Source organism: Coffea arabica, chromosome 9e (assembly GCF_036785885.1).
Source record: "Coffea arabica cultivar ET-39 chromosome 9e, Coffea Arabica ET-39 HiFi, whole genome shotgun sequence".
Classification (NCBI taxonomy): domain Eukaryota; kingdom Viridiplantae; phylum Streptophyta; class Magnoliopsida; order Gentianales; family Rubiaceae; genus Coffea; species Coffea arabica.
Window position 1 is genome coordinate 14,464,782 of NC_092327.1, and position 72,089 is coordinate 14,536,870.

The window sequence follows — 72,089 nt, forward strand, 5'->3', positions numbered from 1 at the left end:
TTGGAAAGAGAAAAGGAGTTTCTTCACTACTCACCTTGATACCCAAAGGAATGGAGCAACCTTGCACTTAAATCTTCCAAATTACTTCACAAAACAACTCACTATCACTCCCTTAAGGGTTTCTATGGAACAAAAACAAGATTAAACGGTTGATTGGTTGAATTTGAGCAAGATTGAAGCAAGAGTTTGGAGAGTTTTTCTTTCCCTTTTGTTGCTTGAAGAGAATCGGCCAAGGAGAGAAGAAAATAAGGAAATTTTTGGTCAATTTTAATATTAATTTGGTAAAGACATGAATAGTGGTCATACAAGTCAATCCAACCGAATGGTGACACTTGTCACCTAATTAATGAATCTCTATCTCTTTGTTCCCTCTCACACCAATCCAAATAACATCCTCTACTTATCCCTTAACACCTGGTAAATTTCACTCAGTATCCGAAACTTAACCTTATTGGCCGAATTTTTCCGAACTTTTCGCCCTAGTGGGTCCCACATCCGGTATACACTCTTAATTTCTCAAAACCTATTTGATACTAGAAAAATCATCCAAAAACTATATCTGCTCATTAAAAATATCCAGAAAATTTCCCTACTAAAGAAAACGCAGAAAACAAGCCATTAAATAAATAAAACCCTAGAAAATGGGAGAAGTATGGGTTCTTACACTCATTTTTTTTCGGAGTGTCACAATCTCCCCTCCTTAAAAGAATGTCGTCCTCGACATTCCATCTTGTACCAATCAATTCGAGATATCCCGCAAAAATCTCTCAAGAGTCAAATCAAACCCACAGTCCGGCATCCTAAACGTCAAGCCTAGAATACACTACAGAGATCTGAAGACTAAGCTCTGATACCAATTGTCACGGCCCCACCTCCCCCTAAGGCGAACCAGAGGTTTCGGTGGGCCGCCTGCCCGGCTCTCGCCGGGGCTCAGTCGTTCACTACAGTCCTCAATTAAATACAAGATATAATCTCAAAAATAAATCAAATATCCCAAAACTTTACATATCAAAAGCGAAGCGTCCACGCTTCCACTGCGCCACTCTGATCCTTGATACCAACTATTATACAGGAGGAAGTCCGAAACTAGACTATTACACAACCAATCAATTCTAAACGTTCAATACAATCCCAATATGAACCAGTACACAAAAGGAAATCCAAGTTCAATCCATACATGAGATAATCCACGAAAAAACACTACAAGCCCTTCCTTCGCCTTGAGCCCTGTGGAGGGGAATAAAACATTTTTGGGGTGAGCTAGAAGCTCAGCGAGTAACCAGTAAAATCAGTAATGAAATCTGTTTAACAATAGTTCATGTCAATGATGTCATTTCAATATGGAGTATCAATAATTCAAGAAACATTTACAATGGAAAGCGATAGTAACATTCATGAAAAGGATACGTTCGTTCTCCTGTCATTTCATTGCATTTTTGGTTTCATTCGTGCATTCATTCACCCCGTCCCTGGCTTTTGGCCAGGCTCCACCAACCTACAAGGTAATACTCGAGTATACCGAAACGTTCACCCAAGTTCTTAGTCGCCCGACCGAGTCCGCTTCTGGCTCGAGACGACGGGTAACAAGGGGCAATGGCCAGTTCAGCCCAAAAGGCTTACATTCATGCGCAAGTAGCATTTAATCATTAATCATTAAAATTTCACATTGATTTAGGTCGAGTGCGATAAAATACACACTCGCCTAGAAAGCTCGTTTTGGAAATCATTCAAAGCACGTAAATACAAGTCATGAAGTCAAGGAAATATATCAAACAAGGAACACTTTCATATAAGCACGCATGATATGCAAGAAAACAGTTCAAAAGTAGCTTTGGAAACAGTTCAAAAGTAAATAATGTAAGAAACATTTCACAAGTACTTTGGAAATAGTTTAGGGTCACTCACCTCCATGGCTCAGAAACCATCCATCATATATCATTGCCTTGCTCAAATCCGAGTCTTAGATCACAAACTCAATGCAAACAAATCCCTTCAAAGTTCGGACAGCACTTCCCCTAAATTTCTTTACTTTTCCGGCCATCAAGGCTTCATTATTTCCTCAGCCAGTCCCAAAGGTACACACACAACAACAAGTTCATCCAATAACCATTCAGCAAGCTCCAAGTAGTACTAGTACAAGTCAAGCTAGGGAAAAGTCCGGAAATGAAAGTTAAGCTCAAAACCAGAAAAAAACAGTTTTGACGTCATTTTGCGGTAATGGCACCAAAGGCACTACGATTGTCGGATGAAGGTGCAAGATACACCGTTTCGAATCTAAGAGACAGGGCTACAACAATGCAGAAGGCCACTCAGTCCAAATCCCAGCACAACTAAGTCAAATATGCAGAATACCAAACCAGAACCGTAATTGCAGGTTTACAAATCACACTATGCTGTAATTAGTCCAACTCAGTCTATACAGGTCCAAATGCATTGATTCCAAAGGCATGCGGTAGCTAAGACATCAATCTACATTTCATCAGAAGACACCAACATCCAAATCCAAAACAATTCCAGTCAAAAAAGACGATTACAAGCGCAGTTCGCACATTCTGATCAACCCAGAACAGCAACAGTAAAATCGACATATCTCATTCTACACTACTCCAATTGCCCTGAAATTTTACAGGCACCTCAAACACATCAATACCTACAACTTTCATGTTTTAAGAAAAGGCCAATTCGGCCTCTAACTAGGACCTAAAATTTCGGACAGAATGAAGAACAAGGAACCCTAGTTTTTTTCAATTTTCTTCCAAAACAGAAATTTCTTGCAATTAATCACTTTTTCCACCTCCTAGCTTCCTCAAATATCATTTCCAAACATCATACATAACCACATAATAATAATCATATGAAAACAGAAAAATCCTAATTAAATAGAAAGTGTCATCAATCTCAACCAAAATCATGAAATAACACCAAAGATCATCACTTTAACTCACTTAGGTTGCTCATTAAGCATTATTGGAAAGAGAAAAGGAGTTTCTTCACTACTCACCTTGATACCCAAAGGAATGGAGCAACCTTGCACTTAAATCTTCCAAATTACTTCACAAAACAACTCACTATCACTCCCTTAAGGGTTTCTATGGAACAAAAACAAGATTAAACGGTTGATTGGTTGAATTTGAGCAAGATTGAAGCAAGAGTTTGGAGAGTTTTTCTTTCCCTTTTGTTGCTTGAAGAGAATCGGCCAAGGAGAGAAGAAAATAAGGAAATTTTTGGTCAATTTTAATATTAATTTGGTAAAGACATGAATAGTGGTCATACAAGTCAATCCAACCGAATGGTGACACTTGTCACCTAATTAATGAATCTCTATCTCTTTGTTCCCTCTCACACCAATCCAAATAACATCCTCTACTTATCCCTTAACACCTGGTAAATTTCACTCAGTATCCGAAACTTAACCTTATTGGCCGAATTTTTCCGAACTTTTCGCCCTAGTGGGTCCCACATCCGGTATACACTCTTAATTTCTCAAAACCTATTTGATACTAGAAAAATCATCCAAAAACTATATCTGCTCATTAAAAATATCCAGAAAATTTCCCTACTAAAGAAAACGCAGAAAACAAGCCATTAAATAAATAAAACCCTAGAAAATGGGAGAAGTATGGGTTCTTACACTCATTTTTTTTCGGAGTGTCACAATCTCCCCTCCTTAAAAGAATGTCGTCCTCGACATTCCATCTTGTACCAATCAATTCGAGATATCCCGCAAAAATCTCTCAAGAGTCAAATCAAACCCACAGTCCGGCATCCTAAACGTCAAGCCTAGAATACACTACAGAGATCTGAAGACTAAGCTCTGATACCAATTGTCACGGCCCCACCTCCCCCTAAGGCGAACCAGAGGGTTCGGTGGGCCGCCTGCCCGGCTCTCGCCGGGGCTCAGTCGTTCACTACAGTCCTCAATTAAATACAAGATATAATCTCAAAAATAAATCAAATATCCCAAAACTTTACATATCAAAAGCGAAGCGTCCACGCTTCCACTGCGCCACTCTGATCCTTGATACCAACTATTATACAGGAGGAAGTCCGAAACTAGACTATTACACAACCAATCAATTCTAAACGTTCAATACAATCCCAATATGAACCAGTACACAAAAGGAAATCCAAGTTCAATCCATACATGAGATAATCCACGAAAAAACACTACAAGCCCTTCCTTCGCCTTGAGCCCTGTGGAGGGGAATAAAACATTTTTGGGGTGAGCTAGAAGCTCAGCGAGTAACCAGTAAAATCAGTAATGAAATCTGTTTAACAATAGTTCATGTCAATGATGTCATTTCAATATGGAGTATCAATAATTCAAGAAACATTTACAATGGAAAGCGATAGTAACATTCATGAAAAGGATACGTTCGTTCTCCTGTCATTTCATTGCATTTTTGGTTTCATTCGTGCATTCATTCACCCCGTCCCTGGCTTTTGGCCAGGCTCCACCAACCTACAAGGTAATACTCGAGTATACCGAAACGTTCACCCAAGTTCTTAGTCGCCCGACCGAGTCCGCTTCTGGCTCGAGACGACGGGTAACAAGGGGCAATGGCCAGTTCAGCCCAAAAGGCTTACATTCATGCGCAAGTAGCATTTAATCATTAATCATTAAAATTTCACATTGATTTAGGTCGAGTGCGATAAAATACACACTCGCCTAGAAAGCTCGTTTTGGAAATCATTCAAAGCACGTAAATACAAGTCATGAAGTCAAGGAAATATATCAAACAAGGAACACTTTCATATAAGCACGCATGATATGCAAGAAAACAGTTCAAAAGTAGCTTTGGAAACAGTTCAAAAGTAAATAATGTAAGAAACATTTCACAAGTACTTTGGAAATAGTTTAGGGTCACTCACCTCCATGGCTCAGAAACCATCCATCATATATCATTGCCTTGCTCAAATCCGAGTCTTAGATCACAAACTCAATGCAAACAAATCCCTTCAAAGTTCGGACAGCACTTCCCCTAAATTTCTTTACTTTTCCGGCCATCAAGGCTTCATTATTTCCTCAGCCAGTCCCAAAGGTACACACACAACAACAAGTTCATCCAATAACCATTCAGCAAGCTCCAAGTAGTACTAGTACAAGTCAAGCTAGGGAAAAGTCCGGAAATGAAAGTTAAGCTCAAAACCAGAAAAAAACAGTTTTGACGTCATTTTGCGGTAATGGCACCAAAGGCACTACGATTGTCGGATGAAGGTGCAAGATACACCGTTTCGAATCTAAGAGACAGGGCTACAACAATGCAGAAGGCCACTCAGTCCAAATCCCAGCACAACTAAGTCAAATATGCAGAATACCAAACCAGAACCGTAATTGCAGGTTTACAAATCACACTATGCTGTAATTAGTCCAACTCAGTCTATACAGGTCCAAATGCATTGATTCCAAAGGCATGCGGTAGCTAAGACATCAATCTACATTTCATCAGAAGACACCAACATCCAAATCCAAAACAATTCCAGTCAAAAAAGACGATTACAAGCGCAGTTCGCACATTCTGATCAACCCAGAACAGCAACAGTAAAATCGACATATCTCATTCTACACTACTCCAATTGCCCTGAAATTTTACAGGCACCTCAAACACATCAATACCTACAACTTTCATGTTTTAAGAAAAGGCCAATTCGGCCTCTAACTAGGACCTAAAATTTCGGACAGAATGAAGAACAAGGAACCCTAGTTTTTTTCAATTTTCTTCCAAAACAGAAATTTCTTGCAATTAATCACTTTTTCCACCTCCTAGCTTCCTCAAATATCATTTCCAAACATCATACATAACCACATAATAATAATCATATGAAAACAGAAAAATCCTAATTAAATAGAAAGTGTCATCAATCTCAACCAAAATCATGAAATAACACCAAAGATCATCACTTTAACTCACTTAGGTTGCTCATTAAGCATTATTGGAAAGAGAAAAGGAGTTTCTTCACTACTCACCTTGATACCCAAAGGAATGGAGCAACCTTGCACTTAAATCTTCCAAATTACTTCACAAAACAACTCACTATCACTCCCTTAAGGGTTTCTATGGAACAAAAACAAGATTAAACGGTTGATTGGTTGAATTTGAGCAAGATTGAAGCAAGAGTTTGGAGAGTTTTTCTTTCCCTTTTGTTGCTTGAAGAGAATCGGCCAAGGAGAGAAGAAAATAAGGAAATTTTTGGTCAATTTTAATATTAATTTGGTAAAGACATGAATAGTGGTCATACAAGTCAATCCAACCGAATGGTGACACTTGTCACCTAATTAATGAATCTCTATCTCTTTGTTCCCTCTCACACCAATCCAAATAACATCCTCTACTTATCCCTTAACACCTGGTAAATTTCACTCAGTATCCGAAACTTAACCTTATTGGCCGAATTTTTCCGAACTTTTCGCCCTAGTGGGTCCCACATCCGGTATACACTCTTAATTTCTCAAAACCTATTTGATACTAGAAAAATCATCCAAAAACTATATCTGCTCATTAAAAATATCCAGAAAATTTCCCTACTAAAGAAAACGCAGAAAACAAGCCATTAAATAAATAAAACCCTAGAAAATGGGAGAAGTATGGGTTCTTACACTCATTTTTTTTCGGAGTGTCACAATCTCCCCTCCTTAAAAGAATGTCGTCCTCGACATTCCATCTTGTACCAATCAATTCGAGATATCCCGCAAAAATCTCTCAAGAGTCAAATCAAACCCACAGTCCGGCATCCTAAACGTCAAGCCTAGAATACACTACAGAGATCTGAAGACTAAGCTCTGATACCAATTGTCACGGCCCCACCTCCCCCTAAGGCGAACCAGAGGGTTCGGTGGGCCGCCTGCCCGGCTCTCGCCGGGGCTCAGTCGTTCACTACAGTCCTCAATTAAATACAAGATATAATCTCAAAAATAAATCAAATATCCCAAAACTTTACATATCAAAAGCGAAGCGTCCACGCTTCCACTGCGCCACTCTGATCCTTGATACCAACTATTATACAGGAGGAAGTCCGAAACTAGACTATTACACAACCAATCAATTCTAAACGTTCAATACAATCCCAATATGAACCAGTACACAAAAGGAAATCCAAGTTCAATCCATACATGAGATAATCCACGAAAAAACACTACAAGCCCTTCCTTCGCCTTGAGCCCTGTGGAGGGGAATAAAACATTTTTGGGGTGAGCTAGAAGCTCAGCGAGTAACCAGTAAAATCAGTAATGAAATCTGTTTAACAATAGTTCATGTCAATGATGTCATTTCAATATGGAGTATCAATAATTCAAGAAACATTTACAATGGAAAGCGATAGTAACATTCATGAAAAGGATACGTTCGTTCTCCTGTCATTTCATTGCATTTTTGGTTTCATTCGTGCATTCATTCACCCCGTCCCTGGCTTTTGGCCAGGCTCCACCAACCTACAAGGTAATACTCGAGTATACCGAAACGTTCACCCAAGTTCTTAGTCGCCCGACCGAGTCCGCTTCTGGCTCGAGACGACGGGTAACAAGGGGCAATGGCCAGTTCAGCCCAAAAGGCTTACATTCATGCGCAAGTAGCATTTAATCATTAATCATTAAAATTTCACATTGATTTAGGTCGAGTGCGATAAAATACACACTCGCCTAGAAAGCTCGTTTTGGAAATCATTCAAAGCACGTAAATACAAGTCATGAAGTCAAGGAAATATATCAAACAAGGAACACTTTCATATAAGCACGCATGATATGCAAGAAAACAGTTCAAAAGTAGCTTTGGAAACAGTTCAAAAGTAAATAATGTAAGAAACATTTCACAAGTACTTTGGAAATAGTTTAGGGTCACTCACCTCCATGGCTCAGAAACCATCCATCATATATCATTGCCTTGCTCAAATCCGAGTCTTAGATCACAAACTCAATGCAAACAAATCCCTTCAAAGTTCGGACAGCACTTCCCCTAAATTTCTTTACTTTTCCGGCCATCAAGGCTTCATTATTTCCTCAGCCAGTCCCAAAGGTACACACACAACAACAAGTTCATCCAATAACCATTCAGCAAGCTCCAAGTAGTACTAGTACAAGTCAAGCTAGGGAAAAGTCCGGAAATGAAAGTTAAGCTCAAAACCAGAAAAAAACAGTTTTGACGTCATTTTGCGGTAATGGCACCAAAGGCACTACGATTGTCGGATGAAGGTGCAAGATACACCGTTTCGAATCTAAGAGACAGGGCTACAACAATGCAGAAGGCCACTCAGTCCAAATCCCAGCACAACTAAGTCAAATATGCAGAATACCAAACCAGAACCGTAATTGCAGGTTTACAAATCACACTATGCTGTAATTAGTCCAACTCAGTCTATACAGGTCCAAATGCATTGATTCCAAAGGCATGCGGTAGCTAAGACATCAATCTACATTTCATCAGAAGACACCAACATCCAAATCCAAAACAATTCCAGTCAAAAAAGACGATTACAAGCGCAGTTCGCACATTCTGATCAACCCAGAACAGCAACAGTAAAATCGACATATCTCATTCTACACTACTCCAATTGCCCTGAAATTTTACAGGCACCTCAAACACATCAATACCTACAACTTTCATGTTTTAAGAAAAGGCCAATTCGGCCTCTAACTAGGACCTAAAATTTCGGACAGAATGAAGAACAAGGAACCCTAGTTTTTTTCAATTTTCTTCCAAAACAGAAATTTCTTGCAATTAATCACTTTTTCCACCTCCTAGCTTCCTCAAATATCATTTCCAAACATCATACATAACCACATAATAATAATCATATGAAAACAGAAAAATCCTAATTAAATAGAAAGTGTCATCAATCTCAACCAAAATCATGAAATAACACCAAAGATCATCACTTTAACTCACTTAGGTTGCTCATTAAGCATTATTGGAAAGAGAAAAGGAGTTTCTTCACTACTCACCTTGATACCCAAAGGAATGGAGCAACCTTGCACTTAAATCTTCCAAATTACTTCACAAAACAACTCACTATCACTCCCTTAAGGGTTTCTATGGAACAAAAACAAGATTAAACGGTTGATTGGTTGAATTTGAGCAAGATTGAAGCAAGAGTTTGGAGAGTTTTTCTTTCCCTTTTGTTGCTTGAAGAGAATCGGCCAAGGAGAGAAGAAAATAAGGAAATTTTTGGTCAATTTTAATATTAATTTGGTAAAGACATGAATAGTGGTCATACAAGTCAATCCAACCGAATGGTGACACTTGTCACCTAATTAATGAATCTCTATCTCTTTGTTCCCTCTCACACCAATCCAAATAACATCCTCTACTTATCCCTTAACACCTGGTAAATTTCACTCAGTATCCGAAACTTAACCTTATTGGCCGAATTTTTCCGAACTTTTCGCCCTAGTGGGTCCCACATCCGGTATACACTCTTAATTTCTCAAAACCTATTTGATACTAGAAAAATCATCCAAAAACTATATCTGCTCATTAAAAATATCCAGAAAATTTCCCTACTAAAGAAAACGCAGAAAACAAGCCATTAAATAAATAAAACCCTAGAAAATGGGAGAAGTATGGGTTCTTACACTCATTTTTTTTCGGAGTGTCACAATCTCCCCTCCTTAAAAGAATGTCGTCCTCGACATTCCATCTTGTACCAATCAATTCGAGATATCCCGCAAAAATCTCTCAAGAGTCAAATCAAACCCACAGTCCGGCATCCTAAACGTCAAGCCTAGAATACACTACAGAGATCTGAAGACTAAGCTCTGATACCAATTGTCACGGCCCCACCTCCCCCTAAGGCGAACCAGAGGGTTCGGTGGGCCGCCTGCCCGGCTCTCGCCGGGGCTCAGTCGTTCACTACAGTCCTCAATTAAATACAAGATATAATCTCAAAAATAAATCAAATATCCCAAAACTTTACATATCAAAAGCGAAGCGTCCACGCTTCCACTGCGCCACTCTGATCCTTGATACCAACTATTATACAGGAGGAAGTCCGAAACTAGACTATTACACAACCAATCAATTCTAAACGTTCAATACAATCCCAATATGAACCAGTACACAAAAGGAAATCCAAGTTCAATCCATACATGAGATAATCCACGAAAAAACACTACAAGCCCTTCCTTCGCCTTGAGCCCTGTGGAGGGGAATAAAACATTTTTGGGGTGAGCTAGAAGCTCAGCGAGTAACCAGTAAAATCAGTAATGAAATCTGTTTAACAATAGTTCATGTCAATGATGTCATTTCAATATGGAGTATCAATAATTCAAGAAACATTTACAATGGAAAGCGATAGTAACATTCATGAAAAGGATACGTTCGTTCTCCTGTCATTTCATTGCATTTTTGGTTTCATTCGTGCATTCATTCACCCCGTCCCTGGCTTTTGGCCAGGCTCCACCAACCTACAAGGTAATACTCGAGTATACCGAAACGTTCACCCAAGTTCTTAGTCGCCCGACCGAGTCCGCTTCTGGCTCGAGACGACGGGTAACAAGGGGCAATGGCCAGTTCAGCCCAAAAGGCTTACATTCATGCGCAAGTAGCATTTAATCATTAATCATTAAAATTTCACATTGATTTAGGTCGAGTGCGATAAAATACACACTCGCCTAGAAAGCTCGTTTTGGAAATCATTCAAAGCACGTAAATACAAGTCATGAAGTCAAGGAAATATATCAAACAAGGAACACTTTCATATAAGCACGCATGATATGCAAGAAAACAGTTCAAAAGTAGCTTTGGAACCAGTTCAAAAGTAAATAATGTAAGAAACATTTCACAAGTACTTTGGAAATAGTTTAGGGTCACTCACCTCCATGGCTCAGAAACCATCCATCATATATCATTGCCTTGCTCAAATCCGAGTCTTAGATCACAAACTCAATGCAAACAAATCCCTTCAAAGTTCGGACAGCACTTCCCCTAAATTTCTTTACTTTTCCGGCCATCAAGGCTTCATTATTTCCTCAGCCAGTCCCAAAGGTACACACACAACAACAAGTTCATCCAATAACCATTCAGCAAGCTCCAAGTAGTACTAGTACAAGTCAAGCTAGGGAAAAGTCCGGAAATGAAAGTTAAGCTCAAAACCAGAAAAAAACAGTTTTGACGTCATTTTGCGGTAATGGCACCAAAGGCACTACGATTGTCGGATGAAGGTGCAAGATACACCGTTTCGAATCTAAGAGACAGGGCTACAACAATGCAGAAGGCCACTCAGTCCAAATCCCAGCACAACTAAGTCAAATATGCAGAATACCAAACCAGAACCGTAATTGCAGGTTTACAAATCACACTATGCTGTAATTAGTCCAACTCAGTCTATACAGGTCCAAATGCATTGATTCCAAAGGCATGCGGTAGCTAAGACATCAATCTACATTTCATCAGAAGACACCAACATCCAAATCCAAAACAATTCCAGTCAAAAAAGACGATTACAAGCGCAGTTCGCACATTCTGATCAACCCAGAACAGCAACAGTAAAATCGACATATCTCATTCTACACTACTCCAATTGCCCTGAAATTTTACAGGCACCTCAAACACATCAATACCTACAACTTTCATGTTTTAAGAAAAGGCCAATTCGGCCTCTAACTAGGACCTAAAATTTCGGACAGAATGAAGAACAAGGAACCCTAGTTTTTTTCAATTTTCTTCCAAAACAGAAATTTCTTGCAATTAATCACTTTTTCCACCTCCTAGCTTCCTCAAATATCATTTCCAAACATCATACATAACCACATAATAATAATCATATGAAAACAGAAAAATCCTAATTAAATAGAAAGTGTCATCAATCTCAACCAAAATCATGAAATAACACCAAAGATCATCACTTTAACTCACTTAGGTTGCTCATTAAGCATTATTGGAAAGAGAAAAGGAGTTTCTTCACTACTCACCTTGATACCCAAAGGAATGGAGCAACCTTGCACTTAAATCTTCCAAATTACTTCACAAAACAACTCACTATCACTCCCTTAAGGGTTTCTATGGAACAAAAACAAGATTAAACGGTTGATTGGTTGAATTTGAGCAAGATTGAAGCAAGAGTTTGGAGAGTTTTTCTTTCCCTTTTGTTGCTTGAAGAGAATCGGCCAAGGAGAGAAGAAAATAAGGAAATTTTTGGTCAATTTTAATATTAATTTGGTAAAGACATGAATAGTGGTCATACAAGTCAATCCAACCGAATGGTGACACTTGTCACCTAATTAATGAATCTCTATCTCTTTGTTCCCTCTCACACCAATCCAAATAACATCCTCTACTTATCCCTTAACACCTGGTAAATTTCACTCAGTATCCGAAACTTAACCTTATTGGCCGAATTTTTCCGAACTTTTCGCCCTAGTGGGTCCCACATCCGGTATACACTCTTAATTTCTCAAAACCTATTTGATACTAGAAAAATCATCCAAAAACTATATCTGCTCATTAAAAATATCCAGAAAATTTCCCTACTAAAGAAAACGCAGAAAACAAGCCATTAAATAAATAAAACCCTAGAAAATGGGAGAAGTATGGGTTCTTACACTCATTTTTTTTCGGAGTGTCACAATCTCCCCTCCTTAAAAGAATGTCGTCCTCGACATTCCATCTTGTACCAATCAATTCGAGATATCCCGCAAAAATCTCTCAAGAGTCAAATCAAACCCACAGTCCGGCATCCTAAACGTCAAGCCTAGAATACACTACAGAGATCTGAAGACTAAGCTCTGATACCAATTGTCACGGCCCCACCTCCCCCTAAGGCGAACCAGAGGGTTCGGTGGGCCGCCTGCCCGGCTCTCGCCGGGGCTCAGTCGTTCACTACAGTCCTCAATTAAATACAAGATATAATCTCAAAAATAAATCAAATATCCCAAAACTTTACATATCAAAAGCGAAGCGTCCACGCTTCCACTGCGCCACTCTGATCCTTGATACCAACTATTATACAGGAGGAAGTCCGAAACTAGACTATTACACAACCAATCAATTCTAAACGTTCAATACAATCCCAATATGAACCAGTACACAAAAGGAAATCCAAGTTCAATCCATACATGAGATAATCCACGAAAAAACACTACAAGCCCTTCCTTCGCCTTGAGCCCTGTGGAGGGGAATAAAACATTTTTGGGGTGAGCTAGAAGCTCAGCGAGTAACCAGTAAAATCAGTAATGAAATCTGTTTAACAATAGTTCATGTCAATGATGTCATTTCAATATGGAGTATCAATAATTCAAGAAACATTTACAATGGAAAGCGATAGTAACATTCATGAAAAGGATACGTTCGTTCTCCTGTCATTTCATTGCATTTTTGGTTTCATTCGTGCATTCATTCACCCCGTCCCTGGCTTTTGGCCAGGCTCCACCAACCTACAAGGTAATACTCGAGTATACCGAAACGTTCACCCAAGTTCTTAGTCGCCCGACCGAGTCCGCTTCTGGCTCGAGACGACGGGTAACAAGGGGCAATGGCCAGTTCAGCCCAAAAGGCTTACATTCATGCGCAAGTAGCATTTAATCATTAATCATTAAAATTTCACATTGATTTAGGTCGAGTGCGATAAAATACACACTCGCCTAGAAAGCTCGTTTTGGAAATCATTCAAAGCACGTAAATACAAGTCATGAAGTCAAGGAAATATATCAAACAAGGAACACTTTCATATAAGCACGCATGATATGCAAGAAAACAGTTCAAAAGTAGCTTTGGAACCAGTTCAAAAGTAAATAATGTAAGAAACATTTCACAAGTACTTTGGAAATAGTTTAGGGTCACTCACCTCCATGGCTCAGAAACCATCCATCATATATCATTGCCTTGCTCAAATCCGAGTCTTAGATCACAAACTCAATGCAAACAAATCCCTTCAAAGTTCGGACAGCACTTCCCCTAAATTTCTTTACTTTTCCGGCCATCAAGGCTTCATTATTTCCTCAGCCAGTCCCAAAGGTACACACACAACAACAAGTTCATCCAATAACCATTCAGCAAGCTCCAAGTAGTACTAGTACAAGTCAAGCTAGGGAAAAGTCCGGAAATGAAAGTTAAGCTCAAAACCAGAAAAAAACAGTTTTGACGTCATTTTGCGGTAATGGCACCAAAGGCACTACGATTGTCGGATGAAGGTGCAAGATACACCGTTTCGAATCTAAGAGACAGGGCTACAACAATGCAGAAGGCCACTCAGTCCAAATCCCAGCACAACTAAGTCAAATATGCAGAATACCAAACCAGAACCGTAATTGCAGGTTTACAAATCACACTATGCTGTAATTAGTCCAACTCAGTCTATACAGGTCCAAATGCATTGATTCCAAAGGCATGCGGTAGCTAAGACATCAATCTACATTTCATCAGAAGACACCAACATCCAAATCCAAAACAATTCCAGTCAAAAAAGACGATTACAAGCGCAGTTCGCACATTCTGATCAACCCAGAACAGCAACAGTAAAATCGACATATCTCATTCTACACTACTCCAATTGCCCTGAAATTTTACAGGCACCTCAAACACATCAATACCTACAACTTTCATGTTTTAAGAAAAGGCCAATTCGGCCTCTAACTAGGACCTAAAATTTCGGACAGAATGAAGAACAAGGAACCCTAGTTTTTTTCAATTTTCTTCCAAAACAGAAATTTCTTGCAATTAATCACTTTTTCCACCTCCTAGCTTCCTCAAATATCATTTCCAAACATCATACATAACCACATAATAATAATCATATGAAAACAGAAAAATCCTAATTAAATAGAAAGTGTCATCAATCTCAACCAAAATCATGAAATAACACCAAAGATCATCACTTTAACTCACTTAGGTTGCTCATTAAGCATTATTGGAAAGAGAAAAGGAGTTTCTTCACTACTCACCTTGATACCCAAAGGAATGGAGCAACCTTGCACTTAAATCTTCCAAATTACTTCACAAAACAACTCACTATCACTCCCTTAAGGGTTTCTATGGAACAAAAACAAGATTAAACGGTTGATTGGTTGAATTTGAGCAAGATTGAAGCAAGAGTTTGGAGAGTTTTTCTTTCCCTTTTGTTGCTTGAAGAGAATCGGCCAAGGAGAGAAGAAAATAAGGAAATTTTTGGTCAATTTTAATATTAATTTGGTAAAGACATGAATAGTGGTCATACAAGTCAATCCAACCGAATGGTGACACTTGTCACCTAATTAATGAATCTCTATCTCTTTGTTCCCTCTCACACCAATCCAAATAACATCCTCTACTTATCCCTTAACACCTGGTAAATTTCACTCAGTATCCGAAACTTAACCTTATTGGCCGAATTTTTCCGAACTTTTCGCCCTAGTGGGTCCCACATCCGGTATACACTCTTAATTTCTCAAAACCTATTTGATACTAGAAAAATCATCCAAAAACTATATCTGCTCATTAAAAATATCCAGAAAATTTCCCTACTAAAGAAAACGCAGAAAACAAGCCATTAAATAAATAAAACCCTAGAAAATGGGAGAAGTATGGGTTCTTACACTCATTTTTTTTCGGAGTGTCACAATCTCCCCTCCTTAAAAGAATGTCGTCCTCGACATTCCATCTTGTACCAATCAATTCGAGATATCCCGCAAAAATCTCTCAAGAGTCAAATCAAACCCACAGTCCGGCATCCTAAACGTCAAGCCTAGAATACACTACAGAGATCTGAAGACTAAGCTCTGATACCAATTGTCACGGCCCCACCTCCCCCTAAGGCGAACCAGAGGGTTCGGTGGGCCGCCTGCCCGGCTCTCGCCGGGGCTCAGTCGTTCACTACAGTCCTCAATTAAATACAAGATATAATCTCAAAAATAAATCAAATATCCCAAAACTTTACATATCAAAAGCGAAGCGTCCACGCTTCCACTGCGCCACTCTGATCCTTGATACCAACTATTATACAGGAGGAAGTCCGAAACTAGACTATTACACAACCAATCAATTCTAAACGTTCAATACAATCCCAATATGAACCAGTACACAAAAGGAAATCCAAGTTCAATCCATACATGAGATAATCCACGAAAAAACACTACAAGCCCTTCCTTCGCCTTGAGCCCTGTGGAGGGGAATAAAACATTTTTGGGGTGAGCTAGAAGCTCAGCGAGTAACCAGTAAAATCAGTAATGAAATCTGTTTAACAATAGTTCATGTCAATGATGTCATTTCAATATGGAGTATCAATAATTCAAGAAACATTTACAATGGAAAGCGATAGTAACATTCATGAAAAGGATACGTTCGTTCTCCTGTCATTTCATTGCATTTTTGGTTTCATTCGTGCATTCATTCACCCCGTCCCTGGCTTTTGGCCAGGCTCCACCAACCTACAAGGTAATACTCGAGTATACCGAAACGTTCACCCAAGTTCTTAGTCGCCCGACCGAGTCCGCTTCTGGCTCGAGACGACGGGTAACAAGGGGCAATGGCCAGTTCAGCCCAAAAGGCTTACATTCATGCGCAAGTAGCATTTAATCATTAATCATTAAAATTTCACATTGATTTAGGTCGAGTGCGATAAAATACACACTCGCCTAGAAAGCTCGTTTTGGAAATCATTCAAAGCACGTAAATACAAGTCATGAAGTCAAGGAAATATATCAAACAAGGAACACTTTCATATAAGCACGCATGATATGCAAGAAAACAGTTCAAAAGTAGCTTTGGAAACAGTTCAAAAGTAAATAATGTAAGAAACATTTCACAAGTACTTTGGAAATAGTTTAGGGTCACTCACCTCCATGGCTCAGAAACCATCCATCATATATCATTGCCTTGCTCAAATCCGAGTCTTAGATCACAAACTCAATGCAAACAAATCCCTTCAAAGTTCGGACAGCACTTCCCCTAAATTTCTTTACTTTTCCGGCCATCAAGGCTTCATTATTTCCTCAGCCAGTCCCAAAGGTACACACACAACAACAAGTTCATCCAATAACCATTCAGCAAGCTCCAAGTAGTACTAGTACAAGTCAAGCTAGGGAAAAGTCCGGAAATGAAAGTTAAGCTCAAAACCAGAAAAAAACAGTTTTGACGTCATTTTGCGGTAATGGCACCAAAGGCACTACGATTGTCGGATGAAGGTGCAAGATACACCGTTTCGAATCTAAGAGACAGGGCTACAACAATGCAGAAGGCCACTCAGTCCAAATCCCAGCACAACTAAGTCAAATATGCAGAATACCAAACCAGAACCGTAATTGCAGGTTTACAAATCACACTATGCTGTAATTAGTCCAACTCAGTCTATACAGGTCCAAATGCATTGATTCCAAAGGCATGCGGTAGCTAAGACATCAATCTACATTTCATCAGAAGACACCAACATCCAAATCCAAAACAATTCCAGTCAAAAAAGACGATTACAAGCGCAGTTCGCACATTCTGATCAACCCAGAACAGCAACAGTAAAATCGACATATCTCATTCTACACTACTCCAATTGCCCTGAAATTTTACAGGCACCTCAAACACATCAATACCTACAACTTTCATGTTTTAAGAAAAGGCCAATTCGGCCTCTAACTAGGACCTAAAATTTCGGACAGAATGAAGAACAAGGAACCCTAGTTTTTTTCAATTTTCTTCCAAAACAGAAATTTCTTGCAATTAATCACTTTTTCCACCTCCTAGCTTCCTCAAATATCATTTCCAAACATCATACATAACCACATAATAATAATCATATGAAAACAGAAAAATCCTAATTAAATAGAAAGTGTCATCAATCTCAACCAAAATCATGAAATAACACCAAAGATCATCACTTTAACTCACTTAGGTTGCTCATTAAGCATTATTGGAAAGAGAAAAGGAGTTTCTTCACTACTCACCTTGATACCCAAAGGAATGGAGCAACCTTGCACTTAAATCTTCCAAATTACTTCACAAAACAACTCACTATCACTCCCTTAAGGGTTTCTATGGAACAAAAACAAGATTAAACGGTTGATTGGTTGAATTTGAGCAAGATTGAAGCAAGAGTTTGGAGAGTTTTTCTTTCCCTTTTGTTGCTTGAAGAGAATCGGCCAAGGAGAGAAGAAAATAAGGAAATTTTTGGTCAATTTTAATATTAATTTGGTAAAGACATGAATAGTGGTCATACAAGTCAATCCAACCGAATGGTGACACTTGTCACCTAATTAATGAATCTCTATCTCTTTGTTCCCTCTCACACCAATCCAAATAACATCCTCTACTTATCCCTTAACACCTGGTAAATTTCACTCAGTATCCGAAACTTAACCTTATTGGCCGAATTTTTCCGAACTTTTCGCCCTAGTGGGTCCCACATCCGGTATACACTCTTAATTTCTCAAAACCTATTTGATACTAGAAAAATCATCCAAAAACTATATCTGCTCATTAAAAATATCCAGAAAATTTCCCTACTAAAGAAAACGCAGAAAACAAGCCATTAAATAAATAAAACCCTAGAAAATGGGAGAAGTATGGGTTCTTACACTCATTTTTTTTCGGAGTGTCACAATCTCCCCTCCTTAAAAGAATGTCGTCCTCGACATTCCATCTTGTACCAATCAATTCGAGATATCCCGCAAAAATCTCTCAAGAGTCAAATCAAACCCACAGTCCGGCATCCTAAACGTCAAGCCTAGAATACACTACAGAGATCTGAAGACTAAGCTCTGATACCAATTGTCACGGCCCCACCTCCCCCTAAGGCGAACCAGAGGGTTCGGTGGGCCGCCTGCCCGGCTCTCGCCGGGGCTCAGTCGTTCACTACAGTCCTCAATTAAATACAAGATATAATCTCAAAAATAAATCAAATATCCCAAAACTTTACATATCAAAAGCGAAGCGTCCACGCTTCCACTGCGCCACTCTGATCCTTGATACCAACTATTATACAGGAGGAAGTCCGAAACTAGACTATTACACAACCAATCAATTCTAAACGTTCAATACAATCCCAATATGAACCAGTACACAAAAGGAAATCCAAGTTCAATCCATACATGAGATAATCCACGAAAAAACACTACAAGCCCTTCCTTCGCCTTGAGCCCTGTGGAGGGGAATAAAACATTTTTGGGGTGAGCTAGAAGCTCAGCGAGTAACCAGTAAAATCAGTAATGAAATCTGTTTAACAATAGTTCATGTCAATGATGTCATTTCAATATGGAGTATCAATAATTCAAGAAACATTTACAATGGAAAGCGATAGTAACATTCATGAAAAGGATACGTTCGTTCTCCTGTCATTTCATTGCATTTTTGGTTTCATTCGTGCATTCATTCACCCCGTCCCTGGCTTTTGGCCAGGCTCCACCAACCTACAAGGTAATACTCGAGTATACCGAAACGTTCACCCAAGTTCTTAGTCGCCCGACCGAGTCCGCTTCTGGCTCGAGACGACGGGTAACAAGGGGCAATGGCCAGTTCAGCCCAAAAGGCTTACATTCATGCGCAAGTAGCATTTAATCATTAATCATTAAAATTTCACATTGATTTAGGTCGAGTGCGATAAAATACACACTCGCCTAGAAAGCTCGTTTTGGAAATCATTCAAAGCACGTAAATACAAGTCATGAAGTCAAGGAAATATATCAAACAAGGAACACTTTCATATAAGCACGCATGATATGCAAGAAAACAGTTCAAAAGTAGCTTTGGAAACAGTTCAAAAGTAAATAATGTAAGAAACATTTCACAAGTACTTTGGAAATAGTTTAGGGTCACTCACCTCCATGGCTCAGAAACCATCCATCATATATCATTGCCTTGCTCAAATCCGAGTCTTAGATCACAAACTCAATGCAAACAAATCCCTTCAAAGTTCGGACAGCACTTCCCCTAAATTTCTTTACTTTTCCGGCCATCAAGGCTTCATTATTTCCTCAGCCAGTCCCAAAGGTACACACACAACAACAAGTTCATCCAATAACCATTCAGCAAGCTCCAAGTAGTACTAGTACAAGTCAAGCTAGGGAAAAGTCCGGAAATGAAAGTTAAGCTCAAAACCAGAAAAAAACAGTTTTGACGTCATTTTGCGGTAATGGCACCAAAGGCACTACGATTGTCGGATGAAGGTGCAAGATACACCGTTTCGAATCTAAGAGACAGGGCTACAACAATGCAGAAGGCCACTCAGTCCAAATCCCAGCACAACTAAGTCAAATATGCAGAATACCAAACCAGAACCGTAATTGCAGGTTTACAAATCACACTATGCTGTAATTAGTCCAACTCAGTCTATACAGGTCCAAATGCATTGATTCCAAAGGCATGCGGTAGCTAAGACATCAATCTACATTTCATCAGAAGACACCAACATCCAAATCCAAAACAATTCCAGTCAAAAAAGACGATTACAAGCGCAGTTCGCACATTCTGATCAACCCAGAACAGCAACAGTAAAATCGACATATCTCATTCTACACTACTCCAATTGCCCTGAAATTTTACAGGCACCTCAAACACATCAATACCTACAACTTTCATGTTTTAAGAAAAGGCCAATTCGGCCTCTAACTAGGACCTAAAATTTCGGACAGAATGAAGAACAAGGAACCCTAGTTTTTTTCAATTTTCTTCCAAAACAGAAATTTCTTGCAATTAATCACTTTTTCCACCTCCTAGCTTCCTCAAATATCATTTCCAAACATCATACATAACCACATAATAATAATCATATGAAAACAGAAAAATCCTAATTAAATAGAAAGTGTCATCAATCTCAACCAAAATCATGAAATAACACCAAAGATCATCACTTTAACTCACTTAGGTTGCTCATTAAGCATTATTGGAAAGAGAAAAGGAGTTTCTTCACTACTCACCTTGATACCCAAAGGAATGGAGCAACCTTGCACTTAAATCTTCCAAATTACTTCACAAAACAACTCACTATCACTCCCTTAAGGGTTTCTATGGAACAAAAACAAGATTAAACGGTTGATTGGTTGAATTTGAGCAAGATTGAAGCAAGAGTTTGGAGAGTTTTTCTTTCCCTTTTGTTGCTTGAAGAGAATCGGCCAAGGAGAGAAGAAAATAAGGAAATTTTTGGTCAATTTTAATATTAATTTGGTAAAGACATGAATAGTGGTCATACAAGTCAATCCAACCGAATGGTGACACTTGTCACCTAATTAATGAATCTCTATCTCTTTGTTCCCTCTCACACCAATCCAAATAACATCCTCTACTTATCCCTTAACACCTGGTAAATTTCACTCAGTATCCGAAACTTAACCTTATTGGCCGAATTTTTCCGAACTTTTCGCCCTAGTGGGTCCCACATCCGGTATACACTCTTAATTTCTCAAAACCTATTTGATACTAGAAAAATCATCCAAAAACTATATCTGCTCATTAAAAATATCCAGAAAATTTCCCTACTAAAGAAAACGCAGAAAACAAGCCATTAAATAAATAAAACCCTAGAAAATGGGAGAAGTATGGGTTCTTACACTCATTTTTTTTCGGAGTGTCACAATCTCCCCTCCTTAAAAGAATGTCGTCCTCGACATTCCATCTTGTACCAATCAATTCGAGATATCCCGCAAAAATCTCTCAAGAGTCAAATCAAACCCACAGTCCGGCATCCTAAACGTCAAGCCTAGAATACACTACAGAGATCTGAAGACTAAGCTCTGATACCAATTGTCACGGCCCCACCTCCCCCTAAGGCGAACCAGAGGGTTCGGTGGGCCGCCTGCCCGGCTCTCGCCGGGGCTCAGTCGTTCACTACAGTCCTCAATTAAATACAAGATATAATCTCAAAAATAAATCAAATATCCCAAAACTTTACATATCAAAAGCGAAGCGTCCACGCTTCCACTGCGCCACTCTGATCCTTGATACCAACTATTATACAGGAGGAAGTCCGAAACTAGACTATTACACAACCAATCAATTCTAAACGTTCAATACAATCCCAATATGAACCAGTACACAAAAGGAAATCCAAGTTCAATCCATACATGAGATAATCCACGAAAAAACACTACAAGCCCTTCCTTCGCCTTGAGCCCTGTGGAGGGGAATAAAACATTTTTGGGGTGAGCTAGAAGCTCAGCGAGTAACCAGTAAAATCAGTAATGAAATCTGTTTAACAATAGTTCATGTCAATGATGTCATTTCAATATGGAGTATCAATAATTCAAGAAACATTTACAATGGAAAGCGATAGTAACATTCATGAAAAGGATACGTTCGTTCTCCTGTCATTTCATTGCATTTTTGGTTTCATTCGTGCATTCATTCACCCCGTCCCTGGCTTTTGGCCAGGCTCCACCAACCTACAAGGTAATACTCGAGTATACCGAAACGTTCACCCAAGTTCTTAGTCGCCCGACCGAGTCCGCTTCTGGCTCGAGACGACGGGTAACAAGGGGCAATGGCCAGTTCAGCCCAAAAGGCTTACATTCATGCGCAAGTAGCATTTAATCATTAATCATTAAAATTTCACATTGATTTAGGTCGAGTGCGATAAAATACACACTCGCCTAGAAAGCTCGTTTTGGAAATCATTCAAAGCACGTAAATACAAGTCATGAAGTCAAGGAAATATATCAAACAAGGAACACTTTCATATAAGCACGCATGATATGCAAGAAAACAGTTCAAAAGTAGCTTTGGAAACAGTTCAAAAGTAAATAATGTAAGAAACATTTCACAAGTACTTTGGAAATAGTTTAGGGTCACTCACCTCCATGGCTCAGAAACCATCCATCATATATCATTGCCTTGCTCAAATCCGAGTCTTAGATCACAAACTCAATGCAAACAAATCCCTTCAAAGTTCGGACAGCACTTCCCCTAAATTTCTTTACTTTTCCGGCCATCAAGGCTTCATTATTTCCTCAGCCAGTCCCAAAGGTACACACACAACAACAAGTTCATCCAATAACCATTCAGCAAGCTCCAAGTAGTACTAGTACAAGTCAAGCTAGGGAAAAGTCCGGAAATGAAAGTTAAGCTCAAAACCAGAAAAAAACAGTTTTGACGTCATTTTGCGGTAATGGCACCAAAGGCACTACGATTGTCGGATGAAGGTGCAAGATACACCGTTTCGAATCTAAGAGACAGGGCTACAACAATGCAGAAGGCCACTCAGTCCAAATCCCAGCACAACTAAGTCAAATATGCAGAATACCAAACCAGAACCGTAATTGCAGGTTTACAAATCACACTATGCTGTAATTAGTCCAACTCAGTCTATACAGGTCCAAATGCATTGATTCCAAAGGCATGTGGTAGCTAAGACATCAATCTACATTTCATCAGAAGACACCAACATCCAAATCCAAAACAATTCCAGTCAAAAAAGACGATTACAAGCGCAGTTCGCACATTCTGATCAACCCAGAACAGCAACAGTAAAATCGACATATCTCATTCTACACTACTCCAATTGCCCTGAAATTTTACAGGCACCTCAAACACATCAATACCTACAACTTTCATGTTTTAAGAAAAGGCCAATTCGGCCTCTAACTAGGACCTAAAATTTCGGACAGAATGAAGAACAAGGAACCCTAGTTTTTTTCAATTTTCTTCCAAAACAGAAATTTCTTGCAATTAATCACTTTTTCCACCTCCTAGCTTCCTCAAATATCATTTCCAAACATCATACATAACCACATAATAATAATCATATGAAAACAGAAAAATCCTAATTAAATAGAAAGTGTCATCAATCTCAACCAAAATCATGAAATAACACCAAAGATCATCACTTTAACTCACTTAGGTTGCTCATTAAGCATTATTGGAAAGAGAAAAGGAGTTTCTTCACTACTCACCTTGATACCCAAAGGAATGGAGCAACCTTGCACTTAAATCTTCCAAATTACTTCACAAAACAACTCACTATCACTCCCTTAAGGGTTTCTATGGAACAAAAACAAGATTAAACGGTTGATTGGTTGAATTTGAGCAAGATTGAAGCAAGAGTTTGGAGAGTTTTTCTTTCCCTTTTGTTGCTTGAAGAGAATCGGCCAAGGAGAGAAGAAAATAAGGAAATTTTTGGTCAATTTTAATATTAATTTGGTAAAGACATGAATAGTGGTCATACAAGTCAATCCAACCGAATGGTGACACTTGTCACCTAATTAATGAATCTCTATCTCTTTGTTCCCTCTCACACCAATCCAAATAACATCCTCTACTTATCCCTTAACACCTGGTAAATTTCACTCAGTATCCGAAACTTAACCTTATTGGCCGAATTTTTCCGAACTTTTCGCCCTAGTGGGTCCCACATCCGGTATACACTCTTAATTTCTCAAAACCTATTTGATACTAGAAAAATCATCCAAAAACTATATCTGCTCATTAAAAATATCCAGAAAATTTCCCTACTAAAGAAAACGCAGAAAACAAGCCATTAAATAAATAAAACCCTAGAAAATGGGAGAAGTATGGGTTCTTACACTCATTTTTTTTCGGAGTGTCACAATCTCCCCTCCTTAAAAGAATGTCGTCCTCGACATTCCATCTTGTACCAATCAATTCGAGATATCCCGCAAAAATCTCTCAAGAGTCAAATCAAACCCACAGTCCGGCATCCTAAACGTCAAGCCTAGAATACACTACAGAGATCTGAAGACTAAGCTCTGATACCAATTGTCACGGCCCCACCTCCCCCTAAGGCGAACCAGAGGGTTCGGTGGGCCGCCTGCCCGGCTCTCGCCGGGGCTCAGTCGTTCACTACAGTCCTCAATTAAATACAAGATATAATCTCAAAAATAAATCAAATATCCCAAAACTTTACATATCAAAAGCGAAGCGTCCACGCTTCCACTGCGCCACTCTGATCCTTGATACCAACTATTATACAGGAGGAAGTCCGAAACTAGACTATTACACAACCAATCAATTCTAAACGTTCAATACAATCCCAATATGAACCAGTACACAAAAGGAAATCCAAGTTCAATCCATACATGAGATAATCCACGAAAAAACACTACAAGCCCTTCCTTCGCCTTGAGCCCTGTGGAGGGGAATAAAACATTTTTGGGGTGAGCTAGAAGCTCAGCGAGTAACCAGTAAAATCAGTAATGAAATCTGTTTAACAATAGTTCATGTCAATGATGTCATTTCAATATGGAGTATCAATAATTCAAGAAACATTTACAATGGAAAGCGATAGTAACATTCATGAAAAGGATACGTTCGTTCTCCTGTCATTTCATTGCATTTTTGGTTTCATTCGTGCATTCATTCACCCCGTCCCTGGCTTTTGGCCAGGCTCCACCAACCTACAAGGTAATACTCGAGTATACCGAAACGTTCACCCAAGTTCTTAGTCGCCCGACCGAGTCCGCTTCTGGCTCGAGACGACGGGTAACAAGGGGCAATGGCCAGTTCAGCCCAAAAGGCTTACATTCATGCGCAAGTAGCATTTAATCATTAATCATTAAAATTTCACATTGATTTAGGTCGAGTGCGATAAAATACACACTCGCCTAGAAAGCTCGTTTTGGAAATCATTCAAAGCACGTAAATACAAGTCATGAAGTCAAGGAAATATATCAAACAAGGAACACTTTCATATAAGCACGCATGATATGCAAGAAAACAGTTCAAAAGTAGCTTTGGAAACAGTTCAAAAGTAAATAATGTAAGAAACATTTCACAAGTACTTTGGAAATAGTTTAGGGTCACTCACCTCCATGGCTCAGAAACCATCCATCATATATCATTGCCTTGCTCAAATCCGAGTCTTAGATCACAAACTCAATGCAAACAAATCCCTTCAAAGTTCGGACAGCACTTCCCCTAAATTTCTTTACTTTTCCGGCCATCAAGGCTTCATTATTTCCTCAGCCAGTCCCAAAGGTACACACACAACAACAAGTTCATCCAATAACCATTCAGCAAGCTCCAAGTAGTACTAGTACAAGTCAAGCTAGGGAAAAGTCCGGAAATGAAAGTTAAGCTCAAAACCAGAAAAAAACAGTTTTGACGTCATTTTGCGGTAATGGCACCAAAGGCACTACGATTGTCGGATGAAGGTGCAAGATACACCGTTTCGAATCTAAGAGACAGGGCTACAACAATGCAGAAGGCCACTCAGTCCAAATCCCAGCACAACTAAGTCAAATATGCAGAATACCAAACCAGAACCGTAATTGCAGGTTTACAAATCACACTATGCTGTAATTAGTCCAACTCAGTCTATACAGGTCCAAATGCATTGATTCCAAAGGCATGTGGTAGCTAAGACATCAATCTACATTTCATCAGAAGACACCAACATCCAAATCCAAAACAATTCCAGTCAAAAAAGACGATTACAAGCGCAGTTCGCACATTCTGATCAACCCAGAACAGCAACAGTAAAATCGACATATCTCATTCTACACTACTCCAATTGCCCTGAAATTTTACAGGCACCTCAAACACATCAATACCTACAACTTTCATGTTTTAAGAAAAGGCCAATTCGGCCTCTAACTAGGACCTAAAATTTCGGACAGAATGAAGAACAAGGAACCCTAGTTTTTTTCAATTTTCTTCCAAAACAGAAATTTCTTGCAATTAATCACTTTTTCCACCTCCTAGCTTCCTCAAATATCATTTCCAAACATCATACATAACCACATAATAATAATCATATGAAAACAGAAAAATCCTAATTAAATAGAAAGTGTCATCAATCTCAACCAAAATCATGAAATAACACCAAAGATCATCACTTTAACTCACTTAGGTTGCTCATTAAGCATTATTGGAAAGAGAAAAGGAGTTTCTTCACTACTCACCTTGATACCCAAAGGAATGGAGCAACCTTGCACTTAAATCTTCCAAATTACTTCACAAAACAACTCACTATCACTCCCTTAAGGGTTTCTATGGAACAAAAACAAGATTAAACGGTTGATTGGTTGAATTTGAGCAAGATTGAAGCAAGAGTTTGGAGAGTTTTTCTTTCCCTTTTGTTGCTTGAAGAGAATCGGCCAAGGAGAGAAGAAAATAAGGAAATTTTTGGTCAATTTTAATATTAATTTGGTAAAGACATGAATAGTGGTCATACAAGTCAATCCAACCGAATGGTGACACTTGTCACCTAATTAATGAATCTCTATCTCTTTGTTCCCTCTCACACCAATCCAAATAACATCCTCTACTTATCCCTTAACACCTGGTAAATTTCACTTAGTATCCGAAACTTAACCTTATTGGCCGAATTTTTCCGAACTTTTCGCCCTAGTGGGTCCCACATCCGGTATACACTCTTAATTTCTCAAAACCTATTTGATACTAGAAAAATCATCCAAAAACTATATCTGCTCATTAAAAATATCCAGAAAATTTCCCTACTAAAGAAAACGCAGAAAACAAGCCATTAAATAAATAAAACCCTAGAAAATGGGAGAAGTATGGGTTCTTACACTCATTTTTTTTCGGAGTGTCACAATCTCTCCTCCTTAAAAGAATGTCGTCCTCGACATTCCATCTTGTACCAATCAATTCGAGATATCCCGCAAAAATCTCTCAAGAGTCAAATCAAACCCACAGTCCGGCATCCTAAACGTCAAGCCTAGAATACACTACAGAGATCTGAAGACTAAGCTCTGATACCAATTGTCACGGCCCCACCTCCCCCTAAGGCGAACCAGAGGGTTCGGTGGGCCGCCTGCCCGGCTCTCGCCGGGGCTCAGTCGTTCACTACAGTCCTCAATTAAATACAAGATATAATCTCAAAAATAAATCAAATATCCCAAAACTTTACATATCAAAAGCGAAGCGTCCACGCTTCCACTGCGCCACTCTGATCCTTGATACCAACTATTATACAGGAGGAAGTCCGAAACTAGACTATTACACAACCAATCAATTCTAAACGTTCAATACAATCCCAATATGAACCAGTACACAAAAGGAAATCCAAGTTCAATCCATACATGAGATAATCCACGAAAAAACACTACAAGCCCTTCCTTCGCCTTGAGCCCTGTGGAGGGGAATAAAACATTTTTGGGGTGAGCTAGAAGCTCAGCGAGTAACCAGTAAAATCAGTAATGAAATCTGTTTAACAATAGTTCATGTCAATGATGTCATTTCAATATGGAGTATCAATAATTCAAGAAACATTTACAATGGAAAGCGATAGTAACATTCATGAAAAGGATACGTTCGTTCTCCTGTCATTTCATTGCATTTTTGGTTTCATTCGTGCATTCATTCACCCCGTCCCTGGCTTTTGGCCAGGCTCCACCAACCTACAAGGTAATACTCGAGTATACCGAAACGTTCACCCAAGTTCTTAGTCGCCCGACCGAGTCCGCTTCTGGCTCGAGACGACGGGTAACAAGGGGCAATGGCCAGTTCAGCCCAAAAGGCTTACATTCATGCGCAAGTAGCATTTAATCATTAATCATTAAAATTTCACATTGATTTAGGTCGAGTGCGATAAAATACACACTCGCCTAGAAAGCTCGTTTTGGAAATCATTCAAAGCACGTAAATACAAGTCATGAAGTCAAGGAAATATATCAAACAAGGAACACTTTCATATAAGCACGCATGATATGCAAGAAAACAGTTCAAAAGTAGCTTTGGAAACAGTTCAAAAGTAAATAATGTAAGAAACATTTCACAAGTACTTTGGAAATAGTTTAGGGTCACTCACCTCCATGGCTCAGAAACCATCCATCATATATCATTGCCTTGCTCAAATCCGAGTCTTAGATCACAAACTCAATGCAAACAAATCCCTTCAAAGTTCGGACAGCACTTCCCCTAAATTTCTTTACTTTTCCGGCCATCAAGGCTTCATTATTTCCTCAGCCAGTCCCAAAGGTACACACACAACAACAAGTTCATCCAATAACCATTCAGCAAGCTCCAAGTAGTACTAGTACAAGTCAAGCTAGGGAAAAGTCCGGAAATGAAAGTTAAGCTCAAAACCAGAAAAAAACAGTTTTGACGTCATTTTGCGGTAATGGCACCAAAGGCACTACGATTGTCGGATGAAGGTGCAAGATACACCGTTTCGAATCTAAGAGACAGGGCTACAACAATGCAGAAGGCCACTCAGTCCAAATCCCAGCACAACTAAGTCAAATATGCAGAATACCAAACCAGAACCGTAATTGCAGGTTTACAAATCACACTATGCTGTAATTAGTCCAACTCAGTCTATACAGGTCCAAATGCATTGATTCCAAAGGCATGCGGTAGCTAAGACATCAATCTACATTTCATCAGAAGACACCAACATCCAAATCCAAAACAATTCCAGTCAAAAAAGACGATTACAAGCGCAGTTCGCACATTCTGATCAACCCAGAACAGCAACAGTAAAATCGACATATCTCATTCTACACTACTCCAATTGCCCTGAAATTTTACAGGCACCTCAAACACATCAATACCTACAACTTTCATGTTTTAAGAAAAGGCCAATTCGGCCTCTAACTAGGACCTAAAATTTCGGACAGAATGAAGAACAAGGAACCCTAGTTTTTTTCAATTTTCTTCCAAAACAGAAATTTCTTGCAATTAATCACTTTTTCCACCTCCTAGCTTCCTCAAATATCATTTCCAAACATCATACATAACCACATAATAATAATCATATGAAAACAGAAAAATCCTAATTAAATAGAAAGTGTCATCAATCTCAACCAAAATCATGAAATAACACCAAAGATCATCACTTTAACTCACTTAGGTTGCTCATTAAGCATTATTGGAAAGAGAAAAGGAGTTTCTTCACTACTCACCTTGATACCCAAAGGAATGGAGCAACCTTGCACTTAAATCTTCCAAATTACTTCACAAAACAACTCACTATCACTCCCTTAAGGGTTTCTATGGAACAAAAACAAGATTAAACGGTTGATTGGTTGAATTTGAGCAAGATTGAAGCAAGAGTTTGGAGAGTTTTTCTTTCCCTTTTGTTGCTTGAAGAGAATCGGCCAAGGAGAGAAGAAAATAAGGAAATTTTTGGTCAATTTTAATATTAATTTGGTAAAGACATGAATAGTGGTCATACAAGTCAATCCAACCGAATGGTGACACTTGTCACCTAATTAATGAATCTCTATCTCTTTGTTCCCTCTCACACCAATCCAAATAACATCCTCTACTTATCCCTTAACACCTGGTAAATTTCACTCAGTATCCGAAACTTAACCTTATTGGCCGAATTTTTCCGAACTTTTCGCCCTAGTGGGTCCCACATCCGGTATACACTCTTAATTTCTCAAAACCTATTTGATACTAGAAAAATCATCCAAAAACTATATCTGCTCATTAAAAATATCCAGAAAATTTCCCTACTAAAGAAAACGCAGAAAACAAGCCATTAAATAAATAAAACCCTAGAAAATGGGAGAAGTATGGGTTCTTACACTCATTTTTTTTCGGAGTGTCACAATCTCCCCTCCTTAAAAGAATGTCGTCCTCGACATTCCATCTTGTACCAATCAATTCGAGATATCCCGCAAAAATCTCTCAAGAGTCAAATCAAACCCACAGTCCGGCATCCTAAACGTCAAGCCTAGAATACACTACAGAGATCTGAAGACTAAGCTCTGATACCAATTGTCACGGCCCCACCTCCCCCTAAGGCGAACCAGAGGGTTCGGTGGGCCGCCTGCCCGGCTCTCGCCGGGGCTCAGTCGTTCACTACAGTCCTCAATTAAATACAAGATATAATCTCAAAAATAAATCAAATATCCCAAAACTTTACATATCAAAAGCGAAGCGTCCACGCTTCCACTGCGCCACTCTGATCCTTGATACCAACTATTATACAGGAGGAAGTCCGAAACTAGACTATTACACAACCAATCAATTCTAAACGTTCAATACAATCCCAATATGAACCAGTACACAAAAGGAAATCCAAGTTCAATCCATACATGAGATAATCCACGAAAAAACACTACAAGCCCTTCCTTCGCCTTGAGCCCTGTGGAGGGGAATAAAACATTTTTGGGGTGAGCTAGAAGCTCAGCGAGTAACCAGTAAAATCAGTAATGAAATCTGTTTAACAATAGTTCATGTCAATGATGTCATTTCAATATGGAGTATCAATAATTCAAGAAACATTTACAATGGAAAGCGATAGTAACATTCATGAAAAGGATACGTTCGTTCTCCTGTCATTTCATTGCATTTTTGGTTTCATTCGTGCATTCATTCACCCCGTCCCTGGCTTTTGGCCAGGCTCCACCAACCTACAAGGTAATACTCGAGTATACCGAAACGTTCACCCAAGTTCTTAGTCGCCCGACCGAGTCCGCTTCTGGCTCGAGACGACGGGTAACAAGGGGCAATGGCCAGTTCAGCCCAAAAGGCTTACATTCATGCGCAAGTAGCATTTAATCATTAATCATTAAAATTTCACATTGATTTAGGTCGAGTGCGATAAAATACACACTCGCCTAGAAAGCTCGTTTTGGAAATCATTCAAAGCACGTAAATACAAGTCATGAAGTCAAGGAAATATATCAAACAAGGAACACTTTCATATAAGCACGCATGATATGCAAGAAAACAGTTCAAAAGTAGCTTTGGAAACAGTTCAAAAGTAAATAATGTAAGAAACATTTCACAAGTACTTTGGAAATAGTTTAGGGTCACTCACCTCCATGGCTCAGAAACCATCCATCATATATCATTGCCTTGCTCAAATCCGAGTCTTAGATCACAAACTCAATGCAAACAAATCCCTTCAAAGTTCGGACAGCACTTCCCCTAAATTTCTTTACTTTTCCGGCCATCAAGGCTTCATTATTTCCTCAGCCAGTCCCAAAGGTACACACACAACAACAAGTTCATCCAATAACCATTCAGCAAGCTCCAAGTAGTACTAGTACAAGTCAAGCTAGGGAAAAGTCCGGAAATGAAAGTTAAGCTCAAAACCAGAAAAAAACAGTTTTGACGTCATTTTGCGGTAATGGCACCAAAGGCACTACGATTGTCGGATGAAGGTGCAAGATACACCGTTTCGAATCTAAGAGACAGGGCTACAACAATGCAGAAGGCCACTCAGTCCAAATCCCAGCACAACTAAGTCAAATATGCAGAATACCAAACCAGAACCGTAATTGCAGGTTTACAAATCACACTATGCTGTAATTAGTCCAACTCAGTCTATACAGGTCCAAATGCATTGATTCCAAAGGCATGTGGTAGCTAAGACATCAATCTACATTTCATCAGAAGACACCAACATCCAAATCCAAAACAATTCCAGTCAAAAAAGACGATTACAAGCGCAGTTCGCACATTCTGATCAACCCAGAACAGCAACAGTAAAATCGACATATCTCATTCTACACTACTCCAATTGCCCTGAAATTTTACAGGCACCTCAAACACATCAATACCTACAACTTTCATGTTTTAAGAAAAGGCCAATTCGGCCTCTAACTAGGACCTAAAATTTCGGACAGAATGAAGAACAAGGAACCCTAGTTTTTTTCAATTTTCTTCCAAAACAGAAATTTCTTGCAATTAATCACTTTTTCCACCTCCTAGCTTCCTCAAATATCATTTCCAAACATCATACATAACCACATAATAATAATCATATGAAAACAGAAAAATCCTAATTAAATAGAAAGTGTCATCAATCTCAACCAAAATCATGAAATAACACCAAAGATCATCACTTTAACTCACTTAGGTTGCTCATTAAGCATTATTGGAAAGAGAAAAGGAGTTTCTTCACTACTCACCTTGATACCCAAAGGAATGGAGCAACCTTGCACTTAAATCTTCCAAATTACTTCACAAAACAACTCACTATCACTCCCTTAAGGGTTTCTATGGAACAAAAACAAGATTAAACGGTTGATTGGTTGAATTTGAGCAAGATTGAAGCAAGAGTTTGGAGAGTTTTTCTTTCCCTTTTGTTGCTTGAAGAGAATCGGCCAAGGAGAGAAGAAAATAAGGAAATTTTTGGTCAATTTTAATATTAATTTGGTAAAGACATGAATAGTGGTCATACAAGTCAATCCAACCGAATGGTGACACTTGTCACCTAATTAATGAATCTCTATCTCTTTGTTCCCTCTCACACCAATCCAAATAACATCCTCTACTTATCCCTTAACACCTGGTAAATTTCACTTAGTATCCGAAACTTAACCTTATTGGCCGAATTTTTCCGAACTTTTCGCCCTAGTGGGTCCCACATCCGGTATACACTCTTAATTTCTCAAAACCTATTTGATACTAGAAAAATCATCCAAAAACTATATCTGCTCATTAAAAATATCCAGAAAATTTCCCTACTAAAGAAAACGCAGAAAACAAGCCATTAAATAAATAAAACCCTAGAAAATGGGAGAAGTATGGGTTCTTACACTCATTTTTTTTCGGAGTGTCACAATCTCTCCTCCTTAAAAGAATGTCGTCCTCGACATTCCATCTTGTACCAATCAATTCGAGATATCCCGCAAAAATCTCTCAAGAGTCAAATCAAACCCACAGTCCGGCATCCTAAACGTCAAGCCTAGAATACACTACAGAGATCTGAAGACTAAGCTCTGATACCAATTGTCACGGCCCCACCTCCCCCTAAGGCGAACCAGAGGGTTCGGTGGGCCGCCTGCCCGGCTCTCGCCGGGGCTCAGTCGTTCACTACAGTCCTCAATTAAATACAAGATATAATCTCAAAAATAAATCAAATATCCCAAAACTTTACATATCAAAAGCGAAGCGTCCACGCTTCCACTGCGCCACTCTGATCCTTGATACCAACTATTATACAGGAGGAAGTCCGAAACTAGACTATTACACAACCAATCAATTCTAAACGTTCAATACAATCCCAATATGAACCAGTACACAAAAGGAAATCCAAGTTCAATCCATACATGAGATAATCCACGAAAAAACACTACAAGCCCTTCCTTCGCCTTGAGCCCTGTGGAGGGGAATAAAACATTTTTGGGGTGAGCTAGAAGCTCAGCGAGTAACCAGTAAAATCAGTAATGAAATCTGTTTAACAATAGTTCATGTCAATGATGTCATTTCAATATGGAGTATCAATAATTCAAGAAACATTTACAATGGAAAGCGATAGTAACATTCATGAAAAGGATACGTTCGTTCTCCTGTCATTTCATTGCATTTTTGGTTTCATTCGTGCATTCATTCACCCCGTCCCTGGCTTTTGGCCAGGCTCCACCAACCTACAAGGTAATACTCGAGTATACCGAAACGTTCACCCAAGTTCTTAGTCGCCCGACCGAGTCCGCTTCTGGCTCGAGACGACGGGTAACAAGGGGCAATGGCCAGTTCAGCCCAAAAGGCTTACATTCATGCGCAAGTAGCATTTAATCATTAATCATTAAAATTTCACATTGATTTAGGTCGAGTGCGATAAAATACACACTCGCCTAGAAAGCTCGTTTTGGAAATCATTCAAAGCACGTAAATACAAGTCATGAAGTCAAGGAAATATATCAAACAAGGAACACTTTCATATAAGCACGCATGATATGCAAGAAAACAGTTCAAAAGTAGCTTTGGAAACAGTTCAAAAGTAAATAATGTAAGAAACATTTCACAAGTACTTTGGAAATAGTTTAGGGTCACTCACCTCCATGGCTCAGAAACCATCCATCATATATCATTGCCTTGCTCAAATCCGAGTCTTAGATCACAAACTCAATGCAAACAAATCCCTTCAAAGTTCGGACAGCACTTCCCCTAAATTTCTTTACTTTTCCGGCCATCAAGGCTTCATTATTTCCTCAGCCAGTCCCAAAGGTACACACACAACAACAAGTTCATCCAATAACCATTCAGCAAGCTCCAAGTAGTACTAGTACAAGTCAAGCTAGGGAAAAGTCCGGAAATGAAAGTTAAGCTCAAAACCAGAAAAAAATAGTTTTGACGTCATTTTGCGGTAATGGCACCAAAGGCACTACGATTGTCGGATGAAGGTGCAAGATACACCGTTTCGAATCTAAGAGACAGGGCTACAACAATGCAGAAGGCCACTCAGTCCAAATCCCAGCACAACTAAGTTAAATATGCAGAATACCAAACCAGAACCGTAATTGCAGGTTTACAAATCACACTATGCTGTAATTAGTCCAACTCAGTCTATACAGGTCCAAATGCATTGATTCCAAAGGCATGCGGTAGCTAAGACATCAATCTACATTTCATCAGAAGACACCAACATCCAAATCCAAAACAATTCCAGTCAAAAAAGACGATTACAAGCGCAGTTCGCACATTCTGATCAACCCAGAACAGCAACAGTAAAATCGACATATCTCATTCTACACTATCCAATTGCCCTGAAATTTTACAGGCACCTCAAACACATCAATACCTACAACTTTCATGTTTTAAGAAAAGGCCAATTCGGCCTCTAACTAGGACCTAAAATTTCGGACAGAATGAAGAACAAGGAACCCTAGTTTTTTTCAATTTTCTTCCAAAACAGAAATTTCTTGCAATTAATCACTTTTTCCACCTCCTAGCTTCCTCAAATATCATTTCCAAACATCATACATAACCACATAATAATAATCATATGAAAACAGAAAAATCCTAATTAAATAGAAAGTGTCATCAATCTCAACCAAAATCATGAAATAACACCAAAGATCATCACTTTAACTCACTTAGGTTGCTCATTAAGCATTATTGGAAAGAGAAAAGGAGTTTCTTCACTACTCACCTTGATACCCAAAGGAATGGAGCAACCTTGCACTTAAATCTTCCAAATTACTTCACAAAACAACTCACTATCACTCCCTTAAGGGTTTCTATGGAACAAAAACAAGATTAAACGGTTGATTGGTTGAATTTGAGCAAGATTGAAGCAAGAGTTTGGAGAGTTTTTCTTTCCCTTTTGTTGCTTGAAGAGAATCGGCCAAGGAGAGAAGAAAATAAGGAAATTTTTGGTCAATTTTAATATTAATTTGGTAAAGACATGAATAGTGGTCATACAAGTCAATCCAACCGAATGGTGACACTTGTCACCTAATTAATGAATCTCTATCTCTTTGTTCCCTCTCACACCAATCCAAATAACATCCTCTACTTATCCCTTAACACCTGGTAAATTTCACTCAGTATCCGAAACTTAACCTTATTGGCCGAATTTTTCCGAACTTTTCGCCCTAGTGGGTCCCACATCCGGTATACACTCTTAATTTCTCAAAACCTATTTGATACTAGAAAAATCATCCAAAAACTATATCTGCTCATTAAAAATATCCAGAAAATTTCCCTACTAAAGAAAACGCAGAAAACAAGCCATTAAATAAATAAAACCCTAGAAAATGGGAGAAGTATGGGTTCTTACACTCATTTTTTTTCGGAGTGTCACAATCTCCCCTCCTTAAAAGAATGTCGTCCTCGACATTCCATCTTGTACCAATCAATTCGAGATATCCTGCAAAAATCTCTCAAGAGTCAAATCAAACCCACAGTCCGGCATCCTAAACGTCAAGCCTAGAATACACTACAGAGATCTGAAGACTAAGCTCTGATACCAATTGTCACGGCCCCACCTCCCCCTAAGGCGAACCAGAGGGTTCGGTGGGCCGCCTGCCCGGCTCTCGCCGGGACTCAGTCGTTCACTACAGTCCTCAATTAAATACAAGATATAATCTCAAAAATAAATCAAATATCCCAAAACTTTACATATCAAAAGCGAAGCGTCCACGCTTCCACTGCGCCACTCTGATCCTTGATACCAACTATTATACAGGAGGAAGTCCAAAACTAGACTATTACACAACCAATCAATTCTAAACGTTCAATACAATCCCAATATGAACCAGTACACAAAAGGAAATCCAAGTTCAATCCATACATGAGATAATCCACGAAAAAACACTACAAGCCCTTCCTTCGCCTTGAGCCCTGTGGAGGGGAATAAAACATTTTTGGGGTGAGCTAGAAGCTCAGCGAGTAACCAGTAAAATCAGTAATCAAATCTGTTTAACAATAGTTCATGTCAATGATGTCATTTCAATATGGAGTATCAATAATTCAAGAAACATTTACAATGGAAAGCGATAGTAACATTCATGAAAAGGATACGTTCGTTCTCCTGTCATTTCATTGCATTTTTGGTTTCATTCGTGCATTCATTCACCCCGTCCCTGGCTTTTGGCCAGGCTCCACCAACCTACAAGGTAATACTCGAGTATACCGAAACGTTCACCCAAGTTCTTAGTCGCCCGACCGAGTCCGCTTCTGGCTCGAGACGACCGGTAACAAGGGGCAATGGCCAGTTCAGCCCAAAAGGCTTACATTCATGCGCAAGTAGCATTTAATCATTAATCATTAAAATTTCACATTGATTTAGGTCGAGTGCGATAAAATACACACTCGCCTAGAAAGCTCGTTTTGGAAATCATTCAAAGCACGTAAATACAAGTCATGAAGTCAAGGAAATATATCAAACAAGGAACACTTTCATATAAGCACGCATGATATGCAAGAAAACAGTTCAAAAGTAGCTTTGGAAACAGTTCAAAAGTAAATAATGTAAGAAACATTTCACAAGTACTTTGGAAATAGTTTAGGGTCACTCACCTCCATGGCTCAGAAACCATCCATCATATATCATTGCCTTGCTCAAATCCGAGTCTTAGATCACAAACTCAATGCAAACAAATCCCTTCAAAGTTCGGACAGCACTTCCCCTAAATTTCTTTACTTTTCCGGCCATCAAGGCTTCATTATTTCCTCAGCCAGTCCCAAAGGTACACACACAACAACAAGTTCATCCAATAACCATTCAGCAAGCTCCAAGTAGTACTAGTACAAGTCAAGCTAGGGAAAAGTCCGGAAATGAAAGTTAAGCTCAAAACCAGAAAAAAACAGTTTTGACGTCATTTTGCGGTAATGGCACCAAAGGCACTACGATTGTCGGATGAAGGTGCAAGATACACCGTTTCGAATCTAAGAGACAGGGCTACAACAATGCAGAAGGCCACTCAGTCCAAATCCCAGCACAACTAAGTCAAATATGTAGAATACCAAACCAGAACCGTAATTGCAGGTTTACAAATCACACTATGCTGTAATTAGTCCAACTTAGTCTATACAGGTCCAAATGCATTGATTCCAAAGGCATGCGGTAGCTAAGACATCAATATACATTTCATCAGAAGACACCAACATCCAAATCCAAAACAATTCCAGTCAAAAAAGACGATTACAAGCGCAGTTCGCACATTCTGATCAACCCAGAACAGCAACAGTAAAATCGACATATCTCATTCTACACTGCTCCAATTGCCCTGAAATTTTACAGGCACCTCAAACACATCAATACCTACAACTTTCATGTTTTAAGAAAAGGCCAATTCGGCCTCTAACTAGGACCTAAAATTTCGGACAGAATGAAGAACAAGGAACCCTAGTTTTTTTCAATTTTCTTCCAAAACAGAAATTTCTTGCAATTAATCACTTTTTCCACCTCCTAGCTTCCTCAAATATCATTTCCAAACATCATACATAACCACATAATAATAATCATATGAAAACAGAAAAATCCTAATTAAATAGAAAGTGTCATCAATCTCAACCAAAATCATGAAATAACACCAAAGATCATCACTTTAACTCACTTAGGTTGCTCATTAAGCATTATTGGAAAGAGAAAAGGAGTTTCTTCACTACTCACCTTGATACCCAAAGGAATGGAGCAACCTTGCACTTAAATCTTCCAAATTACTTCACAAAACAACTCACTATCACTCCCTTAAGGGTTTCTATGGAACAAAAACAAGATTAAACGGTTGATTGGTTGAATTTGAGCAAGATTGAAGCAAGAGTTTGGAGAGTTTTTCTTTCCCTTTTGTTGCTTGAAGAGAATCGGCCAAGGAGAGAAGAAAATAAGGAAATTTTTGGTCAATTTTAATATTAATTTGGTAAAGACATGAATAGTGGTCATACAAGTCAATCCAACCGAATGGTGACACTTGTCACCTAATTAATGAATCTCTATCTCTTTGTTCCCTCTCACACCAATCCAAATAACATCCTCTACTTATCCCTTAACACCTGGTAAATTTCACTCAGTATCCGAAACTTAACCTTATTGGCCGAATTTTTCCGAACTTTTCGCCCTAGTGGGTCCCACATCCGGTATACACTCTTAATTTCTCAAAACCTATTTGATACTAGAAAAATCATCCAAAAACTATATCTGCTCATTAAAAATATCCAGAAAATTTCCCTACTAAAGAAAACGCAGAAAACAAGCCATTAAATAAATAAAACCCTAGAAAATGGGAGAAGTATGGGTTCTTACACTCATTTTTTTTCGGAGTGTCACAATCTCCCCTCCTTAAAAGAATGTCGTCCTCGACATTCCATCTTGTACCAATCAATTCGAGATATCCTGCAAAAATCTCTCAAGAGTCAAATCAAACCCACAGTCCGGCATCCTAAACGTCAAGCCTAGAATACACTACAGAGATCTGAAGACTAAGCTCTGATACCAATTGTCACGGCCCCACCTCCCCCTAAGGCGAACCAGAGGGTTCGGTGGGCCGCCTGCCCGGCTCTCGCCGGGACTCAGTCGTTCACTACAGTCCTCAATTAAATACAAGATATAATCTCAAAAATAAATCAAATATCCCAAAACTTTACATATCAAAAGCGAAGCGTCCACGCTTCCACTGCGCCACTCTGATCCTTGATACCAACTATTATACAGGAGGAAGTCCAAAACTAGACTATTACACAACCAATCAATTCTAAACGTTCAATACAATCCCAATATGAACCAGTACACAAAAGGAAATCCAAGTTCAATCCATACATGAGATAATCCACGAAAAAACACTACAAGCCCTTCCTTCGCCTTGAGCCCTGTGGAGGGGAATAAAACATTTTTGGGGTGAGCTAGAAGCTCAGCGAGTAACCAGTAAAATCAGTAATCAAATCTGTTTAACAATAGTTCATGTCAATGATGTCATTTCAATATGGAGTATCAATAATTCAAGAAACATTTACAATGGAAAGCGATAGTAACATTCATGAAAAGGATACGTTCGTTCTCCTGTCATTTCATTGCATTTTTGGTTTCATTCGTGCATTCATTCACCCCGTCCCTGGCTTTTGGCCAGGCTCCACCAACCTACAAGGTAATACTCGAGTATACCGAAACGTTCACCCAAGTTCTTAGTCGCCCGACCGAGTCCGCTTCTGGCTCGAGACGACCGGTAACAAGGGGCAATGGCCAGTTCAGCCCAAAAGGCTTACATTCATGCGCAAGTAGCATTTAATCATTAATCATTAAAATTTCACATTGATTTAGGTCGAGTGCGATAAAATACACACTCGCCTAGAAAGCTCGTTTTGGAAATCATTCAAAGCACGTAAATACAAGTCATGAAGTCAAGGAAATATATCAAACAAGGAACACTTTCATATAAGCACGCATGATATGCAAGAAAACAGTTCAAAAGTAGCTTTGGAAACAGTTCAAAAGTAAATAATGTAAGAAACATTTCACAAGTACTTTGGAAATAGTTTAGGGTCACTCACGTCCATGGCTCAGAAACCATCCATCATATATCATTGCCTTGCTCAAATCCGAGTCTTAGATCACAAACTCAATGCAAACAAATCCCTTCAAAGGTCGGACAGCACTTCCCCTAAATTTCTTTACTTTTCCAGCCATCAAGGCTTCATTATTCCTCAGCCAGTCCCAAAGGTACACACACAACAACAAGTTCATCGAATAACCATTTAGCAAGCTCCAAGTAGTACTAGTACAAGTCAAGCTAGGGAAAAGTCCGGAAATGAAAGTTAAGCTCAAAACCAGAAAAAAACAGTTTTGACGTCATTTTGCGGTAATGGCACCAAAGGCACTACGATTGTCGGATGAAGGTGCAAGATACACCGTTTCGAAGCTAAGAGACAGGGCTACAACAATGCAGAAGGCCACTCAGTCCAAATCCCAGCACAACTAAGTCAAATATGCAGAATACCAAACCAGAACCGTAATTGCAGGTTTACAAATCACACTATACTGTAATTAGTCCAACTCAGTCTATACAGGTCCAAATGCATTGATTCCAAAGGCATCCGGTAGCTAAGACATCAATATACATTTCATCAGAAGACACCAACATCCAAATCCAAAACAATTCCAGTCAAAATAGACGATTACAAGCGCAGTTCGCACATTCTGATCAACCCAGAACAGCAACAGTAAAATCGACATATCTCATTCTACACTGCTCCAATTGCCCTGAAATTTTACAGGCACCTCAAAAACATCAATACCTACAACTTTCATGTTTTAATAAAAGGCCAATTCGGCCTCTAACTAGGACCTAAAATTTCGGACAGAATGAAGAACAAGGAACCCTAGTTTTTTTCAATTTTCTTCCAAAACAGAAATTTCTTGCAATTAATCAATTTTTCCACCTCCTAGCTTCCTCAAATATCATTTCCAAACATCATACATAACCACATAATAATAATCATATGAAAACAGAAAAATCCTAATTAAATAGAAAGTGTCATCAATCTCAACCAAAATCATGAAATAACACCAAAGATCATCACTTTAACTCACTTAGGTTGCTCATTAAGCATTATTGGAAAGAGAAAAGGAGTTTCTTCACTACTCACCTTGATACCCAAAGGAATGGAGCAACCTTGCACTTAAATCTTCCAAATTACTTCACAAAACAACTCACTATCACTCCCTTAAGGGTTTCTATGGAACAAAAACAAGATTAAACGGTTGATTGGTTGAATTTGAGCAAGATTGAAGCAAGAGTTTGGAGAGTTTTTCTTTCCCTTTTGTTGCTTGAAGAGAATCGGCCAAGGAGAGAAGAAAATAAGGAAATTTTTGGTCAATTTTAATATTAATTTGGTAAAGACATGAATAGTGGTCATACAAGTCAATCCAACCAAATGGTGACACTTGTCACCTAATTAATGAATCTCTATCTCTTTGTTCCCTCTCACACCAATCCAAATAACATCCTCTACTTATCCCTTAACACCTGGTAAATTTCACTCAGTATCCGAAACTTAACCGTATTGGCCGAATTTTTCCGAACTTTTCGCCCTAGTGGGTCCCACATCCGGTATACACTCTTAATTTCTCAAAACCTATTTGATACTAGAAAAATCATCCAAAAACTATATCTGCTCATTAAAAATATCCAGAAAATTTCCCTACTAAAGAAAACGCAGAAAACAAGCCATTAAATAAATAAAACCCTAGAAAATGGGAGAAGTATGGGTTCTTACACTCATTTTTTTTCGGGGTGTCACAGATTTATCCCCAAATCAATGGCTCGTTTGGACACCATCAATATTGGACGCAACTTTATGATGACTAACCATTCCACGTGTCATTTGTACAACCGTAAGATGCATGTGACCTTGAATGGAACATAGAACGAAACACACAAAGGGGCATGATTCAGCATGTTAGGAACATCTCTCAGATTGTACTTGATGCAAGCATTGATGTTGCCCAGCATATGAAACAGTAAAGGATTGAAATCCACCTCATATGATTCACACAAACTAGTAAAATATGACGTAGACAAAAGGAATAATTGGGAACCAGATTCCGGAGGCTGGAACAAGCTTGAAAAACCTTGATCTTCTACTGGTAAATAGCTCACAAAACCTACAGCAACTGGCATTACAATGCGCACGAAATCTAGGTGGATCTTGCTGGGAAAATCTGGAAATTGTTGGACAGTTTCAATACCTTTCCTTGAACCGTGACTATGCCCATGTTCAAATGAAATAGCCTCACATGACAAGGATTGCATGAGCTAGTGTGTCGTGCCCCATTTTTTTGAAAAAAAAAATTACGAGTTATAAAATGAATTTTTGATTAATTTTGAGTGAAAATGAGTTTCTGATTTTTAGAGAATAAATAAAGAAAAAGGGCCTAAAATGGGACTTAAAAAGTGCAACGGTTTTGGCCCAAAATAACAGTCTAAAAAGGATTTTTATGAAAAATAGGAGTCGCCACTTGGTATTGAGTTAAGGTGTACCAAGTCACCTAAAATTGAATTTTTAAATAAAAAATAGAGAAAACCCTTTATAGAAGACTCCAAGTCTTCAAAACACAAGAGAAAAGAGCTCAGGAGTCAGGGTTGAAGAAAGGGAAGGCAAAGATAAAATCCAAAGTATCATTTCAACCTAACCAAGGTTAGTTGTATGATTTAGTCAAGAATTTTCTTAATTTAACCTATAAAACTTATCACATTTGGATGTTACTATATGGATGCAAACCTAGACCTAATCGATATCGGGAGGGTCGAAATATCTCTTCAAAGTTTAATCGTTGCAAATCACATTAATTGTGATGCGCAAAATTATTCTTATAAGAGGTCATGAATATGCAAAGAGTGAGACTCGAAGAAAAGAAAAAATTATAATATATAAATATATGTGACCAAAAAAAAGGAATGCAACATAACGAGTACAGGGGACTAAAATTCGTGACTTAATTTTCCTTTTTATAGAAGAGATACGAGCGTGATAAGGCTAAAAAGCCATACTCGTCCATTTCCCATATTTGAAGGGTACTCCCTAATCTAATCAAACAAATGCACTAAACTATTTCTAATTTTTCTTAAATGGAATATAAGTCTAAATGTCATGTTTCGCACATAGGGATAAGGGATATACATTTAGAGGAAATATCATGCAAAATGGTAAAGATTCTAAAAAGTAGAAAATATGAATGAAATGTAGTGATTGTCACACGCAAACATGATCTAGTGCGTGAACGGTCCCTCAGGGTCTAGCATTGGACTAACCCATATCTATAAATTCTCATTAGTGTTAGACTAACGAGAAATTGAGAAAAATGGCCACAACTAGCGTTGGACTAGTGTGGTAATGTCATGCCTTTATTATAACTAAATAAATCATATAAAACATAATTAAAGCAAGTAAACACATAAATCACATAGAGCACATAGCACGTAAGCATGATATCTAGATGCAAAGACTCTAAGGATAGCGAATAAACACACAAACACCAATCATGCAAGCACACAAGCAAAAAAATGCAAATAAAAGCCTAACTATTACATTCGGAACCCTAACTACAATCTAAGAGGGGGGAGAATAAAATAATAACCTAACTATTACATTTATCTAACTAATTACACTTTTGGTAAGAATTAAAACCTATCTATTACATAGTCTATCTAAATACATGTCTTGAACCCCTATCTATTACAATTTGGCATTTCAATGCCTCTCAAATAATCATCAAAATTAAATTAAATATATGAAACTTAAAATAAATAAAATGAATAACTAAAAGAAAAATCACTCAAAAAATACAATTACACACATAAAAACACATAAGAGCACATAAGATGATTTAAAATAACAAAAGAAGATACCTCCCTTGAAATAATAACTAATGGGGGTTGGATTTGCCCTATTTAACTCCAAAATTAACAAAAATGATCCAGACACCAATTTAATTAACAAATAAATTACAAAGAAATGGAAATAAACATGAAATCAATCAAATTAAGCATTCAAATAAAATATAATTAATAATTAAAGAAGAAAAACAACTTCCATTTATGAAATCAAATCTATTAGGGACCTAATTGCAAACATTGAGAAAGTTTTGGGGGTTAAAGTTATTATTATTGAAAAAATTAGGGGTCAATATCAAAGAAAAATAAAGTTTAGGAGCCAAATTGCAATTAAAATAAGGACCTAATTGAAAGAAATCAAAATTTTCAAGGCCTTAGTATAATTATATAAAAGCATAGGGATTGTTATGCAAATTCAGTGACCAGATTCTTAGCCAAACGGGCCATTGGGCCATCTTTATTAATTCCTTTGGGTTAAGATTATTTTGGCCCGGTCGAAATTCCAAGAAGAACAAGCAGGCCAGCCCATCTTTTGAACCAACAAGCCCAACCAAAAATACATGGACTCTAACATCCCAAACCCAAGCCAAAATCCAACCAAAATAAACCAAACCCATTTACTAAACCCAACCAAACTAAACCTAATCCAACCTTCCTCTTATTTTGTTAAACCCAATAAGACATAAAATGATTTTAAATTGCTAAACCCTAATTTACACCCTAAAATTCATAAATAGTCTACTCAAAAATCATATTAAAACATGCCAAAGACAATTAAGATTTGAAGGGGCAAAAGAATGGTCCCTCGCACACGCGAGCTCCTCTCCCCCCGATCCAATAGTATTGGCCACCCCACCAGGGGACTGCGGCCCTCCTTGCTAGTCATCATCAGTAGCCAAATGTTCAGCAGAGTCCACAGCAGCCATCCCTCCCACGCTTTCCTTGACAGACCCTTCGCCCTTCACAGCTACGGAATCCCCCAACTCTTGCCGTAAATCTGGTACCACGCCACCTAGAGGCAGCAGCACCTCCAGTTGAATTCCCTCAGCCCGAACCTGTCCCGCCTCTGGCGACCTAACAGGAGCCTCCAACCTGACACCCTTGATTTGAGAAGGCCGCGAGGCAGCAGTCTCTTTCCTGGATGTAGGCTGCGGGTGAAGCAGGGGCACCGTACCATCCTTTTACAGTCATCCTTGGAGTGACTGAGCCTCCAACAAAACGAACAATAGGAAGGTAAATTCTCCACCATAATGGGTTGCTAGAAACCCGTCTCCCCTTCCACTGCCACCCATACCCGCGGACATATGGGGGTTAGCAGGTCCACTTCCACACAAGCTCTGGCCACGCTAGGCCGTGTGCCTGAAGCAGTGGCTGTGAGAACCCAGAAAAAAAAATTATTTAGGTATTATTTTATTCCGGTGCACCCATTTTCTTTTATTTTCTTTCTTATATTACTTTTATCAACATTTGATCAGTAAATATTGTTTAAAATCATTTTTCTAGTAAAAGGTAATTCGTGAGAAATTAGGAATGTATATTGGACGTGGGACCCGCTCGTGCATTAAGTGAGAGAAATTCGGCCAATTAGGTTAAATTTTGCGTAAAGGGATTTCATTACCAGGTGTTAGGAGATAGTTGGAGGTTACCTAGATGGATTAACAATGAGGAGACAAGAGATGACTTCTAGCAACAATAAGGTGCCAAGTGTCCAATTGTGGTTAGTGTAGACTTGCCTAACTTTCTTTATCTTTACTAAAACTCCAAATTTGACCCAAATAGTCTTCATCTTCTACCTTCCTTGGCCGAATTCCTCTAGCAAGCAAAGGAAAAAATTCTTCAACCTTCCATCTTCTAATCTTGCTCAAATCTTGAAAATAACCGATTATTTCTTGAATTAGTCCATAAAATCATCTTGCTAAGGGTCTTTGAAGAACTTGGTGGTGTTGTTTTGGAAGGAAACCTCCTAAGCTACAACCTTTCTTGAACAACTAAGGTATCTTCCTTGGAACTCATCTTTTGTTTCTAATTTTGGCCAATTGGTGCCTTATAGTAGCTATATACGTGATTTTTCGGAAGATTTGGTGGATTGGAGTGAAGCTAGCTAATTTTCTGATTTTTGTGGGAATTTTTCTGTTTTCCTATGATTGATATGCTTGAGCTTGAATTGATGGTTCTAAATGGTGTTATATAGCTCTCTTGTGCGTTAATTGCGGAAAATTTCCGCTTATGCGGCAAATTTCAGATTTAGGGTTTCTAATTGGGGGTTTTCTATGGTTGATAGTTGAGCTTCTAATTGGCTATAATTGAGGGGTATTATGACCCCAATGAAGTATATTGAATGGCCTATGAATTGTTTGGGTGCTTGTGGTTGTGTTGGATGGCTTTTAATGGTTGTCTTGTAGGTTGGAAAAGCTGAAATTTTAGGGGAAATGCTGTCCAAGTGTCTAGGGTATTAGATTCTTGTGAGTTGGGTTGAGATTGGATAGAAATGAACGGTTTAGGGGTTGTTCCTACTTTTAACCCTAAATGTTATGTATTTTTCATTTCCAAGCTATATTTGGTTCTTGCCTTAATAGTTCCTAGAAAAAGGTATTCGACTCGCATTTGAGTGTTAATTGTACTTTCTTGATTATTATAGGGCGTGCCGGTGATTCGAGGCTCACGTCGGGCGAAAACTTGTGAAATTTCTTTGTTGAACTTGGTGAGTGTACTACTCACATGTTTGTTATTCCGTGGCTTTCTTGTACTTGAATTCTGTGATTTGGACTAGTTATGATGATTGTTTGAGCTAGGTGAGGCGAGGGTGTACTTTACTACTCTCGTACTCTCTGGCCTTCTTGACTGGTTATTACATTAGGCTTACTTGACTGTTTATTATATCACTTGAATACTCTTGACTGTACTTGATTTGGTGTCGATTGGATACCAACCTTTACTGTAACTCTGGACCTTTGCTGTTCACTCTGAGCTCTACCTCATTGGAAGTCAATGGACTCGAGCTAGTAAGGACTTGGTCGGGGACATTTGACAAGCCATAGGGACTGTATTTGGGAATCTTTGGGTATGAGACCCTTGATTCCGGTATACTCGAGTAATACCAACTCTGTACTGTTTGGTGTTCAGGCCCGGTAAGGGGAAAGTGAGGTGGACGGATAATTGGAGTAAAGAGGAGTCTACGGTCATGATTACCTGGTATACATTGACGGAGAGTCAATGAGATGAGATCAAGCATGGCAAAAGAGGAAAAGGGCTCTTGAGAGTCATCCGTATCCTTTTATTCCCTACACTTGGGTGTTTTTGCTTTTACTTACTTGACGTGCGTATTTGGACTGAATATTCTTGTGTTTATGAGATCCTAGCATATTTATGTGATGGTACCTCATTGGGCGAAAGCTCACTCCGTTAATTTTTGTTTTCCTTACAGGGAATTATCTTTTGGACTTTTGATTTTCAAGAATGAGTTGAGTAGAGCTAGTCGAGAAATGTTGTATAGCTTCTCATTAGTTGGAACCTTAATTGTACTCGGATTTAAATGCTTCCTTTTGGCTTGTAATCATACAAATGTGGTTTGTAACAGTGTGTGTGTATTCATGTTCCATGTATTATACTTGGCTTGTATATATATTCCTTTCAGGGATTGTAAGAAGTTATTTGCATTTGATTGGGTCCTGGCGGATTGTGATGTGGCAGTCACTATTCGCTTTACGTTTTGACTTTTGTTTTTCTGTTTCTCGATTGATGGTTTGGTTAAGCGCGCTAGTAGATTCCCGAACGACTTGAGTTAATGCTTTACCGTTTTAGTAGTCCTGGCGAGAGCTGGGCAGGCAGACCGCTAACAACCCCTTTGGTACGCCTTAGGGGAAGGTGGGGCTGTCACAGATGGTATCAGAGCCTAGGTTAGAATTACCCTGGGCGAACCTGAAACCTGATCCTTAGAACTTTTGGGATTGTGTTTAGACGCCATTAAGTGTGAATATATTGTCTAAGCTATAAACCTTTGCTATCTTTGTAGGTTATGGCTGGCACTAGTGGAGCGGGCGGAGGCGAGCTACCTTAGAGGCGCCCACGGGTTATTGACTACCAGGAGAGACCGGGAGGTCCGATCCGGCTGTGGTATACCGCTAGCCGGACCCGCCACTGTAGGCATTGCCAGTTTTACTCTTACGCGGACCACGTGGTTGTGGCGGTACTTGCTGAACGACGGAGGCTTAGATGTGCCGCCGCCAGGGAGCGAACTGAGACTCTTAGGCTTAGGGGCATCATGCGGATGCAGGGCGATAGGATTGGAGAGCTCCAGGGGGACGTGGCCATGGAGCAGGAGAGGACGAACGCTCTGAGAGAGCAGTTGCAGGTGGTTAACGACCGCCTTACTAGAGTAGTCCGGGAGGTGAGAGACCGGTCCGGCGCTATTATCGACGAGTGTGGGGCGCTAATCCAGGGAGTGATTGGCGCCAATGCACCAGGGGGAGTTCCAGGTGACGGAGCTCCAGGTCAGGGAGGTGCCCCTAGCTCTAGCTCTGTGGGGGAGTCGGTTGGCTCCGTCGAGGACTAGATTAGGGTTTTTGAGCCTTGTTTGATCCTGTGTGAGGGATACCTAGGAAAAGCTTTTGGTTAGTTGCTTTGTACTTTTTGGGACCTAGGTTGTATAGTGTATTTTGACAGACCCTCTTTTGGCTTCACGGGAGTACTTTTGTATATATTTGCTTTACTACTCATGTATGACTGTTTGTCACAGTTATGTGTTCTGTGTATAACTGTTCTATGTGTATACATACCTTATGTGGTGTTTATTTTTTGTTCTTCGTTCATGCTTATATGACTCTATTTCTATGCACTTTTAATCTTATTTTGTGCCTCGACTTTAGAGTGACATTAGAGCAATGGAAGGCACTCGTAGTGGACGAGGCCGCGGGCGCGGGGTTAGGCAACCCACAACTGACGGGGGTACTAGGGATACCACGACTGAACCAAATCCTGAACCTAGGATTGACCCTAGTGCCCAAATAGCTGCTGCTATGCAGCAAATGACTGACCTGTTAGCCCATGTAGTGCAACAGCAGGGCCAAGCTCCTATCCAGCAACCTGGGAACCCTGGCCATGTAGTAGAGAGTGAAGATCGGGCCCTAGAGAGATTTCAGAAGTTCTCTTCGCCAAAATTTCTGGGCGGGCTAGATCCGGACGTGGCCGAAAAATGGTTAGAGAAAATGATAGATATTTTTGCCGCCCAACACTATTTAGAGGAGAGGCAGGTTACTTTCGCTGTCTTCCAATTGGAAGGGGCTGCGCGTTCTTGGTGGAACGTGATACGAATGAAGTGGGATCGGGAACAAACACCAAGAACATGGGTAAACTTTATGAGGGACTTCAATGCGAAATACTTTCCCCCTGTAGTCCAGGAAAAGAAGGAGGACGAGTTCATTAGACTCCGTCAGGGGACGCAATCGGTGGCTGAGTACGAGAGCCAGTTTACTCATTTATCTAAGTTCGCCCCTGAACTCATTCTAACGGAGCAAAGGAGAGTTCGGCGTTTTATTCAAGGGCTCAATGTGGAAATTCAAAAGGATCTGGCGGTAGCCCAGATCAATACCTTTAGTGACGCCGTGGAGAAAGCTTTGCGAGTTGAAAATGCCAGGCTTCAAGTAAGGAACTTTCAGGTGAAAAAACGGGGGTTTTCTGCAAGTAGTTCGACCCAAGGGGATAAAGGGACCCCTCCCAAGTTTGGAAGAGGAGCCGGGGGAGGAAGGCAATCGGGGATGACGCGAGGGACTCCGCCGAGGGGTGGTCACAATGGACGGGGCCCGCAGAGAAGCGTCTCACAAGGAAGTTCGGCCTCAGTTGCACGCGGACCCTGTGGATTTTGTGGGAAACCAAACCACACTGAGGACAACTGTTGGAGGAAAGAGAGAAGATGCCTGCGCTGCGGGAGTGCGGAGCATCAAATAGCCAACTGTCCAGTGTTACCTCGGGAGGCGAGAGTAACCACCCAGTCGTCGAAGGTAAACTCGGGACAGTCCAAGGTAGAAGGGACAAAGCCAAAGGTGCCAGCTCGGGTTTACTCCCTTGAGCAACAACAAGTCCCTGATTCCTCTGGGGTTGTAGAAGGTACGATCCTTATTTTTCATCGTCTAGCTAGGATTTTGATCGACCCTGGTGCTACCCATTCCTTTGTTAACCCCGATTTTATGTGCGGCATTGATATAACCCCTTTTAGTTTGCCTTATGACTTAGAAGTTAGTACTCCTACGGGGGACCAACGTTTGATTACTGGTTTGATGTATACAAATTGCAAAATTTGGGTAGGAGAGAGGAAGCTTTTGGGGAATCTTATAAGTTTAGCTATTAAGGGGTACGACGTTATATTGGGTATGAACTGGCTAGCAAGGTACGATGCACAACTTGATTGTAAGAGGAAAATAGTGGAACTTCGTATACCGGGGGAGGCAACCTTAAGGCTAGATGTAAGAGGTAGTTTAGCCTCATCTGCATTGATTTCGGGTATGCGGGCTAGGAAATTTCTGTATAGAGGGGCCCAAGGGTTCCTAGCTTTTCTTATAAACACTCCCATTGATAAGTTGAGGGTTGAAGATGTGCCTGTCGTAAGTGAGTATCCGGATGTGTTTCTTGATGAACTAGTAACTTTACCCCCGGAGAGAGAGATAGAGTTTAAGATCGACTTGTTACCGGGGACGTCACCTATCTCTAAGACCCCCTATCGAATGGCACCTGCTGAGCTCAAGGAGTTGAAATTACAGTTGCAAGACCTGTTGGAGCGTGGGTTTATTCATGAGAGTGGATCTCCGTGGGGGGCTCCGGTACTATTTGTTAAGAAGAAGGATGGAACTTTAAGATTGTGTATCGATTATCGGGGATTAAACAATATGACCATTAAGAACAAATACCGACTTCCCCATATCGATGAACTGTTTGACCAGTTGCAAGGCGCGGTGGTCTTTTCAAAGTTAGATCTCCGACAGGGTTATTATCAGTTGCTAATTAAGAAAGAAGATGTACCCAAGACTGCTTTCAATTCTAGATATGGGCATTTTGAGTTTGCGGTCATGCCTTTTGGGTTGACCAATGCCCCTGCCGCCTTTATGGATTTGATGCATCGGGTTTTCAAACCCTACCTGGACCGATTTGTTGTCGTGTTTATTGACGACATTTTGGTCTATTCTAAAACCCGTGAGGAACATGAGCAGCATTTGAAGTTAGTGTTACAAACCCTGAGAGATCATCCGCTTTACGCCAAATTCAGTAAGTGTGAATTTTGGCTGGAGAAAATCTCTTTCTTGGGACATGTGATTTCAAAAGAAGGTATTACAGTGGATCCCGCGAAAGTAGAGGCAGTGGCTGAATGGAAGAGGCCAGAAAACCCCACTGAGATTCGCAGTTTCTTAGGGTTGGCTGGGTACTATAGGCGCTTTATTAAAGACTTTTCCAAACTGGCCGGCCCTTTAACCGATCTAACGAAGAAAAATGGCCGTTTTGTGTGGGATACTAGGTGTGAAACCAGTTTTCAGGAGTTGAAGCGAAAGTTAACCATGGCTCCTGTTTTGGCCTTGCCTAATGGGAAGGACAGTTTCACTGTTTATACCGATGCTTCGAGGGAAGGCTAAGGGTGTGTGTTGATGCAAAATAATCACGTGATTGCTTTTGCCTCTAGGAAACTAAAAACCCATGAACAAAACTACCCTACCCACGACTTGGAGTTAGCTGCTGTGGTCTTTGCTCTGAAAAAATGGAGACACTATCTCTACGGGGTTACCTTTGAGGTTTATTCTGACCATAAGAGTCTTAAGTACCTCTTCTCCCAAAAAGAGTTGAATATGAGGCAACGCCGGTGGATGGAACTCTTAGAAGATTATGACTGTACGATCAACTACCATCTGGGTAAGGCTAATGTAGTAGCGGACGCCCTAAGTCGGAAGGCTCAAGTAGCAGGGTTGATGGTCAAGGAGTGGGAAATGTTAGGAGCAGCTAGTGAGTGGAACCCTAGATTGGGATGCAAACAAATAACTTTTGGGAATATTCGGGTAACATCTACTATTCTCGATCGAATTAAAGAAGCCCAAGAGAAGGATCCGATGGTACAAAAGTGGAAGAAAAAGGTAGAAAATGAAGCACTACCTGATTTCAATTTGGGTCCTGAAGGGATTTTAAGGTATAGGAACCGAGTAGTAGTAGCCAATGATGAAAACCTGAAAAGAGAAATTTTAGAGGAAGCCCATCGATCGAAATACACGATCCATCCTGGTAGTAATAAGATGTACCAAGACTTGCGACGGTTGTACTGGTGGGATAAGATGAAGAGAGAGGTTGCTCAATATATCCAAACCTGTCTGATTTGCCAGCAAGTTAAGGCTGAACACCAAAAACCCTCTGGCCTGTTACAACCTCTTGCGATACCCGAATGGAAGTGGGAAAATATCACGATGGACTTTGTTTTTGGACTGCCAAGAACTCAAAAAGGACATGATGCCGTTTGGGTGATCATTGATCGGTTGACCAAATCGGCCCATTTCTTACTTGTGAATGTGAAGGATTCCATGGATAAGCTGGCTCGGTTGTACCTGAATGAAATTGTGAGGTTGCATGGGGTTCCAGTGAGTATAGTTTCAGGCCGAGATACTCGTTTTGTATCGAGGTTTTGGCAAAAGTTTCAGGAGAATTTGGGGACCAAAATCAACCTTAGTACTACCTATCACCCCCAGACGGATGGACAGTCAGAGCGAACAATTCAAACCCTCGAGGATATGTTACGGACTTGTATTCTGGATTTTGGGGATAATTGGGGCCAACACATGACTTTGGTAGAGTTCGCCTATAATAATAGTTTCCATTTATCCATTCAAATGGCACCATATGAAGCTCTCTATGGACGGAAGTGTCGTTCGCCCATTTATTGGGATGAAGTAGGGGAAAAGAAAGTTCTAGATCCAACAACCATCCCTTGGATGGAGGATGCACAAGAAAAGGTTAAATTGATCCGTCAAAGACTCCAAACAGCTCAAAGCCGACAAAAGAGCTACGCAGATAACCGAAGGAAAGATTTGGAGTTCGAAGTTGGAGACCGTGTTTTCCTTAAAATCACGCCACTACGAAGTGTCACTGCGGGTAGAGGAAAGAAACTTCAACCACGGTTCGTGGGGCCTTATACAATTCTCCAACGAATTGGGAAAGTAGCGTACCGACTCGAGTTGCCGCCAAACTTATCTCGGATTCATGACGTTTTCCATGTCTCGATGCTGAAAAAGTACTATGCTGATCCAACCAACATTGTGCGACCAGAGGAGATTGAGTTAGATAAGGCACTCACTTACGAAGAGAGACCGGTACAAGTACTCGATCGAAGGATTAAGGAATTAAGGAATAAACAAATTCCATTAGTGAAGGTTATGTGGAGAAATCATGGAATAGAAGAGGCAACTTGGGAGTTGGAGGAAGAGATGCAAAAGAAATACCCTGAGCTATTTAGTAACCCAGGTGAGCAATTTCGAGGGCGAAATTCTTTAAGGGGCAGAGGGTGTGAGAACCCAGAAAAAAAAAATTTATTTAGGTATTATTTTATTCCGGTGCACCCGTTTTCTTTTATTTTCTTTCTTATATTACTTTTATCAACATTTGATCAGTAAATATAGTTTAAAATCATTTTTCTAGTAAAAGGTAATTCGTGAGAAATTAGGAATGTATATTGGATGTGGGACCCGCTCGTGCATTAAGTGAGAGAAATTCGGCCAATTAGGTTAAATTTTGCGTAAAGGGATTTCATTACCAGGTGTTAGGAGATAGTTGGAGGTTACCTAGATGGATTAACAATGAGGAGACAAGAGATGACTTCTAGCAACAATAAGGTGCCAAGTGTCCAATTGTGGTTAGTGTAGACTTGCCTAACTTTGCCTAACTTTCTTTATCTTTACTAAAACTCCAAATTTGACCCAAATAGTCTTCATCTTCTACCTTCCGTGGCCGAATTCCTTTAGCAAGCAAAGGAAAAAATTCTTCAACCTTCCATCTTCTAATCTTGCTCAAATCTTGAAAATAACCGATTATTTCTTGAATTAGTCCATAAAATCATCTTGCCAAGGGTCTTTGAAGAACTTGGTGGTGTTGTTTTGGAAGGAAACCTTCTAAGCTACAACCTTTCTTGAAGAACTAAGGTATCTTGCTTGGAACTCATCTTTTGTTTCTAATTTTGGCCAATTGGTGCCTTATAGTAGCTATATACGTGATTTTTCGGAAGATTTGGTGGATTGGAGTGAAGCTAGCTAATTTTCTGATTTTTGTGGGAATTTTTCTGTTTTCCTATGATTGATATGCTTGAGCTTGAATTGATGGTTCTAAATGGTGTTATATAGCTCTCTTGTGCGTTAATTGCGGAAAATTTCCGCTTATGCGGCAAATTTCAGATTTAGGGTTTCTAATTGGGGGTTTTCTATGGTTGATAGTTGAGCTTCTAATTGGCTATAATTGAGGGGTATTATGACCCCAATGAAGTATATTGAATGGCCTATGAATTGTTTGGGTGCTTGTGGTTGTGTTGGATGGCTTTTAATGGTTGTCTTGTAGGTTGGAAAAGCTGAAATTTTAGGGGAAATGCTGTCCAAGTGTCTAGGGTATTAGATTCTTGTGAGTTGGCTTGAGATTGGATAGAAATGAACGGTTTAGGGGTTGTTCCTACTTTTAACCCTAAATGTTATGTATTTTTCATTTCCAAGCTATATTTGGTTCTTGCCTTAATAGTTCCTAGAAAAAGGTATTCGACTCGCGTTTGAGTGTTAATTGTACTTTCTTGATTATTATAGGGCGTGCCGGTGATCCGAGGCTCACGTCGGGCGAAAACTTGTGAAATTTCTTTGTTGAACTTGGTGAGTGTACTACTCACATGTTTGTTATTCCGTGGCTTTCTTGTACTTGAATTCTGTGATTTGGACTAGTTATGATGATTGTTTGAGCTAGGTGAGGCGAGGGTGTACTTTACCACTCTCGTACTCTCTGGCCTTCTTGACTGGTTATTACATTAGGCTTACTTGACTATTTATTATATCACTTGAATACTCTTGACTGTACTTGATTTGGTGTCGATTGGATACCAATCTTTACTGTAACCCTGGACCTTTACTGTTCACTCTGAGCTCTACCTCATTGGAAGTCAATGGACTCGAGCCAGTAAGGACTTGGTCGGGGACATTTGACAAGCCATGGGGACTGTATTTGGGAATCTTTGGGTATGAGACCCTTGATTCCGGTATACTTGAGTAATACCAACTCTGTACTGTTTGGTGTTCGGGCCCGGTAAGGGGAAAGTGAGGTGGACGGATAATTGGAGTAAAGTGGAGTCTACGGTCATGATTACCTGGTATAAATTGACGGAGAGTCAATGAGATGAGATCAAGCATGGCAAAAGAGGAAAAGGGCTCTTGAGAGCCATCCGTATCCTTTTATTCCCTACACTTGGGTGTTAGTGCTTTTACTTAGTTGACGTGCGTATTTGGACTGAATATTCTTGTGTTTATGAGATCCTAGCATATTTACGTGATAGTACCTCATTGGGCGAAAGCTCACTCCGTTAATTTTTGTTTTCCTTACAGGGAATTATCTTTTGGACTTTTGATTTTCAAGAATGAGTTGAGTAGAGCTAGTCGAGAAATGTTGTATAGCTCCTCATTAGTTGGAACCTTAATTGTACTCGGATTTAAATGCTTCCTTTTGGCTTGTAATCATACAAATGTGGTTTGTAGCAGTGTGTGTGTATTCATGTTCCATGTATTATACTTGGCTTGTATATATATTCCTTTCAGGGATTGTAAGAAGTTATTTGCATTTGATTGGGTCTTGGCGGATTGTGATGTGGCAGTCACTATTCGCTTTACGTTTTGACTTTTGTTTTTCTGTTTCTCGATTGATGGTTTGGTTAAGCGCGCTAGTAGATTCCCGAACGACTTGAGTTAATGTTTTACCGTTTTAGTAGTCTTGGCGAGAGCTGGGCAGGCAGTCCGCTAACCCCTTTGGTACGCCTTAGGGGAAGGTGGGGCTGTCACAGTGGCCAAATCCTGAAACAAATGAACTTCTACGGGTGACAGAATAGATAAGAGCGAGTGCTTGTCAAAGGAGTGAATGGGTAACATCGGCAACGATACCCAAACCGGCACCAACGACGATTCTTTGTGAACGTGAAAGTCCCGTGTCCAACGAAACACTCTCATGGGAAACTTTCCCAGGTTCCACACACCACGCGTCCAAATACGGTTGAAGTCAGCTTCCGCTGAACACTTCAACAGGACATGCCTGTAATCCAACAATCCTATCGTTATGGTGTCCTTCAAATCTAGCGTTGAGAAGAACTTCCTCGCTACCTCCAGCGAAGGTCTTCCATGCGAGAATTTGCCTACAAGAGCCCAGCGAAAAGGGACAGCTAGTTTGTCCGCCTCCTCCTTAGAGAAGACAACTGCCGCCTCCCCTTTGTGAGTCGTTGCTGGCCGCAAAGTGATTGAGGAAACTGCAGGCTGTGTGAAGAGTTGGGAGAAGGATTTCTTGGTGTGACAGCCCCACCTTCCCCTAAGGCGTACCAAAGGGGTTAGCGAACTGCCTGCTCAGCTCTCGCCAGGACTACTAAGACGGTTATACACAACTCAAAATGTTCCGGAATACATTAGCGCGCTTAAACAAATCAACAATCATGAAACAGAAAATGAAAATTGAAACGGAAAGTGAATAGTGACTGCCACGTCACAATCCGCTCGGATTCCCCTGTACAGATTCCTGCCAAATTTTTTTTTCCTTCTTCGTTCAAATTCTAAATCTGTTCGCAACCCAACCAGAACAATTAACCACATATAACCCTAGAAAATAACATTTTCCAAATCAAATATAACACATGGTTATGTCTAAATACTTTTATATATACATGGCTGCACATTCACAAATAAAAGGGAAACGTTCGAATCAAAATACATTTAAGGTTTCCAAATCACTGAGGAGCTATACAAAAGAATATCTATACTAGCTCAACTCCTCCTTCAAAATCTCACAAGTGCAAAAGATGGTTCCTTGTAAGGAAAACAAAGTTAACGGAGTGAGCTTTCGCCCAATGAGGTACCATCACGCAAATATACAAGGATCACATAAACACAAGAATACTCCATTCAAATACGTCCATCAGGTGAGCAAAACCAACACAACACAACAACAAAGAGTAAAAGGATACGGACGGCTCTCAAGAGCCCTTTTCCTCTTTTGTTGTACTTGATCTCCTCTCATTGACTCTCCGTTAATGTATAATTAAAAACCATAACCGTAGACTCCACTTACTCTGTGAGAGCCCGTAATTTGTTTTTAAGTACTAGGTTTTATTTTTTTCTTTTAATTGCACGTTTTTCCACATTTTATTTATTTGAAAAATTGGGAAAATAATTTTTATGAGTAACTATAGTTTTTAGATGATTTTCTAGTATCGAATAGTTTTTGAGAAATTAAGAGCGTATACCGGACGTGGACCCACTAGTGCGAAAAGTTCAGAAAAATTCGGCCAACTAGGTTAAGTGTTGGATACTGGAATTAATTTATCGGGTGTTAAGAGATAAGTAGAGGATGCTAAGTGGATTGGTATGAGGGAGACAAAAGTTAGGCAAGCATTAAATGAGGTGACAAGTGTCACCATTTGATTGGAGTGACTTGTAAGACTACTATTCCTTTTCTTACCATTGACTAAATAAATCACAAAATTAACCAAAAATTCACCATTTTTCCCTCCTCTTTGGCCGACTGTCTCTCTCACAAAGAAAGAAAGAAACTCTTCAAGTTTTGCTTCCATTTAGCTCAAATCCATCCAACCAACCAATGAAACTTGCAATTTCTCCATAAAACCTCTTCAATTAGTGTTAGTGAGTTGATTTGTGGAGTTATTTGGAAAGCTAAGAAGACCTATTGCTCTCTCTCTCTTGTTTCTAAGGTGAGTTGTGAAGAACCATTGTGACGCCCCGGAAAAAAATGAGTTTGAGAACCCGGAAATTTTCTAATTTTCTAGGGTTTATTTTTTTAAACGCCTGCCTTTTCTACATTTTCTTGATTAGAAAAATTCCCCAGATCAAGTTTATGAGCAAATATAGTTTTCAAATGATTTTTCTAGTATCGTTTAGTTTTTGAGAAATTAAAAGCGTATTTTGGACGTGGGACCCGCAAGTCCGGTAAATGCATTATATTTTTGACAACTTGTTGGAATTTTGTATTAAGTGATATTAGTTTACAATGTGTTAAGATATTTGTATTGGAGAGACAAAAAGATAAGTTTTAAACCTAAAGGTGACAAGTGTCACCATTGTATTGGAAATAGCTTATGACTTACTATTCATTTTCTTGACTTTTGACCAATTGCTTAAATATCTCAAAAATCACACAAAATTCATTCTTGTCTTCAACCTCTTGGCCGATTCTCTCTCTAGCAAAGAAGGAAGAAAAACCTCTTCAAAGTTTGGCAATTATCTAGCTCAAATCCTCCAAAACACTTGCTTGATCTAGTTTCTACTCCATAAAATCCCTCCATTTGGTGCTAGTGAGTGATTTGGTGAAGTTTTTTGGAAAAGCTAAGGTGTCCTACAACTCTCCCTCTCTTGTTTACTAGGTGAGTGGTATATGAACTTTCCCCTACACTTAATGAAGCTTGAGTTGTGCTTAGTGGAAGCTAAAGTGTTGAATTTTGTGATTTAATTCTTGTTTTTGGATGAAATGGTGAAGTTTACAATTTATTGGTGAATTTTCTGGTTTAATGTGATCATGATGTTGTGGCCTTGTATGATGATTGGAAATGTTATGTAATGAAGCTAGAAGGTGGAAAAAGTGGACAATTGCAACCAATTTTGGGTTTGGAAGAAATTCTGGAAAATTAGGGTTCTTGAAGCTACATTCTGTCCGAAATTTTAGGTCATAGATAGAGGCCGAATTGGCCTTAGCTCAAAACATGAAAGTTGTAGGGAATGACATTTTAGAGGTTCCTACAAAATTTCAGGTCATTTGGAGTAGTGTAGAGTGAGATATGTCGATGTTACTGTTTCTGTTCTGGGTTGATCAGAATGTGCGAACTGCGCTTGTAATCGTCTGTTTTGACTGGAATTGCTTTGGATTTGGATGTTGGTGTCTTCTGAGGAAATTTAGCTTGATGTCTTAGCTAACATGTGCCTTTGGAATCAATGCATTTGGACCTTTATAGACTGAGTTGGACTGATTACAGCATAGTGTGATTTGTAAACCTGCAATTACGGTTCTGGTTTGGTATTCTGCATTTTTGACTTAGTTGTGATGGGATTTGGACTGAGTGACCTTCTACATTGTTGTAGCCCTTTCTCTTAGCTTCGAAACGGTGGGTCTTGCACCTTCATCCGATGATCGTAGTGCCTTTGGTACCATTACCGCAAAGTGACGTCAAAACTGTTTTTCTGGTTTGAGCTAAACCTTCATTTTCGGACTTTTCCCTAGCTTGACTTGTCTTTGTACTATTTGGAGCTTGCTGAATGACTATGGGATGAACTTGTTGTTGTTGTGTGTGTACCTTTGGGACTGGATGAGGAAATAATGAAGCCATGATGGCTGGAAAAGTTAGCAAATTCAGGGGAAGTGCTGTCCGAACTTTGAAGGGATTTGTTTGCATTGAGTTTGTGATCTAAGACTTGGATTTGAGCAAGACGATGTTATATGATGGATGATTTCTGAGCCATTGAGGTGAGTGACCTCAAACTCTTTTAAAATGATTTATGAACCGTTTCTTGCATTGTTGACTTTTGAACTGTTTCCTTCCAAATTTACTTTTGAACCGCTTTCCCGCATTATTTACTTTTGAGCTGTTTTCAAAGTTAATTTTGGAACTGTTTTCTTACATATCATGCGTGCTTGCATATCAGTGTCTTGTTATTATTGATTTTGCTTTCAATGATTGTTAAAACGAGTTTTCTAGGCGAGTATGTACTTTATCGCACTCGACCTAAATATATATGAAATTTTCAATGATTAATGATTAAATGCTACTTGCGCATGAATGTAAGCCTTTTGGGCTGAACTGGCCATTGCCCCTTGTTACCGGTCGTCTCGAGCCAGAAGCGGACTCGGTCGGGCGACTAGGAACTTGGGTGAACGTTTCGGTATACTCGAGTATTACCTTGTAGGTTGGTGGAGCCTGGCCAAAAGCCAGGGACGGGGTGAATGAATGCACGAATGAAACGTAAAGAATGCAATGAAATGACAGGAGAACGAACGTATCCTTTCATGAATGTTACTATCGCTTTCCATTGTAAATGTTTCTTGAATTATTGCTACTCCATCATTGATTTATGACATCATTGATCTATGACATCATTGAAATGAACTATTGTTAAACAGATTTGATTACTGATTTTACTGGTTACTCGCTGAGCTTCTAGCTCACCCCAAAAATATTTTTTTGCCCTCCACAGGGCTCAAGGCGAAGGGAAGGGCTTGTAGTGTTTAATCCTGGATTATTTCATGTATGGATTGAATTTGGTTTTCCTTTTGTGTAATCATTCATATTGGGATTGTATTGTACGTTTAGAATTGATTGGATGTGTAATAGTCAAGTTTTGGACTTCCTCCTGTATAATCATTGTGACCAAGGATCAGAGTGGCGCAGTGGAAGCGTGGACGCTTTCGCTTTTGATATGTAAATGTTGGAATATTTGATTTATATTGGAGATTTTATTTTGTATTTGTTTGAGGACTGTAGTGATCGACTGAGCCCCGGCGAGAGCTGGGCAGGCGGCCCGTTGACCCCTCTGGTTCGCCTTAGGGGAAAATGGGGTCGTGACAACCACCCTCCTCCCTTTATTGATGCTTAAATCATGATTAGTGGTGGTAGAAGATGCAATATTATGGATTACATCTTGATTTGTGGTTGAATTTGTGAAGTTTTTTATTTATTGGTGATTTTCTGTTTTAATAGGAACATGATTGTGTGGCTATCTATGATGATTGGAAATGGTATATAATGACTCTAGGAGGTGGAAAAAGTGGGTAATTCCAACCAATTTCTGTTTGGAAGAAAAATTGACAAGTTAGGGTTTTTATGAAGAACATTCTGCCCGGTTTTGTAGCTCCTAGTTAGAGCCCGAATTTGCCTTGGAATAAAACATGAAAGTTGTAGGAAATGATATTTCAGAGGTGCCTCCAAAATTTCAGGTCAATCGGAGTAGCGTAGCTTGAGAAAAGTCGAAATTACCCTTGCTGTCCTGGTTTTACCCGAAATTGAGAAGTGCGTCTGTAATGGGTTATTTTAGTTGAGAATGCTTCCGAATTGGTTGTTTAGATCTTCTGATGAAATGTAGCCCTGTTCCTTAGCTTTCGGTTGGCTTCGGAATTTCTGGATTTGGACTTCGGTAGCCTGTTTTATGATGTTTATACCAGAGTGCGTTTTGTGAATCTGTTTTTCCGGTTCTGGTGTAGTATCTTGCATTTGTGACCTTGTTACCCTCGAAAGTGGACAGAGTTGCCTTCTGGAACATTGTAACCCTATCTCTTAGCTTCGAAACGGTGGGTCTTACACCTTCATCCGATACTCGTTGTGCCTTTGGTGCCATTACCGCAAAATGATGTCAAAAACTGTTTTTTACAGGGTTAAAGCTAAATCTTTTCCGGATTTTTCTGGTTTCCTTTAATGCTTATGTATGCTTATGGAACTCTCTTTCGGTATTATTTGGCCTTGGTTTATGTATTTGTATGAGATGTTGGGACTGATTTGAGGAAATATGAAGCCATTAATGGCTGGAAAATAGGTAAACACAAGGGATTTGCTGCCGAAATTTTACTTGAAGGCTAGTTGGATTCCGACTTGTCTTTGGTCCAAGTGCTTTTTGCCGCAAAATTTTATAACCCTTTTTAGTTTAGTTTTGCGTTTGGTTTATGAAACCCTAGATATTTCCGTCCATCAGTCCAAATGCCCCGTTTCGCTTTAAAGTCATTTTTATGCGTTTTACTCATTCTTTATTGGGTTTCTTCGATTTCACCTAATTGGTTGTGCTATATTCTTTCTCGTTGAATCTTAGGTTTTCTCGGTGATTAAGGATACTATCCAGAAGGATATTTTGCACGTTATTTTGCATAGTTAGGTGAGTGTTCCTTGTTTGTTAAATGCTTCTTGACTTCATAACTTGTATTATTGATTGATAACGTGTTAAGTGCTTTTAATGATTTCCAAAACGAGCTTTCTAGGCGAGGGTGTACTTTATCGCACTCGACCTAAATAACTGTGCAATTTTCAAGGATTTAATAATTGAAATGCTAGTTGCGCATGAATGTAAGCCTTTTGGCTGAACTGGCCACTGCCCCTTGTTACCGATCGACTCGAGCCAGAAGCGGACTCGGTCGGACGATATGGTGACCTGGGTGAACGTTTTGGTATACTCGAGTATTACCTTTGTAGGTTGGTGGAGGTTGGTGGAGCCTGGACAATGTCCAGGAGAGGGTGAATGAAATGAACGAATGAACGAACGAACGAGGGTTTATTCCCAAAATGAAATTTTCAAATGATTGGAGGAATAAGGGGAAATGTCAGGAGAACGAATGAATGATCGAATGAATTGCTCCCTGTGAGCCGTATCTTTTTCATGAATGTTTTATCGCTTTCCATTGTAAATGTTTCGTGAAGTAGTGATATGCCATGTTAGTGTATTGAATTGATTGTTTTATTATGTGTTCGGAACCTCACTGAGCTTTTAGCTCATCCCTTTAGTTTTGTTTTCCTTAACAGGGGAAGGCACGCAAGGACGAGAGATCTGTATAGACTAGCTGGTCTAGCTTTTGATTTTTTTCTTGTAATGGTTCTCGCCCTAGTGCTTGGCACGGGCTGGTTGTATGGTGGATTTGGAACCTTTGTATATTCGACGGTTGTACTTCTTTTGAGATGGTAATGTATATAAGTCGTTTAAGTTTTTGGATCATTGCCATATTTTTCGTACGGGCTGGATCTGGTTTTTGCTCGAGGATGGAAGTGATCGACTGAGTCCCGGCGAGAGCTGGGCAGGCGGTCCGCCGAACCCTTTGTTTCGCCTTAGGGGGAGGTGGGGCTGTCACAGTTGGTATCAGAGCCTGCTTCGCGTGGTCTCTGCGCGGAGTGAGCCTGGACTAAGTGGTGAATAGGTATGAAGGACTAAGTGCTCGTTTGAGCCTAAGCTCTGAATTGTGAATGTTATAGGCCGTAAATCTCTCTCATGATATCTGAGGATCATAGATAGGTACGTCTGGTAGGAATTTCGATTGTAGATGGTTTACTTTTGGGACTGGCCAGCTCGAGAGGTGAATTGTCTTATTTCGGATTCTTGTGCGTGAGTACTCCAGAGTTGAGGCGGTGTTAGTATGTGGGATTTGCATTTTGGGAACATGAATAGGTTTTGTTTGGCTAGAATAAGACAGGAGGTCAAGGGATAACTAGGTTGGTTGATAAGTGACGTGAGAGACCGGACGGGGTTATTTGACTGCGACCGGGATGATATCGCCTTTACTTTTGATTTGCTCTTCTACCGTTATGACATGACATTGGTTTGAGTATTGTGCATAGGATTATCTGTCTAATTCGACATGTATCGGTATATTTGATTGTCTGCCTTCTTGATACATGGTGTGTATATGTGTATATGTCTTTGGTGTAATTGGTGTGCTAGAATTCGATTACTTTTGTCACTTTCCTGTATTTATTCACTGAATTACCTTGTTGGGGAAAAAAAGAGAGAAGGGAAACATATATATGGAGGGAAGACGTAGTCGCGGACGTGGTAGTGGCCGTGGTGTTAGGCGAGCCCAGGAACCAAGGGCAGAAAGGGAAACATCGGCGGAGCCTGTACCAGGACCAAGGATTGAAGCCGGAGATCAGGTGGCGACGGGCATTCAACAAATGACCAATATTCTAGCACGGTTGGTGGACCAACAAGGCCAAATACCCGTGCATCAATCCCAGAACCCTGAAATAGGAGAAGATCGGGCCCTTAAGAGGTTTCAAAAGTTTGCACCTCCAAAGTTCGCTGGAGGGCCTGATCTGGACATTGCTGAACAGTGGTTAGAGGCCATGGTGAATATATTCACAGCCTTGAACTACACCGAACAGAGACAAGTGAACTTTGCAGTGTTTCAATTTGAAGGACCGGCCCGGACATGGTGGAACGTAATTAGAGCAAAGTGGGAAAGAGAACGGACTGTATGGACGTGGGCGAATTTTGTAAGAGAATTTAACGAGAAGTACCTCCCACCTCTAGTCCAAGAAAGGAGGGAGGACGAATTTATTGGACTACGCCAGGAGACCTTAAGTGTGGCTGAATACGAAACCAAATTTACCAAACTATCCAAGTTCGCTTCCGAATTAGTAGCCACGGAACCGAGAAGAGTTAGGCGGTTCATACAGGGATTGAACTTGGACATCCAGGAGGCGTTGGCGGCGGCGCAAGTGAATACATTTATGGAGGCCCTTGAGAAGGCTCAACGAATCGAGAATGCAAAGGCGCAGGTGAAAGCTTCCCAAATACGGAAAAGGGGTGCAGTGGGTAGCGTGAGTGAGGAACTTACCAAATCAGTAGCACCCTCTAAAGTGCAGAAAGTGAACTTTTTGTCCTACCCGCCATAGACATTGGGGCCGGGAGATGAAAGGTCTACTAAAGGAAGCCAAATCGGACCTGAAAAGATTTCTCAAGACAGTCAAAAGATGACTTCTCACTTGGTTTGCGGTTACAGTGGAAAGGCAAATCACACCGAGGATGCTTGTTGGCGGAAAAGGCGGAAATGTTTGATCTGTGGAAGCAGTGAGCATCAAGTGAGTAATTGTCCGAGGAGACATCCACGTGAGGGTAGTACTCAGTCACTGGATGGAACCAAAGTAAAACTGGTGAAAGAAAGAGGGAACCGACCAAGTGTACCGGCAAAAGCGTATGCATTAGACAACCAAGCTATTCCGGACCCGTCTGAGGCAAATGAAGGTAAAAATTTCGAGGACGAAATTTCCTTAAGGGGGAGAGAGTGTGAGAGCCCGTAATTTGTTTTTAAGTACTAGGTTTTATTTTTTTCTTTTAATTGCACGTTTTTCCACATTTTATTTATTTGAAAAATTGGGAAAATAATTTTTATGAGTAACTATAGTTTTTAGATGATTTTCTAGTAGCGAATAGTTTTTGAGAAATTAAGAGCGCGTATACCGGACGTGGGACCCACTAGTGTGAAAAGTTCGGAAAAATTCGGCCAACTAGGTTAAGTGTTGGATACTGGAATTAATTTACCGGGTGTTAAGAGATAAGTAGAGGATGCTAAGTGGATTGGTATGAGGGAGACAAAAGTTAGGCAAGCATTAAATGAGGTGACAAGTGTCACCATTTGATTGGAGTGACTTGTAAGACTACTATTCCTTTTCTTACCATTGACCAAATAAATCACAAAATTAACAAAAAATTCACCATTTTTCTCTCCTCTTTGGCCGACTCTCTCTCTCAAAAAGAAAGAAAGAAACTCTTCAAGTTTTGCTTCCATTTAGCTCAAATCCATCCAACCAACCATTGAAACTTGTAATTTCTCCATAAAACCTCTTCAATTAGTGTTAGTGAGTTGATTTGTGGAGTTATTTGGAAAGCTAAGAAGACCTATTGCTCTCTCTCTCTCTAGTTTCTAAGGTGAGTTGTGAAGAACCACCCTCCTCCCTTTATTGATGCTTAAATCATGATTAGTGGTGGTAGAAGATGCAATATTATGGATTACATCTTGATTTGTGGTTGAATTAGTGAAGTTTTTTATTTATTGGTGATTTTCTGTTTTAATAGGAACATGATTGTGTGGCTATCTATGATGATTAGAAATGGTATATAATGACTCTAGGAGGTGGAAAAAGTGGGTAATTCCAACCAATTTCTGTTTGGAAGAAAAATTGACAAGTTAGGGTTTTTATGAAGAACATTCTGCCCGGTTTTGTAGCTCCTAGTTAGAGCCCGAATTGGCCTTGGAATAAAACATGAAAGTTGTAGGAAATGATATTTTAGAGGTGCCTCCAAAATTTCAGGTCAATCGGAGTAGCGTAGCTTGAGAAAAGTCGAAATTACCCTTGCTGTCCTGGTTTTACCCGAAATTGAGAAGTGCGTCTGTAATGGGTTATTTTAGTTGAGAATGCTTCCGAATTGGTTGTTTAGATCTTCTGATGAAATGTAGCCCTGTTCCTTAGCTTTCGGTTGGCTTTGGAATTTCTGGATTTGGACTTCGGTAGCCTGTTTTATGATGTTTATACCAGAGTGCGTTTTGTGAATCTGTTTTTCCGGTTCTGGTGTAGTATCTTGCATTTGTGACCTTGTTACCCTCGAAAGTGGACAGAGTTGCCTTCTGGAACATTGTAACCCTATCTCTTAGCTTCGAAACGGTGGGTCTTACACCTTCATCCGATACTCGTTGTGCCTTTGGTGCCATTACCGCAAAATGATGTCAAAAACTGTTTTTTACAGGGTTAAAGCTAAATCTTTTCCGGATTTTTCTGGTTTCCTTTAATGCTTATGTATGCTTATGGAACTCTCTTTCGGTATTATTTGGCCTTGGTTTATGACTTGTAATTGAGTCTTATTATGCTTCTTTTAGGGTTTGACTTTCATTTCCGGTCATTTTCCTAGCTAACCTCCGTACTTGAATGACTTTAAGCCTAGTGAACGGCTTTTGGAGATGAAATTATTTGTATGAGATGTTGGGACTGATTTGAGGAAATATGAAGCCATTAATGGCTGGAAAATAGGTAAACACAAGGGATTTGCTGCCGAAATTTTACTTGAAGGCTAGTTGGATTCCGACTTGTCTTTGGTCCAAGTGCTTTTTGCCGCAAAATTTTATAACCCTTTTTAGTTTAGTTTTGCGTTTGGTTTATGAAACCCTAGATATTTCCGTCCATCAGTCCAAATGCCCCGTTTCGCTTTAAAGTCATTTTTATGCGTTTTACTCATTCTTTATTGGGTTTCTTCGATTTCACCTAATTGGTTGTGCTATATTCTTTCTCGTTGAATCTTAGGTTTTCTCGGTGATTAAGGATACTATCCAGAAGGATATTTTGCACGTTATTTTGCATAGTTAGGTGAGTGTTCCTTGTTTGTTAAATGCTTCTTGACTTCATAACTTGTATTATTGATTGATAACGTGTTAAGTGCTTTTAATGATTTCCAAAACGAGCTTTCTAGGCGAGGGTGTACTTTATCGCACTCGACCTAAATAACTGTGCAATTTTCAAGGATTTAATAATTGAAATGCTAGTTGCGCATGAATGTAAGCCTTTTGGCTGAACTGGCCACTGCCCCTTGTTACCGATCGACTCGAGCCAGAAGCGGACTCGGTCGGACGATATGGTGACCTGGGTGAACGTTTTGGTATACTCGAGTATTACCTTTGTAGGTTGGTGGAGGTTGGTGGAGCCTGGACAATGTCCAGGAGAGGGTGAATGAAATGAACGAATGAACGAACGAACGAGGGTTTATTCCCAAAATGAAATTTTCAAATGATTGGAGGAATAAGGGGAAATGTCAGGAGAACGAATGAATGATCGAATGAATTGCTCCCTGTGAGCCGTATCTTTTTCATGAATGTTTTATCGCTTTCCATTGTAAATGTTTCGTGAAGTAGTGATATGCCATGTTAGTGTATTGAATTGATTGTTTTATTATGTGTTCGGAACCTCACTGAGCTTTTAGCTCATCCCTTTAGTTTTGTTTTCCTTAACAGGGGAAGGCACGCAAGGACGAGAGATCTGTATAGACTAGCTGGTCTAGCTTTTGATTTTTTTCTTGTAATGGTTCTCGCCCTAGTGCTTGGCACGGGCTGGTTGTATGGTGGATTTGGAACCTTTGTATATTCGACGGTTGTACTTCTTTTGAGATGGTAATGTATATAAGTCGTTTAAGTTTTTGGATCATTGCCATATTTTTCGTACGGGCTGGATCTGGTTTTTGCTCGAGGATGGAAGTGATCGACTGAGTCCCGGCGAGAGCTGGGCAGGCGGTCCGCCGAACCCTTTGTTTCGCCTTAGGGGGAGGTGGGGCTGTCACAGTTGGTATCAGAGCCTGCTTCGCGTGGTCTCTGCGCGGAGTGAGCCTGGACTAAGTGGTGAATAGGTATGAAGGACTAAGTGCTCGTTTGAGCCTAAGCTCTGAATTGTGAATGTTATAGGCCGTAAATCTCTCTCATGATATCTGAGGATCATAGATAGGTACGTCTGGTAGGAATTTCGATTGTAGATGGTTTACTTTTGGGACTGGCCAGCTCGAGAGGTGAATTGTCTTATTTCGGATTCTTGTGCGTGAGTACTCCAGAGTTGAGGCGGTGTTAGTATGTGGGATTTGCATTTTGGGAACATGAATAGGTTTTGTTTGGCTAGAATAAGACAGGAGGTCAAGGGATAACTAGGTTGGTTGATAAGTGACGTGAGAGACCGGACGGGGTTATTTGACTGCGACCGGGATGATATCGCCTTTACTTTTGATTTGCTCTTCTACCGTTATGACATGACATTGGTTTGAGTATTGTGCATAGGATTATCTGTCTAATTCGACATGTATCGGTATATTTGATTGTCTGCCTTCTTGATACATGGTGTGTATATGTGTATATGTCTTTGGTGTAATTGGTGTGCTAGAATTCGATTACTTTTGTCACTTTCCTGTATTTATTCACTGAATTACCTTGTTGGGGAAAAAAAGAGAGAAGGGAAACATATATATGGAGGGAAGACGTAGTCGCGGACGTGGTAGTGGCCGTGGTGTTAGGCGAGCCCAGGAACCAAGGGCAGAAAGGGAAACATCGGCGGAGCCTGTACCAGGACCAAGGATTGAAGCCGGAGATCAGGTGGCGACGGGCATTCAACAAATGACCAATATTCTAGCACGGTTGGTGGACCAACAAGGCCAAATACCCGTGCATCAATCCCAGAACCCTGAAATAGGAGAAGATCGGGCCCTTAAGAGGTTTCAAAAGTTTGCACCTCCAAAGTTCGCTGGAGGGCCTGATCTGGACATTGCTGAACAGTGGTTAGAGGCCATGGTGAATATATTCACAGCCTTGAACTACACCGAACAGAGACAAGTGAACTTTGCAGTGTTTCAATTTGAAGGACCGGCCCGGACATGGTGGAACGTAATTAGAGCAAAGTGGGAAAGAGAACGGACTGTATGGACGTGGGCGAATTTTGTAAGAGAATTTAACGAGAAGTACCTCCCACCTCTAGTCCAAGAAAGGAGGGAGGACGAATTTATTGGACTACGCCAGGAGACCTTAAGTGTGGCTGAATACGAAACCAAATTTACCAAACTATCCAAGTTCGCTTCCGAATTAGTAGCCACGGAACCGAGAAGAGTTAGGCGGTTCATACAGGGATTGAACTTGGACATCCAGGAGGCGTTGGCGGCGGCGCAAGTGAATACATTTATGGAGGCCCTTGAGAAGGCTCAACGAATCGAGAATGCAAAGGCGCAGGTGAAAGCTTCCCAAATACGGAAAAGGGGTGCAGTGGGTAGCGTGAGTGAGGAACTTACCAAATCAGTAGCACCCTCTAAAGTGCAGAAAGTGAACTTTTTGTCCTACCCGCCATAGACATTGGGGCCGGGAGATGAAAGGTCTACTAAAGGAAGCCAAATCGGACCTGAAAAGATTTCTCAAGACAGTCAAAAGATGACTTCTCACTTGGTTTGCGGTTACAGTGGAAAGGCAAATCACACCGAGGATGCTTGTTGGCGGAAAAGGCGGAAATGTTTGATCTGTGGAAGCAGTGAGCATCAAGTGAGTAATTGTCCGAGGAGACATCCACGTGAGGGTAGTACTCAGTCACTGGATGGAACCAAAGTAAAACTGGTGAAAGAAAGAGGGAACCGACCAAGTGTACCGGCAAAAGCGTATGCATTAGACAACCAAGCTATTCCGGACCCGTCTGAGGCAAATGAAGGTAAAAATTTCGAGGACGAAATTTCCTTAAGGGGGAGAGAGTGTGAGAGCCCGTAATTTGTTTTTAAGTACTAGGTTTTATTTTTTTCTTTTAATTGCACGTTTTTCCACATTTTATTTATTTGAAAAATTGGGAAAATAATTTTTATGAGTAACTATAGTTTTTAGATGATTTTCTAGTAGCGAATAGTTTTTGAGAAATTAAGAGCGCGTATACCGGACGTGGGACCCACTAGTGTGAAAAGTTCGAAAAAATTCGGCCAACTAGGTTAAGTGTTGGATACTGGAATTAATTTACCGGGTGTTAAGAGATAAGTAGAGGATGCTAAGTGGATTGGTATGAGGGAGACAAAAGTTAGGCAAGCATTAAATGAGGTGACAAGTGTCACCATTTGATTGGAGTGACTTGTAAGACTACTATTCCTTTTCTTACCATTGACCAAATAAATCACAAAATTAACAAAAAATTCACCATTTTTCTCTCCTCTTTGGCCGACTCTCTCTCTCAAAAAGAAAGAAAGAAACTCTTCAAGTTTTGCTTCCATTTAGCTCAAATCCATCCAACCAACCATTGAAACTTGTAATTTCTCCATAAAACCTCTTCAATTAGTGTTAGTGAGTTGATTTGTGGAGTTATTTGGAAAGCTAAGAAGACCTATTGCTCTCTCTCTCTCTAGTTTCTAAGGTGAGTTGTGAAGAACCACCCTCCTCCCTTTATTGATGCTTAAATCATGATTAGTGGTGGTAGAAGATGCAATATTATGGATTACATCTTGATTTGTGGTTGAATTAGTGAAGTTTTTTATTTATTGGTGATTTTCTGTTTTAATAGGAACATGATTGTGTGGCTATCTATGATGATTAGAAATGGTATATAATGACTCTAGGAGGTGGAAAAAGTGGGTAATTCCAACCAATTTCTGTTTGGAAGAAAAATTGACAAGTTAGGGTTTTTATGAAGAACATTCTGCCCGGTTTTGTAGCTCCTAGTTAGAGCCCGAATTGGCCTTGGAATAAAACATGAAAGTTGTAGGAAATGATATTTTAGAGGTGCCTCCAAAATTTCAGGTCAATCGGAGTAGCGTAGCTTGAGAAAAGTCGAAATTACCCTTGCTGTCCTGGTTTTACCCGAAATTGAGAAGTGCGTCTGTAATGGGTTATTTTAGTTGAGAATGCTTCCGAATTGGTTGTTTAGATCTTCTGATGAAATGTAGCCCTGTTCCTTAGCTTTCGGTTGGCTTTGGAATTTCTGGATTTGGACTTCGGTAGCCTGTTTTATGATGTTTATACCAGAGTGCGTTTTGTGAATCTGTTTTTCCGGTTCTGGTGTAGTATCTTGCATTTGTGACCTTGTTACCCTCGAAAGTGGACAGAGTTGCCTTCTGGAACATTGTAACCCTATCTCTTAGCTTCGAAACGGTGGGTCTTACACCTTCATCCGATACTCGTTGTGCCTTTGGTGCCATTACCGCAAAATGATGTCAAAAACTGTTTTTTACAGGGTTAAAGCTAAATCTTTTCCGGATTTTTCTGGTTTCCTTTAATGCTTATGTATGCTTATGGAACTCTCTTTCGGTATTATTTGGCCTTGGTTTATGACTTGTAATTGAGTCTTATTATGCTTCTTTTAGGGTTTGACTTTCATTTCCGGTCATTTTCCTAGCTAACCTCCGTACTTGAATGACTTTAAGCCTAGTGAACGGCTTTTGGAGATGAAATTATTTGTATGAGATGTTGGGACTGATTTGAGGAAATATGAAGCCATTAATGGCTGGAAAATAGGTAAACACAAGGGATTTGCTGCCGAAATTTTACTTGAAGGCTAGTTGGATTCCGACTTGTCTTTGGT